General features: G+C 47.9%; 1 protein-coding gene across 3 annotated transcripts; it reads left to right on the forward strand.

Moving 5' to 3' along the window:
• The first annotated feature begins 1231 nt into the window (after positions 1–1231).
• RNH1 (ribonuclease/angiogenin inhibitor 1) lies at positions 1232–16326 on the forward strand. 3 transcript variants are annotated; one of them, XM_062577921.1, is made up of 10 exons: positions 1232–1300; positions 5475–5580; positions 7324–7494; positions 9239–9409; positions 10148–10318; positions 11180–11350; positions 11852–12022; positions 13148–13318; positions 14938–15108; positions 15540–16326. In XM_062577921.1, the coding sequence occupies exons 2-10, from the start codon at positions 5495–5497 to the stop codon at positions 15625–15627; spliced, it is 1371 nt and encodes a 456-aa protein (XP_062433905.1). In that variant the 5' UTR covers positions 1232–1300; positions 5475–5494; the 3' UTR covers positions 15628–16326. The 3 variants fall into 3 exon arrangements, with proteins under 3 accessions (XP_062433905.1, XP_062433904.1, XP_062433903.1); XM_062577920.1 differs by lacking the exon at positions 1232–1300 and adding an exon at positions 2653–2701; XM_062577919.1 differs by lacking the exon at positions 1232–1300 and adding an exon at positions 2983–3689.
• The last annotated feature ends 39094 nt before the right edge of the window (positions 16327–55420 follow it).

Here is a 55420-nt window from a genome sequence, read left to right on the forward strand (position 1 = left end):
ACGTTGCCCTGCTGCGCTGGTGACAGTAAGTTATTACACTCACGTGGAGCTGTCTCCGCTGGGACGGTCCTTTACGCAGCTGCTCTCGCCATGCCCTGGAGGAAGTTAATGAACTCAAACTGGCAGGCCAAAGGGGCAGCCAGGTGCGAAGCACAGCTTCAAAGCACAGATGGCAGCAACAAATAACCTCTTTTTGCAACCATTATGGAGCAGCGGTTGGTTCATGGCCTGCTCCACCGTCTCTTCTTTTAGAGGCAGCAAGAGCAGGAGAGAAGAACAGTCTGTCTTCCAGCTCCAGTTTGCTTGTAGTCTAATGAAACATTAATTAATCTTCTTGCTGTTGAAGGTGGAGGAAGCAGTCAGGTTGCCACAATTAGCATGCGATTCAGCTTTACAAAAGGCAAAATACTCTGCAGGCAGGGGGAAAGGTTAGGTAAAGCGCTAGCAGGAGTTTGGGAGGAGAAGGTACAGGAATGAGAAGCAGGGGGCCCTGCTTGCTAGGGTCAGAGAGGGCAATTTTAGGGAGGTGCAAGCCAGGTTGTCCAGAGAGGGCTCTTCCTGGATAAGCTAGACAGCAGGGTGAGCAGCCCAGCTGGTGCGTGGGAGCCTGGAGCTGCCTGTGCCTGGCCCTGCCTGGCGGGGAGTTAACGTCGCGTCGGGGTGAGATGGCAGGGAGGCAGCGAGGCGCGTTCAGAGCGGGCAGCTCCTCTACTCTTAGAGAAAACCAGGCACTGATGATGCACATTCAGAGCAGGCAGCTGAGTGGCTGTCCTCACGCGGTCAGCACAAGCGTTGCATGAGAAAAGCATTTCCAAACCCAGACACGTATTTGGACACCTTCGTCCACATTTTAACACTGCGCTGGCCTCATTTTCAGATGGCTCCTTCAGTGGCAACTACTCCTTTGCTCAGGGCTAAAGGCTGGCGAGTGGCTATGTGATCAGGGAAAGGGAATTAAAACTGCCTCGGACATCAGCAGGATTTGGGGGGAGGTTTGCTCTGGCTCTTGGCATCGCCACTACCCCAGGCGCAACTGCGTCTGGTGTATAATCACCGTCAGCCTTACAAGTTTGCGCTGCAGCTGTTGAGCTGTCCTTTCTGGAGCCCAGCAGAATTCAAACGCGGTATCGTGAATCACTGACAAACTATACTGGGAGGAAAATGAGTGATCACAATCACAGAAATGTTCTCCCTCTAGCAGGCACCATGTGCATAGCAGCAGAGGTTGCGTAGTAACCGCAGCAGGAAGGACTTAGCTCTGTCCTAGTCGCTCCCTTTGCAGAGAGCCGTGAAGAGTAAGGTACGTAGCTGAGACAAAAATCTGTCTCTTAAACTCGTGAAACTTTCCTCTTTGCTTACCGGGGGAGGAGCACGGAGGAATTTTAAAGTCGCACATTGCGGAGGCTGCTTTGGAGGGGACGGCTGGTTGCGATTAGTCGGAGCTGTTGCATGCGCCAGAAAGATGGGGACGGAGCATTTTTACGAAGAAGCTGGGGCAGAAGCAAAGTTTTCTTCTTCAGGGATCCAGACCGCAGGCTAGAAAGCTCTTGGTACCTCAAAGCCTCTCTCTGCTCTGCCCTGTGAAAATCCAAAGGAGCTTTTTTCCAGAGGTAGAAGTATTAAAGCGAGAAAGGGAGTAGCCAACAGCTGGAGGGGGAAGCAAACTGGAGCGATGACGAATATGTTCCAGGTGCAGCTATGCTCTGGCGCCGGCGCTCCTGTGGCAGGGTGGCTGCGGCAGCACAGCCTCCCTTAACTGGTTTGGGTGCAGAGGCTTTGGGAAAGCCCGGGGAAGGCAACCTGATGCGAAACGCACCCCGAACGGCCGTGGCAGCCGTGAAACTCCTACCCATCTCCCCTCCATCGCTCCCATGGCTTCGTTTCAAGCGGCAGGGGAGAGCTCAGGGCGGCCCTTCGTGCGTCCCCTCCGCTGTTCGGCGGGTCGCGCAGACCGGGGGAGCAAAAGGAGACAACTGCTGGGGGACTGGGAGAAGGGCTTTGCAGGCCCGCCGAGCTCGCCCCTATCCGCGGCGGCCCGACAAGCGCAAAGTTAGGGAGGCTGCTGTGGGACGGGTTGTTTTTCCCTGGCGACTGTTGTTCCCAGTTCAGATGGGCACCTAGAAAGACGCTGGATCTTGCAGCGTTTTACTGGGAACGAGGAGGTTCGTTCGGGGGGCAGGGAGAGAGGGAGGGAGGAATTCTCCCCCCTCCCCGCGCAGACACGACGCCGGGCAGGCCGAGAGCTGCTCCGGCCCGAGCTTTATCAGCCTCCCGGGGCCCCAGGGGCTGGGCGAGCGCTTTGGGCCGGGCCTGAGGCAGCCGCGGGGAGGGGGACGGGAGAGCAGAAGGGAAAGCGGGAGAGAAGGAGCGACAGGGGGCGCTGCGGGCCGGCGCCGCCCCGCCATGAGGGCGGGAGGGGCGGGGCCCGGCTGCGAGGGGCGGGGCCCGACGGCGCGGGGCGGGGAGGGGCGGGGCCCGACGGCGCGGGGCGGGGAGGGGCGGGGCCCGGCTACGAGGGGCGGGGCCCGGCCCGGCTGCGAGGGGCGGGGCCCGACGGCGCGGGGCGGGGAGGGGCGGGGCCCGGCTGCGAGGGGCGGGGCCCGGCTGCGAGGGGCGGGGCCCGGCTACGAGGGGCGGGGCCCGACGGCGCGGGGCGGGGTCCGGCGGAGCGGGCTGCGGGCGCGGGCAGGCCGCGGCGGCGGTAGGAGGGCGCTGGCGGCGCGGGGGGCGGCGGCGGCCCCCGGGCAGGGCCGCGGGGTCGGGCGGGGGGGCCACCTGGCTCCTTTCTTTGTGTGACCGAAAAGCGTGGGGACGGGGACGGGGAAAATACCAGCGTCGGGGGGAGCCGTAAATTTGGCCCTGTGAGGATGTGTGTGCGGTGGGGGGGACTGTGCGAGCTGCCTTTGAGTGCACGGGGCGGGTGGCGGGGGAGGTTCGCACGGGGAAGGGCTGGGAAGAGCTTGGATGCTGATTCCTTCGCTTCCGCTGGACGCGAGCACGGGAGCGGCGCGGCGGCCTGGCGGGTTTGTCGGTGTGAAGGCGCCTCGCAGGAGCGGGGCCGTCGGTAGCGCCGAGAGGGAAAACGAAAACTTCCCCCGGCGAGCTGCGCTTCCCCGTGCGCTGGCGGGGAGGAAGGAGCTGGGGGGAAGCAGCCGAGTTCTTGAAAATCGAGGCAATGTAGACAAAACCGAGACAATTCCGGAGTTAGGTCTTAACGGCGGTCTAGCGCCAGGCCGGGCGGCGGCGGAGCTGAGCTGATGCTCGGCAGTGCCGCTGCTCCCCAGCGGGTCCCTGCCTCGGCCTGCGGGAGGAGGCGGAGCCCGGGGGCAGGGGGAGGGACAGAAACAGCAACAAAACCCCCCTTTTTGATCTCGGGGAAGTAAAACGTACAAAAATGCAGCGAGCAGGCTTGGGAGGCGTTTGCTGCGTTACACAATTTTGTTCCTCTGTGCTGTTTTCTCACAGCACTACCCTGTTTTGGGTAGGCGGCGATTTTTAACGCTGAACTGTTCAAACCGCTTCGCACACGGGGCTCAGACGCGGACAGGCAGCGAGCGCGGGCCGTGGCTTCGAACAGTGCTTTCCTTCAGCAGCTCGATTTTGAAAGGGGACAGGCCAAGTACAGGACAGCAATCCAACCTGACATCCTGGAGCTGTCCGCTTTCCTTTCGCGGGTTTCCGGACTGAGTGTACGCCATCATCGTCCTCCTCCCAGGCAGAGAGAGCGGCGCTGTAGCGGGTTTAGCCTAGTGACTCGCTTCCCTCCTCCCCAGGCACAGCTGAGGGATGCGTCGTGCCCACTGGGGATGATACCCGACGCGCGCTTTGTTGCCAGACTTGCCTTTATGAAAATCCTACTTTGGGATCTCTGGCTTTCGTACATGGTTCTTACTGGTAATTGAGGGTGGGAGACGGTGACGAACTGCAGTCAGAAATGCCCGCTTCTTCTGACTCATTCCTGTGTCATTTTTTTTTCTTAAAACAATTACCATCTGGTTTGAGTCATGTTAGCAAGGCTGAGACATCCAAGACTGCATTTCATCACCTTCCAGGGCCCTGGCTTTAATACTGTCCACACCCTTTTCTCTGCCCTTCCTGGGAAGGGTCTGCACTAGCCCTCTCTCTTCTTAACAGCAGCAGCCCCTGAAGTGGACATAACTGAAGTAGCAGCATAGATAACATTGCTTAGCACTCTTCAGAGTCTAAGTCCTGCTGCTATAAAGCAGGACCCCTGAAGGCTCAAATCACTGCTGTATTTGTAAGCACAGTGCTTTAAAACTTTGCTAAACCAGAATGATGGCATGCTTGCTGCTTGGGCCGGTGCACACTATTGCACTGGGGCTGAGCAGCCTGCTGCCCGCAACAGTATGGGAGGGTTAACAGATCAGGCAGCTGGGCTGCAAGGCTCAGACTAGAGCCACTGGCCTTGGCATATTTTTATACTTATTTATCTGTAGCTGCTCTGTAAGGCACTGTGTATAGATAGTTCAGAAATGCAGCGTGACTGCAGAAAAAAAAATCCCTGCTTCCTAGATTCTCTGTATTCAGATTTGCCCAACTAGAGTAATTTTTTAAAGTCTAAGTATCAAAACATGGAGGAACGTTTCTTCGTAAGCATACGTGCTACTCCTCATCTACCTTCTGTGATGAACGCATTCATTCTGTGATTATGAAAGAATTGCCGAAACCTCTCTCCTGTAAGCTTTTCTAATAGTTGCATTTTGAAACATGGACTATTTGCATGGACCCTGCACAGCATGTGACTGCATTTTAAAATGCCTCAAACAATGTTACTCATTAGCTCAGTTTCCCTGTGAGGATCTGGTGCTGGCTGGTGCACTGGGGAGTTGCACCTTTCTGGTCCTCACGATAGATCTTTGCCTGTCCATATCCGAGCATTGACCAACATGATGGGTAATCTGAGCCTAGGCAGTTCTCATAATCGTCTTCCCATACCCCGTATTCTCTCAAAAAATATCCTATTTTTTAAGCATAGCTGGAGATCTCACAGTCATATCAGGTGTGCCATCTGTTAGTACTCAATAGCTGTGTGGCTCAAAGCACTGCAATACTAAGAGAATAGCACTGCTGCCTCTAAAAAGCTCATTCTGCCTAAGTTGCCTCGTAGAGGGAAGGGGAACATCTCACTCTTATGCAAGCCGCTGTCAGTAACAAGCTGCTCCAGTATCTCTCCAGGATATGCGTACTTTTTGCCTATTAGAGAAGGGCCTTGCTGAGGCCCAGACAACATTCTTAACAGTGCTGGATACAATTGGTGCTCACAGCAAGCTGATGTTGAAAAGACACGATCTGTCCCCTTTGCACTCTGTAGCTTATGGCTAAGAGTTATACCATATATGTAACATATATAACAGACAGTTCAGCTGTCTGAGTGCTGCTGGTGGGTTTGAAGAAGGCTGGTGCACTTGTTTCTCATTCCATGAAAAAGTAACAAATTGGTTTTAAATTTTCAGATCTTACCTCAAATTTCAAAATGGAACTGGACATCCAGTGTGAGGAGATGAACCCAGCTCGATGGGCTGAACTTCTTTCCACCATGAAATCCTGCAAAACCATCAGGTACTAACTAGCTGCATGTAGTCTCTTCTAAGCAATACTTCAGTTTGTCTCCTGTGAAAAGAGATACAAGAGAGAATGCATTTTAGTAGCATGTCTTGGTATTGTTGAACTATGACTTAGAATTTGCTTGGTAGCAGGTACAATTCCACCTATTTTTGTCCAGAAAGTTGATTTAAACAAACAAACAAACATTTCAAGGTTTTTTCCTTGATAAGCAGAGATGTTGTTATGGTATGGCCTACACACTCAGCTAGGTAATGTTTTCTTTGGCTATTTAAATATTTGATCACCATTTTGATACGTCTGTCCTTGTTGAAATAAGATCCCTCAAGATAAGGAAGGCACCTATCCTCTTTGTGCTAAGTTGCACTCTCTGCACTGCAGCTCAGATGCTGCCAACTAACAGTTACCTAAAACTTGTGCACAAGCCCTATGCACAAGCCCTCAACTTTTAATTCCTCTCCCAGCCTTTAAAAATACCTGCCTTGTGTGTTGAGCAAGCCAGCGTGAGGGAACCATATCTTGGAGCGTAAGCTGTAGGAGGAGGTAGGACTTTTGGGAGGAGTCAGTTCAGCACTCTTTCCTGTTGGCTGGCTGGGAATTCACACCCCACCATCTTGCATCTCCCTACGTGGGCTGGAGAGGACGAGCCACATCAAGCTAGCAGTGGCTTACAGCAGCTCAGGCATGTTGAAGGTTACTTGTTTTTGTTTTGCAAAGGCGCCTTTTACAGGCAAAATTCATGGGTCTGACCTTGAGTTCCCGAGGTCTGCCTTGGGTTCCAGAAAGCATGTGCTTGCGAGTGGGATGGTTGTTCCCTGAGCAGAGGCTGGGCTGCTCAAGACATAGTGGATGAGACTGGCTGCAGCAGGGCTTGTTCCACCTCATGTTGAAAGGTGTTAAACACAATTGCAGTTTTCATCCAGCTATCTGAGGAGAATAGTTGGCACAGATAAATTTTGGCAGTCTTGGCTGGGAATGTGCCTGGGGCTGGCAAATTCTGCAGGACATCTTGTGTCTTTTCTGCTTCAGCGTACCCTTTGCTGCTTCTCCTGCCCTGTCCCTGGCTCCCACTCCTTTCCTTGACTCTCCTTCCAATTTGATGTCTTCCCTCTGTCCCCCTTGCAATTTAGCAGCACCAAAAAAAAAAAAAAAAAAAAATCCTGACTTGAAGTGAGAGAAGCTCCTATCACACTGCAGGTCTGCTGCACACTGAAAGTTACACTGGAGGGAAGTCATGAAGACTGCATGACTCAACTGTACGAGGAAAAAATTTACCAATGGGTGTCTCTGGGATTGCCTGTTACAGCCTGGCTACAGACCTGGTATATCTAGTCTTAGTGCACAACCAGTCTGACAGCCTATAAATTGCCCTCCGGGCCTTGGGTTAGATGCGGCCTCAGACGCTGAGTAGTTTGTCGCTAGAGAAGTTTAAATGAAGATACATCCTTGGGCTGAAAACCTGCTTGGGGGGGAAGACTTGAGTCATTTACCCCTTTCTGCACAGCACGGTAGAGGCCTGTGGCTGGTGGGACTGTCCTCCAGCACCACCTCTGCCCTGCAGAGAAGCATTTCTTCTGCCCTTTCAAATTTGTGGACTCGGCCATACATTGCCCAACAAACCTCACGTGTACTTACAGAGGCTTTCCAGGGACTAAGGAGGCATAAATGACCCACTGACTTCAGCTAGAGAGAACAGAGCAAACCTGGGACTAATGCTCTTCCTCTCTCCTTCTCTTTCAGGCTGGATGATTGCAGTCTCTCCAGTAGTAACTGCAAGGATCTCTCCTCCGTCATTAATATGAATCCATCCCTCACAGAGCTGAAGCTGAACAACAACGAGCTGGGAGATGAAGGCATTGAATACCTGTCTAAAGGGTTACTGATGCCAGGCTGTAACTTGCAGAAATTATGGTAAAATTTTATTGATTGTCTTGCTCTAATGTTCTCATCTAATGTGCTTTCAGTGAGCTGCAGGTAAAGTCATGAAGCAAGCCAATATGTGATCCTAGTAGCAGAGCCCCACCAGTGTATATCAGCCATCACCTAGGTCAGATGTTCAGGAACCCCCCAAACCTTTTATCTAGCCAGTGTATTTACTGGAAGACTCTATTATCTGTTTTTGTCCTCCTGCATGAAGAGAAGGAGAGGTAGGGTTTTCCCAGCCAAGGTAAGACTTTTTCAAGACTTTCTTTGGAGGAGGTAGCTGATCTTGCCCAGCCATAGAGAGCTGGGCTAACTCTTTAGACCTGTTTAAACAAGAGGAAGTCCACAGAATGCCCCACTCTGCCATTAGCACATACTTGACATTTTTACAAATCTCTCTTCCGCTCATTCAGCGCATTTTTGAGAAATCTCTTCTGCCAGTTACTAGCACAGGGTTTAGTGGTCTAGTCATTTGCTACTCCTTTCTGTAGCAGCCAAGCAGAGGGGTTTTCTCATGAGCTCTTAGCACTTCAAGAGCTCTCGGTCTTTCTGCAGACCATCAGAATGACTCTGCCACAGGTCTTGCCTTCTAAGTTAGGCAGAGGTTAGTCTGAGACTTCGTTCAGGCCAGCACTTTTTGCAGAGGCCAGAGCCAGATTACATTACAGCACTTGAGGTAGCTCCCTGCAGGCTTCCCTCAGCAAGCCCTATAGCTCAGCTGTGCCTGCAAGAGCTTTAGTCAAGGTCAGTTGTTGCTTCCTCTGCTCTTCAAAGATCTTCAAGGAGATGCTGCCTCCTCTGTCTTGGATCTCTTCTGCAAGGTGGAGTCCTCTAACTCCTGAGATGGGTCTAGTCTTCTCATGATGTTACCTCATAAAAATCAAACTGCATCTCTGAGATGAGCCTTCAAGAAATAATTGTGATGTGCAGTACGACAAGAGTAACGCAAGTGATTTTTCAGAAAGCTTGTCCTAACACCCAAACTTCTCCAGAGCCCTAAATAACATTCGTAGCTCTGTCTCCTGAGTTAGGCTATTTCATTTCTATAGGAACACACTTATGTTTGTCTATCTGGGGGCTCTGGTAAGCTGTGTTAGGAAAAAAGGAGCAATCAAAACCAAGCCACATTTACTGCCATCAGGCACAGCACTTCTCCATAGTCATGGCTGATAACTCTGAATGCCCCATAGCAATGCTATCACAGTTCCTGTGCAACTTCTCTCCAGAGGAGTACTGAAGTATCACCTGCTTCATAGATCTCTCTTGCAATATACCACAAAGCTTCTACATGATATCCAGAGATTTAAGCCAGTTTGGCCTAGTTTTTTACTTTTAGCTGCCCTGGGGCAGCTCTCCAGGGGACCAAGGAATTGTAAAATTCCCTTGCTTTCTCTCTGGGATAAGCCTCACACTGATTAAAAATACTACTATAAGGCAGTTAATGTTGCTATTTAATGTAGGGAGGCTCCTTCTGCTAGAGATGCTATATGAGCAGTTACTTCTAAAAAATATGGGAGCCACTTCTAGTGTTACAGGTATAACATTCATAAAATATTTTGGCACATCTATAAAGTAAGAGTGCTTGCTTGGATATACTGTTCTCTAGGGGGTTATGAGCAAGCTATTGTTGGTACCACAGTGTCTTTTCAAAGCCAGCAGATGCACTTCTCTGAGAAGAGCCTCTGCAAATTTGGGGGATGCAATTCTCACATGCGTTACTTCTCTCCTGCAGGCTGCAGAACTGCAATCTAACGAGTGCCTGCTGCGAGACTCTCTGCTCTGTCCTCAGTGCACAGCCCTCGCTGACAGAGCTGCACGTGGGTGATAACAGACTCGGAACCGCTGGGGTAAAGGTGCTGTGTCAAGGGCTCATGAACCCCAACTGCAAGCTACAGAAGTTGCAGTAAGTAGTCACTGGTTGTCTTGGTGCTTTCTTAGAAACTGGTTTTCTTCAGTCATCAGTTTGCACTTGTCTCTTCTTGTCTTGACCTTGAGAAAAGCAGGAGTGCTATTGCCAGAATTGGGTTTCTTCCTCTTGTAGCTGAATGTGGGTCATACTTATTCATGTTAGGGGGTCCAGAGGATTTGTAAGAGCTCAGCCTCTGTTCCTGTAGGCCTTGCTTAGCCCACTTGGCAGTGGTGGCTGTTAATGCAAGACCTCCCCAGCTCCAAGGAGAAATCTGATTCTGTTGTGCTTGGTGCTGTTTTATGGCTGAGCTGGATATGAGTCTGCAAACGGCCTCCGACTAGCTAAGTACAGCTCCTCTCAGGAAGACCTAGTAGCGAGGGTTGTGCCTTGTATTGCAATTCAAGGCTCATTCATGCTCATTCATCTCTGCATTGCTTTAGAGAAGGACCGGCATAAAAGTGGAGTAAGCAGTTAATTCTGTGTGGGTCCCCTGAGGTCCAGTGCAAGAAATCCTGCCCTCTGAAACGAGCAGGGAGATGCTATTAAGAACTAGTGACTAAAGCCTATTTATGGTTATCCTCATTTTCATGGATTGTCTGGTCGCAGTTCATAGGCCCAAATGGCATGTTTTCTGCCCTGGCTAACACACACTTTGCCTAGCTAAAATGTCATGCAAGGAGCAAGATACAGTAAAGATGATTGTTTTTCCCTGGACTCCCTTTCTCCTCACAGGCTGGAATATTGTGAACTCACAGCTGATATTGTGGAAGCTCTCAATGCTGCTCTGCAAACCAAGCCCACCCTGAAGGAGCTCAGCCTAAGTAACAACACGCTGGGAGATACGGCTGTAAAACAACTGTGTCGGGGACTAGTGGAAGCCAAATGTGATCTAGAGCTATTACAGTAAGGAAAAGTTGGTCATCTCTAATTCTGCTGCTGTTCCTACCATGCATAAAACAGGAATATTTGTTGTCAGGAATGCTTTAAAATTTAGGATGGCTTTTTGCTGGCTCAGACCTCTGTAACTGTAGAAACTACAAACATATCTGGGGCTTTGAGGATTTTTTAAAGCTTTTTCTGGCACGTGATTTTGAGTTCACTCTTACATCTACTGATACAATAGTGAGAGCTTGTGCCCCAGATTAAAGTTGCAATTACAAGGAACAACCGCTCACTAGTATCTGATAGCGGAGGAGCACTCACAGGCAGTGGCTCTAGCTCTTATGCCCAGAGTTGCCAGCCAGTTGAGTATTTTAATTCAGATCCATATTTGTCTTCAAAGCAAGAGGCTAGTCTTGATCACTAGGCTGGGACAAAGCCCCTGGAAGGGCTTGAGGCAGAAGCACAATTCAGCTTACCTTGCCCATGTGCTTCAGCCCAGCCTGGCCAGAGGAGCAGAGATGGCAGAGCCTGCCCTGCTTATCTCTGGGGAGCCAGGTCCAGCTGAGGTGACAAAAACTCAGTTGACTCTGAGTTGCAGAGTTGACAAAAGCAATCCTTGCATTAACGTATATGAATGGTAGGTTGGATTTAAAGTTCACAACAGCCTCATGGACTACAGGAGAGGTGTATTGCCTCAGAACTCTGCTGGGATATCTGACTCATCTCTTAGCCTTGCAGAGTTCCAGCAATGTCCAGCTGAGCTGCACTGATTTACAGCAAGAAACCATCCCATAGTCCTTTCTCAGTCTGATTTCAGGGTGATGGACTCTGTCTAATACTGCATGCCCAGCGAAGCAACTCAAACTATCCTTATTTCTGCAGCCTGGAGAACTGTGGAATAACCAGCGACAGTTGTCGGGATATTAGCGCTGTCCTCAGTAACAAGTCATCCTTGATAGATCTGTCCGTGGGGGATAACAAGATTGGGGACTCTGGTTTGGCTCTGCTATGCCAAGGACTGCTGCATCCGAACTGTAAAATTCAGAAGCTATGGTAAGGCAGAGTTTAGAGTCTTAATGTTTAAATCCTTCTGAACTATCAATGTTATACTGCTGGTGTGTTCCTAACTGGTAAGCAAGTTTCTCAGTTACACACCCTAGTAAAACAAGGATATTTTACCCCAGATAAGTTACTCCTCAGAACAAAAGCACTATGCCTTTCCATATGAGGAAGCAGGACAGTACTGAAACCACTTGGATTGAATGCTGGGGAGAAGGTGGATGAAAGTTTGTGATGGTAATGCCCTGAATTCCTGTTGGGATATCCATCTACTAGAACTTCATGTTCATACTCTGTGTTAAAAACAGAACTTCCAGTGTGAAGGATGGAAAGCAGGGAGAAAGCCAGAGAAAACTTTGTGCTATGATACGAGTGGCTTTCTTAAAGGGTAAAAGAAACAGATGCTAAAACGAGAAATTCAGAACACTAAAAGAGGACTATTTTCTTATGTAAGTAATTCTTGAGGGGAAAATAATATTTTGTTTTTCCTTGCAGGTTATGGGACTGCGATCTCACAAGTGTTAGCTGTAAAGATCTCTCCAGAGTCATCAGTACAAAAGAAACCCTCATAGAGATAAGTCTGATAGACAATAACCTGAGAGACTCGGGCATGGAAATGCTGTGTCAGGCACTCAAGGATCCAAAAGCTGGACTGCAGGAGCTATGGTGAGCTGTTGTGAGGTTTCACATCTCCACTGCCTTCTTTTGAGACCTTACCAAGGAAGATATGGGTGAAGTAATGTCCACTAAGTAAATCCTCGGTTGTGATGATCCCACAGACACCTCATGCAGATTGTTACCTGAAAGATGTACAGATTTAGGGGGATATTTCTGAACTCCAGGATGCCTTGAAAATCTGCCCCACAGTCATCTTGCTCAAGCAACAGGGAACCAAGCATCACTTTAAAAGTTTTCATCTAATATAGTTCATTGTGTCACAAAGAGCAACTTAGAGATTTTGTGCAAGACATTTAAAAGATGTTTTGCAATAGTGAAATGAACACTGTCATCAGATATCTCAGGTTCTCTACTAGAATCCAAGCTGTCATTGATATGCCAAAATTGGAAAGCTTGTATTTCAAGTACTGTATCTTCAGGTACATGTTTTCCTTCCGAAGGAGAAGAGAAACAAACTCCTTCCATGAAAAGCTGTAGCTCTAAGCAAAAAAGGTAGTACTATCGATTCGTCTCAGAAGGACTGAAAACATCAGCACCAACACCTCTGGTGCCCGCTTTACAGTCTAAATCTAACCAAAGAAGACTTCATTGACATAAATCTTTCTCAGCGTTCCTCTGTATTGACAGTGTTACCTTTTACATTGTAATGATCTGGCATAACATGGTATAGAGGGGAGAACTGTCTTTTCATGTAAAACCTGAAAAATTGATACTTGCATTTTCCTACCTTGCAAATTCAATTCCTATATCTGGGGTCCTCCCCTGCCTCCAGTGACCTGGGAATTTGTGAGATGCCGCAAGGGTGAATGTTGGTGCTAAGGTGACTGCAAGAGCAGCACATTTAATCTCTGATCATGAATCTGTTGCCATCCTTTATGGGCAGGTGTCCTTCCTAGATGCAGTCTCTGAGACAGATATCCTAAATGTAAACAGTAGGAGAAGTGATGCTTGGGAAGGATTGGGCTGGATAGAGGGGTTAAGAGAAGTAATTGTGGGAAGGCTTCAGTTCGTTTGTGCTCACTGTCCTGGCTCCTGTGAAGCCAACATGGAAAAATGAGCAGTAGCTGCTATTCTGTGGATCTCTGAAGTTCTCACTTTATTCTTGCCTTATAGGGTTAGAGAGTGTGGGCTCACAACTGTCTGCTGTAAGGCAGTCAGCTCTGCTCTCAGCATGAACAAACACCTGAAAGTACTGCATATCGGCGAGAACAAGTTGGGAGATGCAGGCGTTGAACTCTTGTGCGAAGGGCTGCTGCACCCAAACTGCAACATTCAGTCCCTGTGGTAAGGTGCACCCTCAGAAGTCTTCTCATTTATTGATATGCTGCCCTTCCAAGAACAACATGCCGAGAGGGACAGCGATAGGCAGTAGCATAGTATTTTTTGCATACAGGAGACAATTCATACTGCAAATTGATGTTTAACCAGATCAATCTCATCTAGAAACCATAACTGTCTGATACAACCTCATGTGCTGTCACTCATGGTCCATTGCGGGTACAGCCTGCCACCAAAGCAGTGATGCATTGACAGCCTTCCACAGGCTCTCTGCAGGGGCAGAGCTGGAAGTTCATGGTGCAGCATACTTTCAGGATCTAAAGCAAGGTGTGGGCAGGCTGGAAGGAGCTTGCTTTTGGAAAGCCTGTTCTGCAAACAGCTTACTGAAGAGTTTTAGAGTTTTATGCATCCTTCTCTGAACTTGCTCATGGAGCCTCTTTCAGATGAACTGCTGAGCCAGAGAAACTGCTAGTCCTGGTCTAGTACATTAATTCCTGTCAGAAGTCTGGAGCTGCACTCCAGTGCCCTACCAAGTGCAATAAGTGAGTTAAATGGACAGGTCCTGGGAGACTTATAGAAGACTTGAAGCCTCTGCCCACAAGAGTATTTTTGCTGACCAACTAAAGCCTCTTGTTCTTAACTGAGGGGCCTCAGGTGCCCTTTTCATGGAGGTGGTTTACATAAATTGGTATACATGTCTGTCTCAAGAGTAATAAACTTCAGATTACTTTATGGTCAGTTTAAACTATACCATAAGTACCATCAAGATCAATATTCCACTGTTTCCCCAGTCATTGTTTCACTTCCTCTCTTGCTTTAAACAGCTTGAGGGAATCTATCACTACTAATGTTTAGTGTCCTCCACCTCATCCTTCTCCTGCTGTAGCAGTCTATATAGAAACACAGGCTAGTGGGTTCCCAGCCCGTGAGTTAGGGAAAGATATGCCATTCCCTTAGATTATGACGCTTTGAATGACACAAGACTGTTTAAAAATAAGCTCTTTCCTCCCCTTCTGAAAATCCTTTTCCTCCTGTTCTCTTCGCCCGCTCTGTCCTTACTGAGCAGGTGGTGGGCTACTATGTGGTAACACTGGGCATTTGGTCATTCTGCTCTTCCCCTCTCCACCATGCTCTCTCCTCCTTAGACTCTCTTAACACATCTTTTGCAGACTTCAACTAATGTATGCTATATTTTAGGCCTCTGGCTTTTCTCTCCCTCTTACACAGCCTTCTGAAGACACAGTGGCAAAATACATGTGTTATGAGAAATATTAGATACTGTCATCTTGCTAGATTCACTGCATTCTCTTCACAAGTATCAAGAGAATATTAAGCATGATGTCAAAACTGAGAGTATCATCTTATGCTTCCTTCTGCTCTATGCAGCAACACACTATTAAGCTTTAGGGAAGACCTCCTCAGGTGTCTGTTGGTCACCAAGAGGACTGCTGTCTTCAGAGCATATCATCCATGCAAAAAAACATGGACTAGCCTCTGCAGAAGTCTCAGAGAGAGCAGCCTAGTGAGACTCCGTGGTCTGCACCAGGGGTATTCCTGCCTGTTGCCCGAGTTCAGGCCGCTTGACTAGAGCCTGCTCTCACGCATTGGCCTTTCTTCCCCTGCAGGCTGGGTAACTGCGATCTCACAGCAGCCTGCTGCGCGACACTCGCCACGATCATAGTTGCCAAACAGTGTCTTACAGAGCTGGACCTGAGCTACAACACTCTGGAAGATGAAGGCATGAGGAAGATCTGTGAAGCCTTGAGGAATCCAAACTGCAAGCTGCAGCAGTTAATGTGAGCGATGTTGCTGGTTTTGCTACAGTTCCCTCTGGCAGGCAGCAAGTTCCAGGGAGATAAGGCGTGGGAGGAAGAGGGCAGCAAGCACGGCCTGCTCTGGGGATTGCCTCCAAAAGGCAGCTGGTGACCCCCAAAAGAGTCACATTCTGTAACGTTTGCACGTTACAGAAACTCCCAGTCTTTCCAAGGGACATGACCTAGTAGCTTAATTCACTTCCGTCTCTAGGGCCCAAGAGTAATGAGGTGGGGATGGCTGGGGAGGGATAATATGGACATGTTATTGGCTTCTGGGCCAGATGATTCAGTCTAGCGGGGGCTGCTGCTGTTATATGATCTTTCCAAAAAGGCGATTTGTGTGCCTCTCTGCCCTATCTTTTCTTAATGACCAAGATGCTCAGTAAACTGTCCTGCCTTTTGTTTTGGTTTAGTTTGTATGACATTTTTTGGAGCTCGGAAATGGATGATGAACTAAGAGCCCTGGAAGAATCCAAACCTGAACTGAAGATCATTTCCTGAGTGGTGACTGAGTGGTGACTGACTGCCTGCAGAGCCAAGTCGAAGCAATATCCTCTTCTTAATCTGAACTTTTCATATATAAAGCTAATTAACTTAATATAGAACGTGCTTCTACCAAAAAACATTCATGGAGTACCTGAGTGGCTGTCCAAGAGAGTTGATAAGCCTCCTGTGCATCACTGCACATACTAAACTTGAGGCTTAATAAAGCTTTTTTAAGTTTTCACTGCTGCATTGCTATCCTCAAACTAAACGCTTACTGGTCATCTGCTAGAAGTGAGTCTCTACCTTTTAGGAACTTTTTAATCCCTCCTAATCTCTCCTAATGTATTAGTCATCCTTTAAGGAGAACTAAAGCAAGAGGAGAACAGCCCAAAATTTTTTTACTGGGTGGTGCTTTTGACAGGTCTCTGAGGAAAGCTCTCCAAAACCAACACAAACTCTTTTTTAATCTAAAATTGAGCTTTCCCCTGCTTTCCTTAGAAGAGTTCTTGGAAGAAGAGTGCTAGAGAAGAGAGAAGTGAATGGCTGTTCAGCTACTTAACTTCAGAATTAGCTTCCTTGGAAAAATGAATTTCCTACAAACAAAAGATGCTGTGCATTTTTGCTAGTACTGGGAACGATTAAATGGTTTGATACGTTTGCTCTGGTAAGAATGGTTCTATGGAATGTATTAAAATCTGTTTGCAAAGAATTAAATGCTTCATTTTTCTACTCATAAAAAGATAAATAAGGGAAGAACCCTAAAGGTACGACCCGTAGTTTGAATCTGTACGTTTTTGTCTTAAGACCAGTCAGTTGATTCTGACCTGCAATGTTGCTAACACCTAGTTTCACATGTTTGTTTGCTCTCAGTATATTCCTAGCTTAAGTGTATGTCAGAAGATCTTAGTCAAGGCCATGTATAAAGCAGACTTCAGCCCTTGGGAAGACTGCAAGCCTAGAAAACGTTCCTCTGGTTTAGAAGGTTACTGACTAGGTTTATTTGCCCAAACAGTTTTAATAAAAACCCTGTCCTAAGGGAAAATGTAGCTGATGCATGCCTGAAACACTAAAATTAAAGAAAGAATGTAGTTAAAAAAAAAAAAAAAAAAAAAAAAGCAGGAGAGAAGCCTGTCAATGATGTCCCTGGGGTGACTTTGCAGAAAGAAAGCCCATAGAAATCTTCTTCTCTGACAGGTATTTCCTCCTAACGCAGTCTCTTGATGCTTCGTTCGCTTCCAAATCCCACCCAGGCACATGCTTCTGCTTAGGCTTCTCTATCAAGGACAGAAGTAGATACTGTGTTTAGAAAACTACCCATCCTGAGGGACTTTTAAAAAGGCTTTTCATATCCATGGTCTTATGTGCTGAAACCTGGCATATACAGGCTCATTTCAAGATCAGGAAAAAACAGGCTAGGCCTGAAGTGAGGTGGGGCAGGAGCAGAGTCAGCACACATTTGAGGGAAGCAATAAAACTCAGGCATGGAGCTAGGCATAAAGACATCTCTAAATAAAAAGAAAATATTAGCAGCTTAAAGTGTGTTTTTGAGAGCAGATAAAAGGGGGGGGGTGAGATAATTTTATAGTATTAAAGATACAGAAGCACACGAATGCCTGGGCTGAACACAAGTTAGCTTGCAAGCAAGTATCACTTGGACCCTCCATTAAACCATCAGCATCAGCTAAGAATTTCATCATCACCTGAAGTTAAAGCTGGGACAAACAAGCACTGACTGGAGCCTCTGCAAAGCGCATCTCTGCACCTTCCCGGAGCTGCTCCCTAGCCATGGGGTGGCACCTTTTCCCCTCGCCTGCACCAGCACAGCCCCAGCAACTGCTGCTGGGCCTGCAAAACTGCCGGGTCTTCCTCCCCTCCGGCTGCAGGAGCACCGAATTGGCCGCTTCCACAGCCCTCCGGCCGGCGGGAGCAGGCTGCCTCCAGCGGCACGCTCCTGATCTGAGATAAACCCCGGCGCTGCTTCAGTGCCCTGCAACGTCTTGCATTTGCTGCAAAACAGGTTTGCATTTTTCGCGCAAGCGGCAGAAAGGCCTGCGCGGCGTCTGCTGTTTGTCCGGTTGCCACAGGAGTCCTGCTCGGAGATCCCAACGGCTGCAGAGCGCCTCAGCCTGGCAGACCTGCGCGGGGATGCTCAGGATGAGAAGGAGCCTGTGCATAGCTACTACCCAGCACTGTGGTTTCTGACCAAACATGAAGTTTTATGCTTGAATCTATGGAGTGAAAGACAGATATAAACTCTGGAATCCAGAAACAAGGCTCTGTAGCAAGAGACACTGCTCATACATGGGACCCAGGGATGGGTCTGTATTTCTAAAAGCTCATTTATTTTTCTATTAGTTGGTCTAACTTACTTCCCATACAAGCCTTGTTACAACTGTGGTCTTAGGGGAGATGAAAGACAGAAATCTGTTCCTGCATTTTTAGATGTATGAATCATCACTGTTTTAAATTAAAAAAGGACTATGCAGTAATCATGTGGTGTAGCCACAAGACTGGCAGTCAAAGCCTTACTTGCACCGTGTTCACTTAGCACCCGGCACACCCCAGGATGGTGCGATCATGCTCTGGTTAAGGGCAAATGGTTGCATCTTGGACACCCCTCGTACTGGGAAACCCTCTGTACTGGGAATTTCTACTAGCAGGGGTTGAGTTTTGCCTTTTATATTGAGGCTTAAAGATAAAATTATGTAGCCAGAATAAAAGATTAAGAAATCTGGGTACAATTTCCAGTTCAGGATGGACATCTGAATGTTACCACAAATTTTGTGTGGCCCAGCATTACGACATAAATATCAGATTATTATACGCACAGATGAGCTTCCGTGTGCCATCTTTTTGCACCATGCAAACCCCCAGAGCACCGACTTCCAGCGACTATACAGAAATCCCCTGAAATCCCCAAGCCAGCAGGTCCTCTGCAGGTTAGAATGTCAGATCTCAGCAACAGCAGCAGATGTTGCGCGCGGGTTAAAACGGCAGGTTTCTGCTACTGGTTTAGGATCCTGCGACACCCTTAATGTCTCGCTCCTCGCACGGCACGGTGTCCAGCAGGGAGGGCACAGCGTTCCAGCGTGGTGCCGCAAGCGGTTTAGCAAAGGTCACTGGCCTCCCAAAGAGGCTCTTCCCCCCCCCCCCCCCCCCCGCTTCTGCGAAATGTTGGAAGCACCTCGCTGCGGGGGCTTTTGGGGAGGGAGATCCAGCGTGGCCAGACACCAGCTCGAAATAACAGAGATGCTAGCAGCAGTGCTCCCCAAACTGCATCGCCGGCCTCCCGCCGCCGGGCTCGGCTGAGAGCAAACCGGGGAGCTCAATGCCGCCCAACCTCAGCTGAATCCGAAACGGGGAATTCAGGGTTGCCGTGTTGGAAGCGTTAACCACAACCCCCACCACCACCTTTCTTTTGAAAAGAGTGGTTGTCATCTAAGTCACTCCAATCCTCCATTAAAATATTCCAAAAGGGTATTATTTTTATCCCAAATTTCTCTTTTTTCTTTTTTTTCCACAGAAAATTGCTATTTTCATTATTATTTCCAACAGGGGGCAAAAGTCTCCTCCTCGCTGGGAGCTTAATTCTTCGATCCCCCCTTCGAAATGTCCATCCCTGCCGCCGCAGCCCGTCTTTGCAGAGCTCTTTGCTGCAGATGACTCCGAATGGCCGCCCCTTCTTCTGCCTCACCAGCTCCCGAGCCGAGAGGAAAGCCTTCTCCTGCTCCCGTGCCTTCTTCTCTCCAAAGATGCTCCATAGTAGCTCCATAACCAGCCAAGTTAGGAGAAAAATAACTGTGGACTGGGTGGGCTGCAACACATTAAGAGCAGGTATTCGGTGGGAGAGGTGAAGCGCAGCCTCTTCCTCAACCCCTGGCAGATGTCCCAGGAGAACACACGCCGCCCCGAACCGAGCGCCGAGAGCGCCCGGGCGCACTGACGTCGGGCTGGCGAGCGACAGCCCGTAATAAGCCCAGAGGGACGCCCAGAAACCGCGACGACCATTCTTCACACGGGCGCCTCACGCAACCCCCTCTCAATCCGGCGCTCTCGCGGGCGCTTCCCACGGGGCCACCGAGCCAGGGCACCCTGCAAGGCCAGCTCTCGCCACCCTACCTTGCTTCTTCGCGCGACACGTGCTCGGTTTGCCTTGTTTCACGCCTAGGTCAGACCTTAATGAACGTTTCGCAGATGATTAAAGCACCTAGGCTTCCGGGTGCAGAAATACTCCCCAGGCCTGGCAGTAACTGTGGAGGAAAAATCGCCTGCGCGCCCTGACTGACCTGCAGGCGTAGCTCAGCCGGTTGAGCTCCTCGTAGCTGGCTTAGATCCACCAGCTCCTCTCTCACCTGCAGTAACCACAAACCAAACAGCGAGGCTGCCCTTGGGAATACTCAGAATATAAAGCCCCTTCAAGCTGAGCAGTTATATTAGAAGAGCAGAGCGTTCCTACGAGAGCGTACGGGTTGTCTCCCGGGCGCCCCGCACAGAGAGGGAAGGCGGCTGCCCTCTTCATCCCTCACGCCGGTGGGCAGTGAGCACGGCAGGCTTCCGGGGGCCCGGCCCCTTCCCGGGCCCAGCACGCAAAAGCAACACAAAGCGAAGCAAAACCGCACGTTACAAGCGCGGAAGCAAGGATGCAGCCACGTCTCCTAAACACAGCATGATAGGTGAGGAAAAAAAAAAAAAAGCCAAAATAAGCGAGCAGGATTGAAGATAACTATAATCTCAGAGGTGGATTAGAGTCAGCTAACGAACGCTCTGGGGAGAGGCCGGAGGCTAGAGCCATCTGCCTGGGTTTGGATGGCTCGACCGAGAACAGACCTGGCTGACCCCAGCCCTCTCAGGGAAAACCACACGAGTCCAGAGGGGACGAGGAATGAAGTGCACACAAGGGAGGAAGGAAAGCACCCGAGGGCAGTGCTTCACCTCCTTTCTCATCTCCCTCCAGAGTTTCGACCCTGTAATGTCCATGTAACTTAAGACCATTTTCTTTCTCCGGAAGGAGAGATCCCTTCCTGCTTCTCAGATGACTCATTGCCTCTAAGCATTTAAAACCATTTAAAGAGGCTTTCAGGCTCTCTGGTTTTATGTCTGGCAGCCCCGGAAAGGCGCAGCGGAGAACACAGCCCTAGCTCCAGTGGCGTGGGCAAGGACAACCCATTCGCTGCTGGCGCCCAGCTGCACCAGCCCCAGGATCCACAGGACCACACTTGCCATAGGAGAGATCGCCTGCTGCCTCGGGCAGAGGAAGAGGAGAGAACAGCTGCATGCACAGAGCAGAGGAAAAGCCTGTAATCTCAGCCCACTCCACTCCTGTGCTTTTTGAGGGGGTTTTGGGCTGGGAGGATTTTACTGCCGTGGATTACACCCAGTCAGCATCTGCCTGCTTTCACCAAGAGCAGCAAGCGGTTACACGTGCTCTCTTCCAAAGGCCTAGAAGCACAGCCTTTCCCCTTAGCACCCCGACTAGGGCCTGCTGAGCATCTCCTGAGAGCTCAGGGTCCCACTGTGACCTTGCACACATGAAACCCCCCTAAAGCCTGGGCAACCGCTCGCCCACTCACAGCACCAGCCCTCTGCAGCTTTATCGGTGCTGACGAAGCGGAGCCTCTCCACGACGTTGTTCCACGCGTGTGTCCTGTTCGGAGCCGGCTCCATCAACATGAGCTCCTCTCAGGCTGAGGAGGGTGGGATTTTGTTTTTCTAGTACAGCAGACCAACCTCTTATGGTGCTGGTGAGGCCCGTGCACGCTGTCAGAGGGCTCCTGAAGCATGATTTCGCTGAAGGTATGATTTTTAAATTGCCAATGGTTGAGTTAGGCACTCAGGAGGAATTAGGAATGGGATCCTCTTGGTTTCGCAAGGGAATACAATAACACCCACAGCCCGTGGTGCCTCCAGGACCCTGGCAGTGTTATTTCTGGTCTAGAAGAGTAATGGACCTCTTTCCAGAGTTACCTGTCACAGAACTGCAGTGCTTTTGGACTGGGGCTTGGGAAAAGCTAGGGGTGGGATGACTCTGTTTTCCTGACAAGGGTACAAATACACGTGGAGGGAGCGCAGGGTCTGCTGCAGGCTCTTGCAGTCGTTCGCAAGCCACAAAGACCAGGAACGGCCTGATCTGGATGATGGGGCACTAGCTGGGACTGGGAGATTCATGTGCAGATGTCAGGCCTGCCCCTGTTGTGCGACTGCAGAGACATCGCTCACCTTAGTGCAGTCCAGCTAACTTATACAGCAGTGCTGGGGCAAGCAGCTGTCTTCCAGCAGGCATTTATACCAGACCTCCTACACGGGAAGTCGATTTTAACTGAGGCCTAGGAATGCTGTGCCAGGCACAACGATTAAAGAGATTTCTACTTCACTGTTTGCTCTTCCTTAAAGGTCTGCTTTCCTGACAAGTCTGCCGCTAAAAATCAGCTGCAGATTCCTAAAAGTAAGTCCTCTCAGGCAAACGACAGCCAGACGACAAGTTTGTTTGAGTGTCCACTGCCCACGCAGAAAGCTCAGTAACGTTAACAATGTTAAGGCTTTTCTTGAAGAAAAAGGAAAAAGGAAAAAACAGTTCAGCATACACATAAGCTATGCACCAGCTGGTGCAGAATGGAGCCTCAGTCTCACCAGGTTGTGTAGGAAGGTGCCAGCCCATTTCCTCACTGCTGGGCTCTTGTTTTTCCCTTGCTCTGCTCATGCCCTTACCAGAAAGCAGGCCAGACTCTTCTGCCTCCAGGCTATTTCCAGAGGAGGGTACCAGGGTTTACTTGCCAATGCCAGGGTGTCTTGGCTCATAGCAGCCTGAAAGCTCCCCCATCCTGATGAGGGCCTCAGAAGGCTTTTTCTGAATCAGAGGAAAGGTACCGCTCCCCTCACTGATGTGACCATATTCTCTGCTCCGTTATCATCCCCCCTTTTAAAGGCAGAGATCCAATACTTCCATCTCTTAGCTGCTGTGCCAAGTGAGTGCACTCACAAGGATCCCAAGTACATAAAGCTGTGGACAGATGTCCGTATCAGTGGCTTATATCTGCTGGATGATCACAGAATCATTGGAGCCACTTGCATTTAATCAACAAAATTTGGCTTGACTAGAGATTTTGGGGCTCTTTTAAGCATAGGATTGTAAGCAGACTCAGACTCATAACAGCATCCTTACACATGTTGCCCAGCAGACGAGGAGCTGATATAAAGTCCCATCCTAGGGAAAAACTTTAGGTATGTTGATCTGCATTTGCAGAATCAGGGCTAATGGACAGAATAATATATGTAATGCCTGTTACACTAAGGACTCTTTTAGCTTCATAATAAGCTCTCCCTTACAGCTACACTGCAGAGGAGCTCCCCTTAATGCCCTAATACTGCACTTAACTCAGTTTTTGTAGCATTAGTCCAAAGACTACATCTTGTTGCAGGTTAGTAATGAGTTAAATTTCTCAGCCAGTTTAAAGGTTCTTCTTAGTTCTCCCCCCCACACACTTTTTTTTTTTTTTTTTTTTTTTTAATGGAAGCAAGTTGTCGGGAAGTGCTTATTTAGACTGAATGTGCAAGGTCTCACCCACATGAGGTTATTTCTGCCAGTTGCCTCCCCTTCACTGTTATTGCTGGCAATATGTTATCCAGTGTCCCCAGCAGTTGCCCAAGATCCTGCACCAAGGGTGCAGTTAACACAGTCAGTGCTGAGAAATCACAGAAGAAAAAACTTGGTATAAACAACTTGTTCTGAGGTAAAAGAATCATGTACTCTCAGAGCTTTTGTCCAGAAAGTTTGCATAAACCAGTTCCTGCCTTAAAGCTTGTTTTGGGTTGCAGAAACCAGCAGCAATTTCTTGAAACAGCTCTTATCCAAAGCCAGGCACTGTTTCATGGGTGCTCTTGTTTGCTAGAGGTGAGTAAAATGTTAGCTCCCCTGGAAAGATTAGCATTTTAATCTCATCTTCAGCAATCAAAAAAGGAACCAGTTAGTGTTCCCTACCAGGGCTGTACTGTGAAAGGGTCTAAAAGGGTGAGGGGAAAGAATGCTCCTACACAAGTGCCTCATCCCTTCTCCTTTCCAGCCCTCTGGGCTGGTTTCAGACCTCTCAAAAACAGAAGGGCTCCTCTTACAGGGATCTTAGTCTAAGACTGGAAGCATCCTTTCCTCCAATCCTCATTTCATGACATGCCGTGGTCCAAGGGGCCATGTTCACCGCTAACTTTCTCTGCTATCTTCACGCTCTTGGAGCGAAGCAAGGCAGACAGAAGCCCAAACTTCTTCTGGGATTATCAGGGTCCTTCTAGGGACAGCTGACAAAATCCCCAAATCCTTAAATCCCTTCCTCCAAGTTTCCAAAAAGAAGTCTTCCCTCAACTCCCATTACCAGAGACCCACCAGGTGCTCACACAGGCGCCTAACAGATCAGCCCATAGGATCCCTCATCCTGTTTCTCCTTTTCTCTCCTCCTTTTCCCAATGTCTGGCATTGCCTGTTTTAGACTTTCCAGAGCTTCTCTTAGAATTACAGCTCCCCAAGCATTTTGCTGCCTGGATAGGTCTGCAAATCTAAGCAGCTACTTACTGCAGGCACAACTAGTGCTATGGAAAAGAAGACACCAAAATCTTTTTATCTGACAAAGCTGTCTGCTGAGCCAACAGTTGCACAACTCCTGGCCTGCACATTTCCCATCAACACCACAAGCAAGACAAACAGGCTAGCGGCCTCCCAGATGCCAATGTTGTCGCAACACTCCAGCCACCTGGGTGCTGATCCCATAATTTCACAAAAAAAAAAAAAAAAAAAAAAAAAAAGGTTTTCCTCTTAGGATCAAACCTGACAAACCAAGTCCAGTGAACCAGAGAGACACAGCCCCTGCCAATACAATACTGTGGTTGCTTAGAAGAGCAGTATAATGCTCAGGGAAAGGGAGCAAGGTTGATCAGAGGTCTGGCACAGCTTCTGCTAAAGGAAAAAGTGAGTGAGCTAGGATTCCTCAGGCTGGGAAAGGACTGATGGATAAGAGAAAGGTCTGTAAACATCAGTAGTGTCTAAATAAGGTACACAGAGAATGATTACCTGTTTTTTCATTTGTTGTTTTTTTTTTCTTTCTTCTTTCCACCCAGTTCATGATCTAGAGAATAACAAGTAAAGCCGGCATGGGAGAATTCAGCTGAACTAAAGGAGGTAGTTCTTACTACTAAGCTGTGAAACACTTTGCCATAGGGTGCTATGGAAGCTAAAATTTGACACAGCTTGAAAAGCTTTGAATGAATTAATTGAAATTTTAATAAAAATGCACAGTGGTTTATTAAAATCAAGGAAGGCCCTTCATTGCATACAACAGGAGGCTGGAGGAACATCTGGGGAAAAGAATCACTAGCTAAGACCCAGTCTTACACTTCCCCTGAGTATTTACTGTCAGGCACTGCCAAAAGGCAATAAGCACAAGGGCGAGTGACTGTAGGAGGCAGCACTTGCAAAGCAGTGCATTGCAGAGGTCAGTGAAGCAGGCTGAGGGAAGAAAGGAGGGGGGAAAAAAAAGAGCAAAAGCCTGCCGGGAAATCACCGGTTCATCACATTTCCTGAGGTCTTTCATCTTAAAGAGTAAGCTGCTTTGTTAGTTGTTCTGGACAAAAGCAGTGAAATCCAACAGATTCCCGTCTGTGTGGCAATGATAAGAACAGAGATGATCTGTGACAATGTGGTACTGACCCTGAGAACACAAGCACATGTAAATAAAAATGCTTAAAAATCCCCAAGAAGGCAACATGACTAATTTTGCATTTTTAGGTCACGGTTTCGGTTTGTATGTGCCCGGAATATAGACCTGTCCCTTGCTAACCTGCACTCTGCTTGGACCATACAACACGGAGAGGCGATACTAGCAATGCTGATCCCTTCCTCCCATCTCTCACTGAGAGGCAAGATATGGTATAGAAGAACTCCATCGTGACTGACATGTACAGTTTATGGCTGTCCTTTGCCAAGGCCTGGAAGTATGGGATCTTGGCATTACCCATCCTCTTGCTCCTGATGGCTCTGACAATCTTAGCTTGTCAGATGTGTCAGCTCCAGAAGTACAACAGAACTGGAAAAAATAAGTAAACATTGGGCAACACCACACAGCAGCCCCAGGAGCCTGCTTCTCTACCACCCCTTCTCTTCAGCAAGGGACGTCTGCCCTGGAGGAAACACAAGGGCAGAGTATAACTGCACTAGTACCAAGAACCTCAGCCTTTATGCTTCCAAGTGCCGATGTTTTGGTTACGGTCACACTCTGCCAAGCTGCAGGTCCAAGGTGCCCTGATCCGAGACCAGTAAAGGAGCAGTTTCCTCCTGTTACAATTAAGTTGCCCATGCGTGCAAGAAGACAAGAGGCGGGAAGCTGGGGCAGGCCAACCTCTCCTGGTTGTTACCTGTACTTTGGGCCTCGTTTCTTCACCTTACAGGAACGTACAGGCACACTATGCGCATAGAGTTGTTGCGACCTCACTTTGCCAGCTGCCTCTTCACCAGTCTAGAAGCATCGGTATGGTTTCCTCCCTCCTCTCAAGCCCATCGGTTATCTAATGCCCCCGGTGATTCCAGGCTCGCTGATGCTTCCTCACTATCAAGTTCCAGTTTCCTTCAGCCTCCTGTTACCTGGCCTCAGTAACCCTACTCTGCTTGAATGTTTTTTTTTGCTAAAGGGGGTTGGGGGGGGGGGGAGAGAGAGAAAAAAAACACTCTCCTGCTGCTCGTTCCTCTTCTTCCCTTCTCAGCTGTGCAAGGGCAGACTGTGTTACTGAATGTGGCTGACCCCATTTCCCTTGCCCGGAAGCAGCAGACCTAAGTGCCATCTGAGCACAGCTTGCTAGACCGCTCTGAGCTACGTTTTTCTTGTGAGCACTTTGCAAAAGTGTCCACAAAGTGTTCTGCACCAGCAGAAAACACCAGACAGCTGGTGTCAGCACCAATGGTATGGCAACACTAACACTGGACCCTGCAGCAGGTCCCACTAGCAAGGCCATGCTGGTCACAGCACCCCTGCAGGAAGAAATGCAGGGTGAGGCCTTAGGGTGCAATGTCCTCCTATCCATGCCCCAGGTTTTCAGGGAAGAAAGTCCATCCACTACACTGGTTTTGGGAGTACCCAGTCTGAAGGCTCTACTTCCCAGAGACAGGATCCTCAGGATTTTCTTTTTAAACTCTGGACTCTCCAAAGGTTTTATCAAAACTAACAAAGAAAAAAGTCTCTTTGCAAGATTTATCATCCAGATTTCATCCTCTCCAAGCTAGAGTACTTTTTCAGTTTTTCTTTATTCCCACAGTGAAGAAATACCAGAGCAAAGGCTGTGTTAGAAGAAAGGCAGAGAAGGGCACATGGGAAAAGAAAACACTACCTTTTCTCCTTGACACTGCTAAGCAGAACAACACAGATACTAAGGCAAGTACACTATTGCTAGGGCCGTCCTCATTTTCAGAAACCTTGCGGAGGTCAGGAGATGGACTGACTGATGACTTCTTACCGTAGTTAGTAAACAAGACATAAAACCTAAGGAGTCCCTGTGGTAAGGAAACAGCATCCAAAAGGTGCTGACCCTCCTGCTGAACAGAAGAAGAAGCAAAAGCTCTTCTGCTTGCACAGAGCCTCCTCATTACAGTCCACATGCACCAGGACCACACATCCAGTCATCCTTGTTTTCCTAGCAGGACTAGGCAACCACAGAAATACACGACAAGAAAGGGTGAAGCAAAACACCAACACATCAGGTCACCAGCCAGCCCCATTGCATTGACTTTGCATATGTTGCCGTCTACCCACAGTACAAGCTTGTTCAGGTAATATGCTCCAGCGTACCTCAGGCTCCCAGAGGATACTAGAAGTAGCCTATATAAATTTTGGATGACAAATTCAGGCTTATACCTCTCATAAATAGGGCTGCTAGAAGATATTGCAGGTAGCTGTTCAGGCTACAAGCAGAACACAGCAGTCAGACATCACAGCATGTGACAAAGAAAGCCCTTTCACATCTATTTCTGGGTATATTTGGGACTGCTACAGAGCTTATGGAAATCAAGTTAGCAGCACAGGAAAACTAGCAGAGGGAAAAATGTTGGAAAAAAACCTCTTTCTCCAGTTTGATCAAAAGTTTGATTTCTACTTGCTCTTCCTGTATCTAGCTCTTAAATCCTTATGTAGGAAGTAGCAATGGTTGCACCTAGCTTTCCCATCCCTTCTCCTTCCTCCATGGCTGAAGAGGTCCAGTTTCTTTTCTACTTCCAGACAGCTTCTCCACTTTCCAGAGTGGATGTTATTTACAATAAAATGAATTCCTCAAGTTCCTGATGAGCTTCCTGCAGCTGCCCAGGCCTCACTACAAGAGCCAGAAACAGCAAAGCACAAACTGCTTCTCTGCACAGCCCCACAGCAGGGGAATGCAGAAACCTGCTCAGCAACAGGAGAGAGGAATCAGCACTAAAATACCATCAGCAGCTGCTGAGTACAAATGGCTATTAAAGGGCTGCAGCTGCTCATCCCTGACTGAAAAAAAGAAGAGCCAACACCAGAAAGAAAAGCATGGTGAGAGGAGAAAAATGCTAAAAGAGAGGTCATCTTGCGTGATCAGGAGCATGGAAACAGCTGCTTCAGTGTGCTCACTCTCACTGCTGCAGCATGGCAGTGTCCAGCACGTTCATTTTCAGAGAAAATAAGAGCAAAACCATTTTCTAGTTAGTAGAGATGCCTTGATTTAAGTCAGGTGAAGGCCTGACCTTGACCTGACACAGACCACTAGCCTCACCACCTTGTCAAACACTGAGTGCTTCAGAAAGTTGTTATCTGTGTATGGGAGCAGCAAGGGCAGGTGGCTCCACAGGGGCAGGAGACAACAGTCCGAACAAAGATTAGACACCTGTGCTATATCCCCCGGCATAAATGCACCTTCATCAGTTTGTCCTCCCTCTCTCTCCCTCCCATCCTTGTTTGAATTAGATCCAGAAGTTACAAGCTGAGCTGGGCAAGCCAAACATGTGCCTTCTTTTCTCCTCCACCAGGATGGAGAACCTGAATGGTGTGAGCAGTGATTTGAATTTCCTGCGCAGCTCCCAGGGCAAACTGAAGTTCTCTCTCTTCTACTGCAGAGAGCAATGTGAGCTGCTTTTGAGAGGCTTGGAGGCCAGGAACGTGCCTAGCCAAGGCCGTGCCGAGTCTGCTGTCCGCATCTGACTGCTGAGGCAGGTCCCATCCCACACCCCCAGGCTCCAGTGCATGGCCCATGAGTGGCAAAGCCAGGTGGTGAAGAACTGCAGCGGGCCAGATTTTGGGGACAAGTTTGTCTGCTCCCTGTGGGACACCGAGGTGGAGAAGAGCACGGTGAAGCTGGAGGTGGGATGCGGCTGGCTCATGCCCAAGTTATCTCTGTGGTGTGCTAGTTCAATTAGCAGACATGGAGAATGGTGCCTTGACTACAGATGACGTATATGATGGGAAGCTCCCTCCATGCTGGCCTCTTCAGAGGTCTCCCTCTTCTACTCTCCTGAAGAAAGCAGAGTGGGTTAGTAGCTCTCTAGGCTCATTCACCAGGTCCTCTCAGAGTGCAGCCAGCAGAGATGTTGGCCTTTCAGCAACATGAATAAGACCACAATAGCCAATTACATGAGTCAGCAGCAGCCAGAAAGCCTGGAGCTCCTGAGATGCTTTGGCTTTCAAAGGGTGCCCTAATAATTTCTTGGGCATTTTATTCCTGGGCTCTGCAGTATTTACACAGTGTGATTTAATTTCCCTGAGGCACCACATAGGGTCTCTGGCTCTGTGTCTCCTTTCCTTTGACACAGGCTTTCCCTGTGCAAAACCACTTGGATGCAAGGTCTTGCAGCAAGCTATGGCACAGAGACTGAGGCCAGGGGTAAACGCATGGCACTGCAGAGAATGAGTTGCCTCTCTGGGTAGAGCTGAGGGAGAGCTGGACGAGCTCTGACAGGGTGAACAGCCTATTTAGCCTAACTCTTTATTACTGTGGCTTGACTGGTTCCAAGCTGCCTCGTTCAGAGGTAGTTTGGGTCTGCCTATGTTACAATACAGCTGTACCACTAAATGCCCAGGAGTATTACACATACACCATGCTTTGGCGGCAGCTAGCTGCAAGACGTCCTATAGACTGGGATGTCTTTGAAAGGTGCGGTGAGGGGACGGTAGCAAAGCCATTACTGGTGAAGTCCATGGTAGACAGACCATTTCCCAGCCAGTCGCCTCCTCTGCAGACTGTTCCCCATGAAAAATCTGTGGATGTCATAAGCTAGCAGGGAGAAAGGGCATGAAGCTGAAATCCCTGTCATTCATACCCTTGGCAGTGCTATAACGCCAAGCGTAGGAGCTCTGCTGGCGGCAGAGAGAAGTGGGTCACCCAGAAATCTAGAGCTGCACTAGCAGGAGTTAGCACTAACAGACAAACAAACCTGCAGAGTTGGTGCAAACGCACTGAGGCATTAGCTACAGATACAGAAAGCCAGGGAGAGATGGGTTTCCCTGGGAGGCATGTAACCATTTAATGGCCTTTGTCAGGTTTTGTTCCCTCCTTGGAGCAGCCAGCAATTGCCATTTCAAAAGTTGTCACTGGGCTAGAAGGATTGGACATCTGGACCTGAATGGTGATTCTCACGTGTTGCTAAACATCTCATGACTCTTGTCAAATGTCCATTAACATTACTTCAAAGTTCATCTTATTTGGCAGTTAGTTTTCCTATCTCAGTTTATTTACTCTTCATTCACTTTTTGCACGGCACCTTCACTAGCAAAACTACTTGGCAAGTTTATCAAAGCAAACCACTACAGCAAAGCAGCAGAAGGACATGGGTAGCTGCAATGACAGGGCAGGAGCACAGTACACAGAAGAGAGATGCACACACAGAGCAAGAGATGGAAGGAGAAATGGAGACAGAGCTGAGAAAGAACACGGGAGCAAGAGCTGTAAGCTGTTGAAGTGGTTTCATGCTGCTCTCTTGAAGACTCCAGCTAGATTCACACACTGACATTGAGTTACAGGATCCAAGTGTGAAGAACTGACAGCAATAATTTTTTCCCCTGTCAGGAAGCAGTTTAAAAAGGTTTCATTTCAAAATTAAAACGTGCCTGCATACAACATGCACGCACAGCAATGGCCACGCACCCAGACCATACTGCCAAGACTGATGGCAAACAACAAAGCCCAAGAGCTCAAAGCACATGCAGAAAGGCTGCATGCTAGAGAGCAAAATGGGGGGGGGAAACTTCAGGACTGACATGGAGAAGGGAATGAAACCATGTGTGAGCACCCACAGTAAAAGCCCAAAGCTGTCATAAAACAAGTGCAGGCAGCTGCCAAAGGCAAGCCCTTGTGCAAAAGCCCACCTGCTCCTCAGGCTACTGCTGGGAAGGATTCAGACCTTGTACGGAGGAAAGGATCAGAGGTAGTGTGGCCTTCACACAGCCTGTCCAAGCTGGGCTGAGAAAGGAGACTGAGTGAGATACCATTACTTAATGTTCAGTTAGCTAAATATCAGAGGATGGTAGGGGGTAAGCAGAGATGAAAGAGCAGCAGAAGAGTTGCTTCAGGTGATACCAACAAAAGAAAGCATCTGAACTTTATTTCTCAGCATAGGCCTGCTTTGCTATCATGACAGCCCAATCCTGACTCTCGAGAGCATAGTGACCACTGATGAGAAGGTAAATGCATGGAAATGGGCCTTAGAGCAGGAGTGCCCCTTGGAGGAGGTTTAGCTGTGGTCCATGTGGATGCACCTGTGACACAGCACCATCCTGCACCTCTTGCTCTGTGGACACACAGGTTCCCTCTCTTCCACAGGTCCAATGCTTCAACAGCTACACTGGGGGAAGTCAAACTTGCCCTGAGAGACCTAAAGGCCCCCAAAGCCTGGTTTTATGCAAAGATCTGCAGAAGAGTACAAAGGTAGTGACTCTATTACATGGCCTTAAACAGTATGTCCAAATAGTGGCTGAGGGGAAGGGGGGGATGTTAAGACACGGATGTTAATACAGCCATCTCACAGTTTTATTAACGAAAAATTCCTGCCCTGCATCCTTGGGGACTGTCTGTGAACTTGGATAAGTTTAATTTCAGATTTGTCTTTCGTAGATAGGCAACATAGCAAAGGCTACAACCTCAACCTCTGGGGTTGAGGCCCTCTAGAAAAATACTGCAGTGCTGTAAGAATTAATACTTCAGTAACATGCGAATTAGTACAGAGACACTTGGATGTAATCTATATCATACTGCCTCAACTCTCACTCCCCCCAGGAACCAGGGATGGCTTAAAGCCTCTTTTTTTTACAGGCCGAAAGCAGCTTGTTTGATTAACCCTGTAAAGTAATGGGTAAGTACTGATACGGCGTGGGCAAAACACTGGCAAAGCAGCATGGATTTGATAGGGTTCAAAACTCAGAACACATCCACTCATCCAGATATCCCAGCTAAAAGGGAACAGGAGCTATTCCATTCCTGCCTTGGGGGAAAAGGAAACTACAGTGCAGAACAAAGAAAGGACTGCTGCTGGCAATTGTTATAAAGTTAACAAGATTGAATTCAGTCTCAGGAATGCTGGAAAGTCAGATACGGCCAGAATGTGATAACAGTCCTGCAGTCTCTGTTGCTGAGGTGCCAGGGCTCTGAGGAGCTGCAGAAAGGGTGCCGTGAGGCCTTGGTGGCTGCAGAGGCTGTTGTGCTGGACGTCCGCTCACTACGTGCCCCTGTGCCTTTCGCAGGATGTTGTGGGAGAAATGCTGGTGTCCCGTCTCACAGAGGATAGAAGCTGGACTGCTCAAGGCAAAAACTGCACCCGCTTGCAGCACTGCAAATAAGAGTAAAGGTTTTATTTCCCCTGCTGCTCCACTCTGTGTTCTGCTGTCTGCTACCTTAATCCCTCATGGGGAGGTGTTTGAGAGAAAAGCATGCTTGTAACACCTCCAGCACTGGCAGAAAGCTGCTACTGAATCAAACCACCTGAGTCCACCTAGTGCTTGTCTCTGCAAGTAGACGAAGTAGGAAAGCGCATAGAACCAGGGCAGGCATAAATGAGACTTCCCCTCTGTGCTCACCCTGCCTCCAACGAGATGTGGCTCAGAGATTTCCCAAGCTGGCTTCTCTGTATATTTAGAAATTCCCAATGGATTTCTCCTGCTTGTACTCATCCAGTCTCCTCTCAAACTCCTGTAACCATTTAGCATCCCCAGCACCCTGTGGCAGGAAGTCTTGCAGCCGAACTACACTCCTGTGAAGAATCACCTCCTTTTGTCAGTGTTCAACGTGCCACCTCTGTCAGCTACTTGTAGTTCTTAAGCAACTGATACATGCATGGGAGCATGCAGCCCTCAGCTCTTTTCAACAAGGTGGCCATCTGATGTTAGATCTCACAGGTTTTAACACGAGAACTGCTTCCACTGACTCAGCACACTAATGAAATGCTCAGCCATTTCTCTCAGGTGGCACCTTCCCCTCCTCTTCCCTTCATCATAGGACTTGAATCCCATTTCTGCAGAAAGCCAGAAACAGGACTTCAGTACAGTTCTGTTAACCCCAGTATAGAGCCAATTTGCTTTTCTTCCTGAGGTTTCCCTGTGGTGGGAACTGTGTGGAGAGACTACAGCACACCTTGGGAGTGTAGCCAGTGCACTGCTATCATCTTTCAAGCTGTGCTGATGAAACTGCCTTTTGAGGCCATGGACACTTGAAAGCAGCTTTAGAGATGCTCAGCATTGCAGATAAGCTGAGGAGAAGTCCCTTGCCTTGAGAAAACTGAGGCAGAACCACCTTCTGCAACCTAATATCTGATGTTGATACCCAGCACAACCTCTCCCCTCCTCCCCGCTTCCAGTTTTGGGTCCTTGTCTTATGCAGGTTTCTCTTCTGCACCAACCAGCTAGTTGCAGAAACAGAGGGAGGGGGATGATCTGGCAATTTGCTTTCTGTAGTGCAGAGAAGGTGAGAAGATGGGCAACCCTTTCCTTTGCCTCTCTTTGTGTCCTGCTCTCCCGCTTGTATTTCCACACACCTGTTTTCCCTTGGGACTGGAAGAAGCACAGCAGATTTTGATATTCTTGAGCTTTTCTCTCCCAGGCTGAACTCTTCCCACAGCCCTTCATGCTCAAAATATCTCTCACCTTTTCCTCTAGAGCTATAGTTTTCCACTGCACTAATTAAATGAAGGCAAAGCAATTTGCAAAGGCTCCTCTGCATTGTTTCCTTCCGAGCTTTGACACAGGTATTGGATTTAGCACAAGCACCCACAGGACTAATGAGAATAAATTCTTTCCTCCATCAAAAGCCCTGTTTCTACTTACTTCAGAGAGGCTTTCACAGCAGGGACTACTCTGAAGTATACATACCCCCTTTAATAAATCATGCCTTATCATCATATGATGGTAAGAACTGCCTAAGTTCTATTACCTACACACCTACAAAGATGGGGTTGCCTAGGTCAGGCGGTCTGAATTCCAGCAGTACTGAAGCCAACACAAGCTTTGTTACTAATGCTGAGAACTACAGAGTTAACATATTTTGCTCTAATCAACACCCAGCCCATTCCCAGTATGGCTAACTCATAAGCTAGCTTCTGTGATAAAATGCCAACATTTGAAGTGTCCAGCTCTGGGACAGATGTTGATGCCCCAGAGCCCCCTCACATTTCATTTTTCCTCTTTCTCTTTCCCTATCACAGATGTATAGGCAAGGATAGATGTTTCCTGCAGACACCACAGACCCCCTGAAATCCAGGCTGCAGGTTCACACACCACTCGTCATTTTCAGTAAGACTTTCCTGTTCCACATGACCAAGCCTACAGCATGGGACTGCACAGTCCTTGTCTCCATCTATGAAGTGGACTCTGACCCAGGCACCTCATAGCACAGGCCAAGCGACACGGCTGACCACTGGGACCTTGTGATAAAGTCCATCCAGCAGCCCACAGCTGAATGGCATCCTCTGCTCATTTAGAGGGGAGGACTTCTGTAGCAGTTCCATGTAGTGGATCTGGTCAGGTTTTCCTACCCAGAGACGAGATCAGCAGAGCTCACAGTGGGTATATCTAAGAGACAGGTTGTAGCCTGAAATTCTTGTTAAGATATGAATAGAAGTAATAATCTTTTAGTCTCCTTTAGCTTTCCCCTACTCCTTGCTGCTGCTCCTGGTAGGAAAAGGGTTCTCCGTCTTTGCCGAGCACACTGTTGTCTTTAATATAGCAGCAGGAGTTTCAGGAGAGCCTGGGGCTGGAGAATATTTATACCTGCAGCAGGAGACAGTGACTATTCTGAAGTGCTTACTGCTTTAAGTAGACAAGAAGAAAAAGGGGATGGGAAAGAAGAGGAGTCAATGCACATATTTACAGAACACAGAGGCATGAAAATATTAATTGATTTGTCCAAGATCAAACCAGGAATGAAGCCAGAAGTTCGAACTTCTATTAAAATCTTTTATGGCCTCTCTGGCACCTCAAAGAGCCTTCACCATTCTTTCACTAGTAGCTTTACAGACTTGGCTTATTGCCACATCTGAGTTTCTTATGGAAAGAGTGAAAACAGAGGTCCCCCCAGGGCTCTTGGAGTGAAACTGTTTTGGTCTTGGCACCACTGTGCTTGCACGGACACAGGCTTCAGCTGATGGGATGCTAATGGGAAAGTACCACCCATCTGTGTTTGGAAATGTCAGCTGCGGACTCTCATTAGCAGTACAGTCATGTCAAAAATAAACACAGACACCTCTCCCCACACAGCAGATACATAAAGCAGCACTGCCCTTGTCAGTGAGCGCCTTGCTGACGTGCGGGCAGCATGCATTCGCTCACCTTCGTACACCAGCAGCAGCAGGGCTTTTCATACAGCTCCTGTAGCTGGGAAGCTGCCATCTATACTTCAGATGATTGTGGCTCATCTTTGGTAAATGTATATATGGCCAGGGCTCCTCAGATTTAGTGTTTAATTTGGGGCTAATGACCGCTTGTAAATAAGCACCTCCCTCAAGGGGAGGTTGTTCCCGTGAACCTGAGAAAGTGGCTGCTGCGCTGGAGATCCAAGCAGCTGAGTTTGTCCCTATAGACAGCATTAGCGGAGCTGCTGTGGCTGCAGGACTCTGCCCCGGCTGCAGGACTGAAAGCCCGAAACACCTAACTGACACAAACCAGCAGCTGTTCACTTCCCAGTGCCCTTCTGCAGCAGAGACTAGCACCAGACTAACACAGAGAAAACCTGCAGCTGGAGCATGGCAAGATCTGCCTTCCCATCCTCCTCCTCTTCACTCCAGCTAGATCTAACAACTAAAGAGTTTCTTGCACCCTGAAGCATGGATTTTAATATTCTCACTGACGTTTTTACTACCATTAATTCTTACAAATCTGGATATTCTTGCTGTCCATATCCATCTAGTCTCCTTTGGGATCTTGATGTATTTTTGGCCTCAGGGAATTCCTGGACATGTACATTGTATGTTATGCTGGAAAATAAATTAAAGAAAGAAAGATTTTTCACAGCTTAAAATTTCCCTTCACCTGTCATCTTGTCTTCATCAGATAAGAGACCAATTTGTCATTTCATACACTTTTAGTACATCCTTCTGACTAATCTCCCAGTCTTTCGGGTGGCAGATTCCCTCATGTAACAACCATTTTCTCTGCCTCATCTGCAGGCTGGTGTGAGCTGGAGCTCCAGTTTTCCTTCTTTTTTCCTTTGTGACACTGCTCAAAAATTCTGTCCTCCTATCCCAGCCGAAAGACATGTAAGATCTCACCTTCTGAGAAATCTGTTAATCCCGTGGATGGGTTTTGCATGCAGTGCACCCCACAAAAGGAATGACTCAGCTCACAAAGCTTTTCGTTGGTGTGGGAAGAGAGCAAAATGAGGCCAGTACAGGCGGGCGGGGGGGGGGGAGGGGGGGAGGAAGTGGTTTAGGTATTGAAAACGGTGCTTCTCCATCCATGTCTGCCTTCACAGGGCTCCTCTCCTGTTTGCTTGCCCTGCAGAGCACCTTGGGTTGCAAGGCAGATCAGATGCCCTTGCCTTGTGAAGGGAGGAGGCTGAAGCTGGCAGGAAGAAGGCTGGAGGAAGGCTGATGCAGAGCAGGCTGGCAGCAATGCTGGAACTGGTGCAAAGTGTCCCAAGAAAACAAGATTCACCTTTCCAAAGGGCAAAGCCCAGGCAGGTTCATGGAAGTGGATGATGACACACCAAGAGTCAGGCAGTAGCCCAAGGTACCCGCGACATGCAGAGAAGAACACTCTGAACTCAGATTTCCTGGAGCAGAGTATTTTTCCCTGCCATATGCCTTACAGTAATATTGAATTTCACTTGCCATCAGTCAGCCCCTTAGCTGTGGTGTCGCTGCAGGAGATTACTGAGAGCACAAAGTCAATAGTTCTGACTCTAGATACGCCTAAGGAATTTTGATCTGAGGAAGAGAAAGGTGGCTTATAAATATACAGGAGTACATACAGATGGGCAAATAGCTGTTCAGGCCCTACCAGAAAGATATCATTAGAGCAAAGAGCTATCAAACAGGGGCAAATCTTTCATTTCCTTCTTGTACAAACTCGCCATCTTACAGTAAATGCAAGGTGAAGAATTCAGACATTGGCTTATAGGTGAATGTGCTACTTAGGAGACAGTTACTTCCACTGCCAGTAAAATGAGTCAGTGTGTTCATACAGTTAAATTATTACAATAACTTTACTCCTCAGACTCTCAAAGCTTCTTTAATTATACTCGGTAACTCTACATTTAGAGCTATTGAAGCAAATTGGAGATTCATTTCTGTGCAATTGCTCATTCCGGCTGTTGGCAGTGCTTGACTGTTCTGGGTGTACCCCTACGAAAATGGGTTATAGCAAACTGCAGGCTTAAGTCCTTACTCAGCTTCTTCAATCTACCTATAATAATTATGGACTACAGAGCTCTTGGGATTTTAAAGCAGAATTCCCTACTGATTTTTTTAAAAAAAGTATCTGTGATTTAACAGTTCCCTAGGAAGGGCAGCCCTACAAAACATGCAGTTACTATCAACAGCCCAAAGGCGGCACCAACACAGAATACAAATACAGTCTGGAGAAAATGCAGGGGATTTCAGGCTAATCCTTATATTCGTTTTGAATGGTATCAAAAAGAGGTCTTAATTGCCTTGAATTATTTCTTGTTTTCCTCAGTTTTGTGCTTCCTTGCTAAGAAATTTCTCTCTAATAGAGTAAATTCTATGTTATTTGAAGGTAGCTATGCTGCACAATTATGGGCCTGTGCTCGGAGTACTTGTCTCAGCAGGGATTCAGAAAGAGGAATTCAAAGCTCGCACTGATGCTTCCCAAAGTCACGTCAGCTGTGAACGGGCCTGTTGAGCTGGGCAAGTCAAAGGCAGCCAGGTGGGACATCTTGTTTCCTCATGTCACTTTGCCTATGGAAACTTATGCCCCTTAGACTTCTTGGCCCAACAGGCCACACAAGTTCCCGGGGACATTTGCCATATTTGAAAAAAGAAAAAAGCATAGACACCTCTTTCTGAAAGAGGCACAACAGTAGCCTACCATGAGGACACTCAGAAAGGAGCAACATAAGGTCACTTATCCTCTGAAAAGGGAAACTGTGCCACGGCAGGTAGCAGGGTCTCAGGCCAGAGGGTGATGGTGGTGGGAAAGCACGCCAGCTGGGCTTAGGAGCCCACGCACGTAAACAGCAGTAACACGTTGCCTGCAAGGTGCTGACGTAAGCCAGCAGCCAAGCCTCCACCCTCACCCCTCTCTCTTTTCCCGGTTGCTTTCAAGGCCATTTTTATCTTTTCCTTGCAGTGAGGAATTAGAAAGGGGAGGTGTGGGGAGATTGCCCTGATACTGCTGAGAGGTCCCCTCGCTGCTGAGCCATGCAGCCAGGCAGTTCTGCAAACAACCACTATGGTCGTGGAAAGGGAGTTATTTCAGGCTGAATACGGCTCGGACTATGCTGAGCAGGGCAACCAGGTGTTCCAGGCTGCATTTTGCCTCCCATGTAGGGCAACTGGTGAATTCAGGCCTCACAGCTGTATTTTTGGCCCATAGTAGAGAGGTGGCCCTTGCTGTTCGGCCCTTGTGCAAGCAGGCAGCTATGCTTACTGCAGACAGAGATGATCACCACGTGCTATCCTGGCAGAGCTGTAAAATGTTCAAACTGCACATCCTGTATTGCAGAAGATCACGCCAGGAGCTGACACAAGCCCACTGCCTGTCAGCTGCTGGAGAGAGCTGTGGAGAACGTGCACTCCTAGGCAAGACACCAATGAATCCTCGGGAGAAAAAGCCAAGGGCCTCTGGGCCTTCCTGGTACACCCGTGCCAGTTTCGGGGAAAATAAGCAAGAGTACAACATCCAGCATTCACTCTCTGCTGCAGGCTCGCCCTCAGCCCCCTCCTCTTGTAGACAGGAAGCAGCTGATGCAGTCTGCTGAAGAACAGCCCCACTAACAAGACCAGGGCATCGTTACCAGGACAGCAACGAGTTAAGTTCTTGTATTGCTGCAGGAAGGGGGCCTGAAGCAAAAAACTCAGTTCAAACACACCTGGATGTTTGGATTCCATTTGATACACACACAGAGCTTAACGTATTAGACCTCCCTAAACCAGTACTGATTCTGCACCCAAGGCTTGGCTTGTGGGAAAATAAACTATCCAAATGACCACGGACTTGCCCATATTGAACAGCAGCTTCCTTCAGCCACCAGTCAGACAAAATCATTTCAGAGGTGCTGGCAGCCAGAGCCAGGTGCGCACACGTGGAGCCGACTGCTCTCTGGCCAGCTAAGCCTGTTAATCCACCCCGCATGTGCCACGTCTTGTCTCCAGGAGTGGCCAGCTGTTTCGGTGCCTGACAAGCTTTGCATGTTCACCCTTCCCTCTCCTGTGCTCTCTTCCTGAGCACCTGCTTTTCGGCAGCAAGGGGAAGGAGTGGACGCCTGTGTGCCACAAAGGAGTCCCGCCTGGCTCCTTCCCCTCTCTCTGCAGGCCCCATCTTCATGCAGTGCAAGTCCCGCTCCCCCGACAGCACTCCCCGGTCGAAAGTGAGAGACAAAAGGTAGCTGTCCTGAGCATGCGTCGTGCATCGAGCCTGGGCCTTCTCCCCTGCCGTTCCCACGCTCCCTGCGCTGCTCCCAGGACTGATTGGCTCTGGCAGTGGCAGCAGAAGTGGGTTTGTTTCTGAACAGCAGCACCACTAAGGAAGCCACCCAGGCAGATGTGGCCACACCTGAGCCTACGAGACCATACAGAGCCGTCAGGAGAGCTGCTGTGCTCCTGCACGCAGGCCTGGCTCCCTCAGCCCCTTGAGCACATGCACCTTTGTTTTGTACCTGTGAGGGAAAGCAGGGATGCGGTGCCAGGTCACCCACCCCACCACCTCTGCATCCACTGCAGCAAGGCATCCAGGGGGCTTGGAGACCTCCTGAGTCCCCATCATCAGCATCCTCTAGCTGCCCAAGCCCTTGTTTTCATCACCAGCAGAGTACAGCATCCTAGGATCTGTTTTGTCATAGTAGAAGGGCTCCTCTGCTCTAAAAGAACTGCCTCTGGGGTCATCTCTAGGGACCTCTTCCAGCCTCCTCATTCTGCCAGAGCAAGACCCTGTCAGCCTCGAAAGCAGGTGCAGGTGGAGTCTATTCCTGACCATGCTTCTTGCATCTCACATGGGCCCTTCAATCTATCAAACAAAAGCTGCAAAGCACTCCCGCCAGCTCTCCCCTCCCCAGACACGAGCCTCTCCTCACCTACCTGCAAGAGGCAGGGTGATGGACAGGCTCTGACCTGTGGCTACTGGCAGCCCAGTGCTCCCCACTGACACTGCGTGGCTGGGCTCTCCGTCTCCCTGGGGTCTTGCTGCTCCCTGGCATGTGCAGCTGTTTCCTAGGGAAGCAGCTGCTAGCAGTTGCCCCGAGGTGGAAGCAGGAATTTTGCAAAGTGGCAATTTGTGACAGGCTGTCGGGGAGAAGCCGCAAATGCTGGCAATCCCCCTACTCACTCCCAATGCCATTCCTAGAGAGAGATGGGTGTCTTTGGTGGCAATTCAAGTCATCCAATTGCAGAGCCAGACTTGGATGATGTCTGTCCCTCTCTGATGACTGGGAAAAACAAGTCTAGGATGACTTTAATCCCTGCTCTGGCTGCAGTCGTATTTGCTGCTGAGGCAAAATAGCACCGCCGTCTGCTCCCCTCCTTCCTCCGCTCGCTACTGGCTAGTGAGGCTTGTAACCACCGCTTCTCTGGAAAAAACAAATATGTGATTGTTCCCTAAGCCAACACTGTCAATGCAGTTCTGATAAGAAATCGCTCTTAGAGAGGGTTCATGATGACCTGGCAGAGGGTCAGCACAGGCAGCTGCATGGGAGAAGGGCGAATAACCTCTTACTGCGCTCCGATGTGGCCAGACTGCATGTGTGTCCTAGATTACACGGCCTAAAGCCCCTCTCTCCAGGCCTCTGACAGAAGCTGCTTGATCCAGCTGTCCCTCTCTGGCAAAGCCAACAGAGTTGCTCTAATTCAGAAATCCTGAGGACCTTGCCCAAACCTTGCCTTCAACATGCTGGGCACTACAGGGCCTGACATTGGGAAAACACCTGCCCTGCAAACTGGAGTCTGGAGGGGGATTAAACCACTGCAGCCACTAGAAAGTTAAAAACAATGAGTCAGAAAGTGTCCCCAGCCATGTCTGGCCACTTCAAGTTGGACTGAGAAGCTGGCTGAGGAGGCTGCTCCTTCACTCGCTGCGGTGGTACTTTCTGGTGGGGCTGCCCAGAGCTGCGAATTTGGGAAGTGAAACCCCCCGGGGAAATGCCCACAGCAGAGCCAAGCCTCCCTAATGCATGCTGCATCCTACACATGCATGTAGGGACACGGAGCACCTCTGCTCCAGGCAAAGAAAGGCTGCCACCCTCCCCCTGCCAGCTGGTTCCTTCCAAAGAGGCCCATATAACTGCAGCCATGCCAGAGTCCGATATCCCATGGGACGTTCGGCTGAGAAAGCAGCAGTCATCTGGCCAGAGGCAAGTTTGCCAGTTTCTTTTCCATCAAATTTTGGAGTTAGTGATATAAATCCTGCCAGAACAGCACCTCATGGGAGAGCGCTCCCCTGGCCACGCAGCACATGGCTCAGCGGGGAGAGGAGAGGTGGGCACAGCCAGCCATGCCCTTGGGACTGTCACTGGCTTGCTTCCACGTGCAGCCATGGGGATGTGCGTGTGGGAGTCCAGTACCCACCTGCCTTCCTTCCCCCAACGCCTGCTTACACAAACACAGCTTGCATCTCCAGCTCTTCCCCTGCCAAGAGTCCTCCCTTACACTCTATTCACACATTTCTCTCTGGGATATGAGCTCCTCGAGAAGCCCGAGGTATTTTAGGATTTTTAGTGCTTGTAAAGACAGAGGCAGCACATGCTTGGGCCAGTTCTTTGACTGCTTCCACATCTGATTCCCTGGTAACGTTATAAATTCCTTGCCCAGCTGGATAAGGCAGTGGTGGTCCATGATCCCCCTGCTCCGGGGAGGCAAAGCAGGGGGATGATACCAACAGCTGGTGCTTCCTGCAATAGCTAACAGTGAAAAACTGAGCTTCATTCCCCCTGTATTTACCCCCATGCAAACAAAATGCAATTTTTTTTTAATAGAAGAGAATTGGTATTTCAATGGCATAAATCATACTGAGGAACTACTTATTCCTTGTTTTCCAGTTCCTAGCTAAGAGTAGTAGCTTCTACACACAGGGAACAAGGCTGTTATGAGATTTGCTCTCACTGTTAAGTACCAGCCACTACATTTTGCAGAGGATGTAAAGGTAAGCAATCAGCAACCCTTGGACAACGCTGCTGAGATCCTAGCTTGCCTGATTCTGCAGCAGCCGAAGGCTGCAGCAAGCTGGCAGAAGACCAAATGGGGATCTCTGTGTTACTGTGTCAGCCCTCTAAAAACCCATGGGCAGCATCACCTAGACAACAGCCTTCTGAAGGAGGAGCAGTCAGTCCTGCACTTGCATCTCTGCCACTGGAAACAGAACAGAAATATCAACCTGACCTGCAAACCTTAAAGGTCTGATTCTCTCCAGATGATAAGCATCCACTTCCCACACACTACTTATCTCCATTTCCAAGGCTCTCATCACTGCATCTAAGTGGCTTCATGATTGATTTAACTTTACTTTTCCAACAAATTTGCTGTAAGGCAAATGCTATCCCACGCAAGAGATAAAGATAAAAGATAAGGACTTCTTATAGAAGAAGTAACAGTATTTAATCTCTAAATCCTCATTCTGTTCACATGCAGAGGCCTTATGGAGCACTTTTAAACTTTATATAAACATTCTGCACCCAGGAACCCATTGGGAGACCATCTTTTCTAACCACCTCCAGCCTGTGGCAGAAATGAAAAGATGCAGGTTGAGCCGTGGTAGTAGCATAATGTTTGCAATCCTGGGTTAAAACAGATTAAAAAAAGAAAGAAAAAAAAAAGTACTGGGAAAGTAGAAAAGGGACAAAGACAATTATGTCCTTTGGAGAAGAAGTCTGAGATTCTTATTCAGCTGGGAATTGGAGCAGGAGCCAAAGATGGCCAAAGGAAGGATCACCAAGAAATTAAAGAGCGGATCACCACCAAATCCTTCTGCTAGCCCAGTGCAGCTTTTGCTTGGAGCAGGTACAAGATCATCATGGGCAGCTTCCTTTCCCAAGTGACACAAGGGAAGCCCAGCACCCCACAACTGCTGGCGCCTCTCCAGCAGCGCCTGCTCAGGGTTTACTGGCTCTGAAGTGACTGCACTGAGCACAGAGTGTTCAGGCAACAAATACGCCAAATATGCCGTGTGCTCCGGCTGGCGGTGAGCAGCGGAAGAGGGGAGGAAGTCCTAGTGTTATCAAACAGGATCCTGGAGCCACTTCTGGCTTGAGCAATGTTGTACTATGGTTGTGATGGGGATAACGAGGTAGCAGGAAAAATGATGCAGAGACCAGGCTGCATGTGTTGGGGGTGAGGAAGAAGCAGGGTAAGCAATCGGAGAAAATTTAGAAGCCATAAACCAAGTTAAGATTCTAGGGAAAGGTTCCCTTCAAGTACAAGTGATCCTGCCAAGTGCAGCCTTAAACTTGTTCTGTGAAGAGAAATAAAGACACTGGTTCCCTCAGCCCATGGCCCAGAGAGCAACCCCGAGCCTTGGAAATTAACGCTGCTGTTGCCCCCTCCCAGAGTCGGTGCTGGTGCTCCACACATGTGGTGACGGCTCTGAGAGCCAGCCACAGCACAGCAACAGCTACAGAAAAAGAGTTAGAGCTGCTGCGTGCTTTTTGGTGCCCCAGTAGCTGAAGATCCAATCTGACCTCTTAAAGGTGCCTAATTTTCCCAAAGGTCTTGTTACACCCTGGATAACTCAAGCCGTGTTGAAGTGACAAGTCTGGGTATCTAGAATGCACAATTCTAATTTTTAAGCATCTGTTTCAGAGACAAAAGATGCCCGTGGTCTAGGCCACCTATTTTTGTGATTCTTTTTTAATATTAAAGACACTTTCTAGTCCATAAAGGAAGCCCTGGAGTGAGATACAAAGAAATGGCTGGTGCTCTGGTCCCAGCGCAATGGGAAAATAACCTGGCAAAGCTCAAGCATCTATCTTTAAACCAGAGCACTGGCTTGGGGACAGACCCTTGCAGAGCAGCACTGTGGTCGCCAGACAATTGTGGCGTTATGAGTCAGAAATAGCAGCTCTGCCCTCACCATAGCAACACCGTGGACAGAGTGAGGAGGGAGGGAAATGGCCTGAACTTAGCTGATTTTGTGAACTGAATGACAACTGAGTTTCTCACCCTGGCACAGATCTGCATTACATTGGTAGATCTTTGGAGGGTAGCTTGCACTTTTTCTACATGTGTTGTATGCTGCTGGACACAAGGATCTCACTGAACTTTCTCTGTTTTCTAAGCAGCTCAGCAGCCCTCATGCATTTTGAGTGTCTCTCATTTTCAGTCCGAAGAAGCCTGAAAATATTTCTGGGAACATTTTCTCCAAGATTAGCAATCTGACACTTTTTCTTTCTTTTAGTTAAGTAAGACTGACAACAGAAAAATACACGTAAGTGAGCATTAAAAGGTATTGACAGAGAGGGTCCTGGAATGAATTCAACCGGTGCAGACTGCAGCACGGCTCGCGTGCACAGAGGTTTGCCCTGCATGAACAGCTGAGAGACAGTGGCTGGGACCTGGGTACATTCCCGTCCCGGGGCAGGACAGGGATGAGATGAACCCCTCTGCCCCAGAGAGTGAAGATTTTGAGGGCAGTCAGCCAGAAAAACAGATCACTGCTGCTCAGAGACCTATTCCAGAGGACTCACTTAACAGAGGATCTGAAACTAGAATTCGTATTTGCTTGTAAATACAAAAAAGAATTCTAGCTGGTGAAGCAGAGATAAATGTCATCAAACATGTGGTGGGAGCCAATGAAGCAAAAAACTGATCCCTTGCAGAAAGATGGAATATCTCCTAAAGTCTGCAGAAGTTTGCTGCCTTCCCCAATATTTTTGTAGTATATGTTTGTACTGCCATACATCAGTACAGCAAGCAGTCCAGAGCCTGGGAGGCAGAAAGTCTGCAAGAAAACAAAGCAATGTCATTTCTGCTGGACTTCCATGGCCAACTTATCTTGCCTAGGAAACCCTCTTTGGGAAAGGGAGATCTTGGTCTCTAACTCCAGTCTGGCCTTCCCAGCTCCCATTTTGACAATGGTGCTCCAAGATCAGTGCTAAGCTCACCCTCTAATCTCACAGAGGCTGCCAATGAAACCATCAGAGGATGGCTTTGGCTCTCTGTCGGTCAGGGCCAGACCCTCATGCAGTAGTAAAGAAATGAAGTATGGACTGTATTTTCAAAAGTGCTCAATATCTCAAAGGGAAGAACGAAGACATTCAGCTCCCTTTACGGTATTTTGTAAAATCAGAGCATCTGCCCTATTATCACAACACTCAGTTTTAAAAATAAGGGGAAAGGCTTCATCCATTCTTCCTAACCTGGCACAAAATGGGAAAACATTTCCCGGAAGATGTCACCAAAACAGAGCTCTGGATATCGTTTTCCTGAAGCGCTCAGATGATGAGTAGTTTCAAAAGCCCTCTGAGGCCTAAGCAGTTTCTACAGCATAAAACAAAACAAAACACAATGAACTGCCAAATTCAGACCACCTAGTAGCCTGCACAAATCATCACCCATTGTAAAGTATCCTTTGGTAAAATACTCTCTCTTTTTTTTCTTTTTTTTCCAGAAGAAACGCTTAGAGCTTATCCTCATATGATTGAAAGTCTCTGCTCGAGGCATAAGTGTTTTAGAACTGCCCAAGATCCAGCTCCGAGACCTCAGCTTAGCCTAAAGCTCGTCTGCGATGCATTTCCAACTCCCCCACTGCTCAAGCGGTTTGATCACAGATGACTGAGGATTCTGGCTGGACTTGTTTCCAGTTAAAATGCCAGCCCGAACTACATCACAGTCAGTGTCATGCTCCCAACTATATAAAGACCTTTTTGTGCCGTTACAGTTTTAGAAATAACTCCACCTCTGGTGCCCCAGACTGTTTGTTGCCCAATTCAGATTACAGGTAATACTTTTACTTTGTTTACTTAAGATTAGGCTCTCTTTCATCCGAGTCTCCAGGCTATTTAAAGGGGAAATGCTACACGTGTTTTTTAAGGCTGCCCGCACAGAGATGCCGCAGTGCTCAGGGCTGACATTTCAGAGGGACAGACTGACCAATTCTTCCCTATCAATCCAGTCTGTTCTAGAGCCCAGGGCAGTACAAACTTGTCTTAATGGGAGTTTCTGAAACAAGTGCATCTATCTTCCTCTCTAAGGGATGTAAAAGATTTTGAGAGTGCACCTTCAGCAAACAGTCTGTAAATGCACTATTCTCACTCATAGGAAGTGAACCAACTCCTTTCCAAAGTGAGAGAGAGACCTGCAGAATTGGGTCAAAAAATACACTAATGGAGACCTATGGATGTCCTTCCAAGGATGTCCTTGACATCTGATTTTAAACATGTGCTAATGAGTAAGCTTATGCCTCCAAGCAGGGTCAGAGCTCCCAGGAGAAGCCTTAATCATTAACCATAAAATATGCAATTTCCCAGCAATTTAGAAAGCATGAGTTTAGATCTAGATAACATGAAAGGCTATCAGGATATGCCCACAAATCCCAAACAGTGCCAGAGGAGAGCGTGGTGAGTGACGTGGAGAGCAAAGGGCCCTAGGAAACCTGCTGGTTTGAAAAGGGAATGAGGTCTGAAACCAAGGAGCAGCTTCAGTTGCACAAGCGCAGGGAGAAAATCCATGTGGCAGCGCCGATCCCTGAGAGGGCCTCTTACCCGTACCAGGTTACTGGCTGAAAGTAAAGAGGCTGCCCTAGCCTCCACAAGGCAGCCTTGTCTGTGTGCGCAGGGCCAACACAGAGCGCTGTGTTACAGAGCTGTGTGAACACAAGCCTGTTTATACTGGCAGGCAAATCAAACGTTACCAAACCTTGTGAAGGCACAAGATCGGTGTCTCCCCTGCAGAAGACTCCCCCCCCCCTTTGCTTTCCAGTCCTCTCAAAGGCAAGGCACTTGCAGCCAGGAGCACTCATAGCCCATCAGATACAGCACCTGAAGGTGTTGTTCCCCAGTCCAGCCCATCTCCTGGACTGTTGCAAGAGAAGACTGTGCTCTGACCATATTCATCCCTCATGGGCTTGTTTCGTCTCTTTACTACCTGAAAAAATGGTTTCTTATAACAGATTCCTCTCACTATCCAAATTATTTTAACCAAAAACATCACGACATTGCTGGGCCAGTCTCGAGTTCACATGGCTTTCAGATCTGCACTCACTCACAGCATACAGGAGGGAGTAGTCAGGTCATTTAGAGTACCACAACATGAAACATTTAAAATGAGGAACTAGGCTCACAAAAATACATGAAGTCTTTAATCAAGGAAACTCTATGTCAACTTATTTCAATATAGTTGAAATTTATTTATCAAACTTATTTCAACTAACATAGTTTTTATGTATTCAAAACTTTCAGACAGCCCTGGGCCCATGCAGAATAAAACATTCTGTTAAGCAAATTAAACTGAGATTTCCATGTGACTCGGCAAGGCAGGGCTTTATTTGACTTTCTTAAGCTATGGCAAGGCTGAGGGCAAAGGAGCCAGTAAGAGCTGGAAACATAGAAATTATACAGTTGGTTTTCTTTGCAAGGGCACTGACCTGGGGGCTGATTCTCTCCTATTTTCAGCCCAGCATCTGTGTCAGCTACCCCACAAACATCCTGCCTTCCAGTTGCTTGCATTATAGGCAGTCCATCAGCCACAGAATATTTACTTTCAAATAGCGAAGCCAAAAGCAATCATTGAGAAGAACAGCCAGGAGCCAGGTGGCCTGGAAAGGGAGGTGGTGCGTGTGTGTGTGTGTGTGTTTACGCTTGTGCACGTGTGCGCATGTGCATGCAGGGTGCATTGAGCAGGACATATAAACAAACTGATGGGCCTGACTGAAAGTTCCCAGGCCTCCAAAGGTAGGAGAGGAAAACTGGCACTGAGCAGAAGCAAAGTCAGCAGCCACTACTAGGCAAACAGGAGTTGAATGAAGACCTTTTTTCAGGTACTAGGACAAAAACATTCTCTGTCTGTTCTGATCTGTTTGCAGAGCTTGTGTGGTCCTTTGGGTACCCCTTCCAAAATGCACCATTCTAATAATTTTCTCCCTTCCCCTGAGGCAGGGTTGAACAGCAACAAATCAGTGCCTGCAGCCTATATAGAAAACTTGCTGTAATAAACCAGTAAGTGTATCGCAAATGCATCTCCCAGCAACCATGAGCAGTGTCCACACCAATCAGTCATGGTACAAACCAACAGTCAATTTTGCTTCCCATGTTATGAACATACATGAGGACAATTTAATGTCTCCATCTTTACCACAGTACATTTTGCTAGCATAAGTAGACAATAGCAAGACAAATGTGTATCATGTCATGTGCCTCTTATCCTTACAGACATCCTTTTTTTAATTTAGTATTTTTCCAAAGCTAAATATGGCAGAAAAAATAAAATTGAAGAGGAAAAAAGCTAGCAAAGTAAATAGTTGCAAAAATAAATAGTTGCGCCACCAGGCATGTGAGGCCAGAAAGCATGTGGAAAAGATGGATTCCTTAATCAAAAGGGCAGCAATCAGCATTCAGTATTCTGTTGTGTATTAGTGGGAGGTAAAGGTTAAGCTGAGAAAAGCTGTAATTTAGCCAAGGCATGGAGCAAGAGCACTACAGAAATAGCCTTTCCTCTTTTTGGTGACATCCTGTTCTTCCGTAATGGAGTTAGAAATCCTACACAAAGGGCAACTGACCTTCCAGTAAACCGTCTACTCCCATGAGTCTGCCCTTAATTCTTCAGGAAGAGCACACAGAAAGTCACTATTTTACTCCCAGAGACAGGAAAGAAGATGGGAACTGTAGCACTGAGGTTATGTGCAGAGGTGCCCCTGGGGAAGGAATGGGTTAAGCAGAATCAGAAAAGAGCACAGCTATGTTGCAATTTCTGGGACAAAAAAACAGTGTAAATAAGCCATTGACCCACTGCCCTCCCACTACACCAAGGGAATAAACCGAGCAGTCACGCTTAGCTTCACCAGAGCCTGAGCCCAGTTCTCTCAGGCCAGGTTCTGGTCAGCACCAGAAAAGCTATTAAAATACTTTCCTTCAACAGTATAACCTACCAGTGCTTCAGCTGGAAACACACCAAGGTACTCAGGATCATCTCCAGGTCAGTTTTTAGTGAGTCACTGGAGATAGGCTTTCAAAGCCCCTGCTTCCTACATTGCCCACCCAATGCCTTTGCAACTTTACACCTGTAGGTTGAGTCCAGCATGTCAACACATTATACTGCTGAAAAGGTCAGCAAGCTTGCACTCCAGTTTTGCCAGGGACAATAAGGTGATGAAATGCTAACAAAATGCACTCCAAAATAAAGCTAGTTGTGTGTGTGCACTTAAAACTCATATTGCCAGGTTTACACTGTTCTGCACTGAAAGAATCTACCATGCACAATTATACTTGAGTTAAGGTTACTCTAAGAACAATATAATCAATGTGAATGGCAAGTAATTACTTTATGTATTTGGTCAAATCTGTGCCAAGATTTCCAGCATATTGCAGAGTTCAGCAATGACTTTTTATAACTGACACAGGAAGAGCGCAGGTCCTAAGGGCAGGGGAAAACCTGCTTGCCATGCACCAGTGCACCAAAGGTAGCACTGCTAAAATTCATATGCTGCACAAACACAAGGCTGTATATCGGAAGTGGTGATGAGCCCAACTAAAAGAAAATATACATTCAGAGATATAAACTCAAGAGATGAGTTCTGGAAGCTGAAGTCTCTCCAAAATACAAGGATAAAAAAGGTACATTACCAGGAAGTCTGAGATCAGAAATATAAAGTCTTTGCAACTCTAAGGGTGAGAGCAGACTGTTTTTTTTTTTCTTTTTTCTTTTTGTTAGTTCCTCGGGATCCTGTATTTCCATCTCTAGCGGCAAGTGAAATCAAGATGCCTGCCCTGGGCATTTGAAGACAAGGACATGGTGGCCCTTCCCTCAGGGCATCCTTGTCTAGGCGATCCTTGCTTGAGATCCCTGCTGCAGTATCGTGTTGGGGCTAAAATGGCCCTCCTAGTCCTTCTGTACGGGAAGAAGTTGACGGTTCAAACTGCAGTACCACCAAGTATACAGTGGCCCTTATTAAAAAAAAAAAAAAAAAAGAAAAAAAAAAAGAAACCTGCAGCAACAAAATACCAGTGGCGTTATGAACACAGGCCCCAGAAGTCATCTGTTAAGAGGAAGTGATAGCCGTGCTGTGGCCTGGGGTGGCTTGTCCCTCTCAAGAGGTGACATGGCAGCAAGAAATGGAGAGTTTCTGCTCAGAGCAGAATGCCAGAGACGCACCCAAGAAGGATGGACGATTCCTGAAACAATCCTCTTCCCCTGTCTGAAGCCACAGAGGGTGAAGCAGATTGATTCGCCCAGGAGGGTCATTCCTGGGGGTGCCAATCCTCTCACAGAGCAGGTCCTCGCCTTCCCTGGCCGCACGCCCACACAGCAGCAGGCAGCCGGCGCGCCTCACACCTCAGCGACGCAGCTTCCCTCACGAGCAGCAGGGATTTCCCAAGCCCACCTGCCCAGTCAGCAGCAGAGGCCCTCACGCAAAGGCTTTTATCTGCTGTAGTGCTTCCTGTCCGCCCCGCGCTCGCCCAGCTCCTCAGAGTGTCAGAGCCTCCATGTTGGGAACAGCCAGCCCTCCTCAGAGCTGCAGCCTCACACTGACAAAATGGCGCCACCCCCCCCCCCAGCCTGAGGGAGGGAGGCCATTTTGACACCTGGCGCAGGGAGGCCGCCAAGGCTCCCTTCCCCTGTGCCTTTACTCCCCGGTGTGAAGAAGGGGCTTTTGTGCCCCTCCATAGCAGCTGCTTAGTAGGGTTTGGAGACACTCGGGAGGCTGCAAGCTTCGCCTGTCTGTGCAGCAAGCTGAGGAGCGAGATGGCGGCAGCAGCCGTGTGCTTCACCACCTGCCACGCAGCACAGGTCCGAATCAGTTACTGGACGTGGCTTATGCTCAGCAAAAGGGCAAAAAGACTTGTGGATTTGTTTAGCTTATAGTGCTCCATTTCCAGCTCTTTTTTTTTTTTTTTTCTTTTTTTTCCCCCCTCCTCTTTTTGGGTCATCTCAGCTTTCTTGGGAAATAAGAACCCAAACAAACTGTGGTTTAAGATATAGGTAAGTTGGAGCTTGTCGTCACCCAAACTGCTGCTTAGCTCCAACTATTGATATTTATTATTTTATCTTCCTTTGATTACATTGAACAGCAGAAAGGGTTATAATCATGCGATCCTACCATTCATCAAGAACCATCATTAACTGTCAATAAGCTTGTATGTTTATAGATAGACAAATAGCTATTTATATAAATATAGATCTTATAAAAACTTGCATATTTGTAAACCTGTTTAAAAAAATCAAAACTAGTTGTGAAAGAAAAGCAAATAGAGATGTAATGCAAAGCTTTCATTTCACTTCAGGCTGTTCACACTTCCAAACCGGAATGAAAAACAAGACCTCAAAGTGGATTTTCAAAAACTTGGAATTTGCGTCATGGGTGTTCATCCAAAACATAATCTAATGCGAATAAATTGCTTGGGTTAATTTATTCCTAAAGAACAACCAGTATTTTTCCCAATAATTCTACCACGGGATTTATGACATTACCACTTTCCTTTGCAGCAGTAGCCTTCTAATTAGACTTTCATTCTAAGGTGAGTTTTTAAACCATTCAGACGCTAGACATTACACACAATCCTCTATAATCTCTTCCTGAGGAAATTATTATTGTATTATTTAATACTCTTTCTGTTTGGCAATTACACCAGGCTACCTCGGTTCTTTCTTTCCCTGTGTTGTTCTCTTTATTTACATTTGTGACACCATCCCATGGCCGAGGTCTCTGCTGATTCCCACTTCCTGCAGCTCAAGATAATTCAGTGAAATGCAGCTATTTGAATTAGAGAAGAACATGAGCTCAGTGGAGTTATTCAGTGTGTAAGATTTTGGCTTTTAACACAGACATTGCGATCCCCTTTCCTTCAGTAAATGTGGCGGAGATGAATATGGCATGGTGGCTTTCTCACCAGATCAGGTCCTAGGAGGAAGTGCAATGGCAGGCAGTAAAAAACCCATAGTCCGAGGAAACTCTGAGAGTTTCCAGGTGGCAAACATCAGAGCAGACATCAGCAGACTTTCAAGATTATTCGAGATAGTGCTTTTCTTTACTCATTCTGCCTGAGGTCATTCTCCAAAGCAGGACCCAGGCAACCAGCCCTTTTTGTCCTTCTTTAAGGCTGCATCTCTTGGCTCAACTGTCTTTCAGACTCGGTGGGAATTAGGAGGTGGAAGCTGCTGCTTCTCACTGATGTGCTCTCAGGATGCTGGAGCACCTAAGCTCTGCTTTGTGCCATCTTAAACAGAAGTTGCCCACTCTCACTTTATAGCACCTCAGAAGTCGGAGGCTTTGGAAATTAGGAAGGATGGCCGATTCCCGAGTCACGTTTTACTTTTGTAAGAAAGGAACAGTAAAAATAAAAGCAACATTTTTCTAACACAGATAGCAGGGACACCACTTAAAAGGCTTTCTGAGAGGATATTTAGTCCAGGGCACAGCACACTGGGCTGAAACTCAACTGCTGTATGCTGTTCCTGGCTCTGCTACAGGTTGTCTGTGACCTGCAGCAGATCACAGCACCTCTTTTTACCCTCCTGTCTTGTCTTAGTGCCATTCCTCACATGCGTGGAATTAGACAAGTACTTCAGTGCTACACTCATCTGGTACTCAAACTGACACCTGGTCATGAAGCCTCCTCCTAAGACACTGTTCAAAGAGGGAAATGCATTCAATTTATTGGTTGATCCTTATTTGCTGAAACAGTTCGATATAAATCATAAGATACATTCCTTTGTTTGCACATTATGAAATCACACTTAATCCTGAGACAGTAGGAGTGCTGTATACTTTGAAAATCAAAGTCATAAAAAGCCAGTTTCACCTTAGGAAAGAACAAGTAGCCTGCCTGTTTTCTAGAGATCAGCTCTGTTGTCTGAGTACTGAGTACAGTAGCTCCTTTTTGCTGTCTGCCAGGGTCCTGTAAGTGCATGCCGTATTTTATTTCAGTCTAGAACCATTATGGCTCCATTTGCTGCTTTGCATGGACCCAGACTGCCATAAAAGACAACCCTGTCTGCAAGCTGAGGGAAGCTCGCACAAGGCTGCCTCAATGATCTTTCAGGGAGGGTTTGAATCATTAAAAGCTTTGTCATCTTTCTAAGGCACGGCAAAGAGGGCTTCTTCCCCCTGCCTGCTTTTCTCTAAGCTATAGAAACAATACAGGGCTGTGCTGTGTTGCCTGGCTGCTGCTGTCAGCTTCCAGCACCAGCTGCAATGAAGAAGAGGCGGGGGGGGAAAAAAAGAGAGGGAGGGAGGGAGGCAGAAATAGCAGCAGGTAAGTTGACTTTTATCTGCTGGACTTGCGGTTTTACCAATCCTGAAAAGTTCTTTCTGGGGATACTGTCCATAGAGGAGACAAACTGGTATCTTGAGACATCAGCACATTCAGTCACTGTGATTTAACACAGCATCATTCATCAGCTGAATCTCAGTAACTCCACAGCACTGCAGTTGTAAGTGAGAACAGGTCAGCTCAGAAGTCCTGGCACTTAGGCTAACTGCAGTCAATTTCCTTCATTCTGGGAATTTATTTGTTCTTTCTCCTTCATTCTATGTCCTAATAACTAGATTCTTGAATGGTGTGAAGGAAGTATTGCAGGAAGCACCTAACATGTCTTTATTGCCATATTCCAGAATTATTATTGTACTTAAAGCTTTCCTCCATTGAGTAATTTTCAGATTATGCTCTATTTACAAGTCTTTAATTCCCAGTTTTAAATACTCTTGCAGAATTAAGCTAGGTTCTTTTCATCCCCTGATCATCTGTAATAAAGGATCTGTATGGTAAATTAGGTCCTGAACACCACCTTTGCAAGCCCCAGTGCCCTTCAAGGGTTTCTACAGCCACGATCAGCTAGAATATAATTACATCCATCTTAAGGAGTGAAACTCAGCTTCTCCCACTTAAGCTGTAGTGCTAGCTCAGCCAAGTTAACAGGAAGAAAGAAGCAGAAATCCTTATTGGTATGAGCAGATCTGATTCCCAGACACACACAAAGATGGGGAGTGGATCTGCAAGGTGCTGTCTCTAGGTAATTCCTTTTCAGAATGCTGGTCACACCTCAGCAGTTTCAAAGAGGACTGCTATACAGCCATGTTCAGTTTTTGCTGTTACCACCTTCAGTACTAGGGAACAGATTTACCAAGGTAGCTTCTGCCCATTAAGTCAGGAAGCCTGGCAGGGGAAAACTAAAATAATTCTCAAGTAACTCGTAAATACATTGCCATGGTAGGAAGAAGCCGAGATTGGCAAACAGAGTGTGTGGTGTAAAGACCACCAAGTGTTGCACTGCATTGACAGAAAAGGCTGCTCATGCTTTTTGCCACTGTCATTCCTTGCAGATTTGTGCTCTCTGGCACACCTTCCACCTAGATGAGCACCAAGTGCATATGGGGAGGGAGAGACTTTGCCCTAGCTCCTGCAAGGGCAGTACCTGCACCTCCTTGCCTCCCCCAATCCTGTGCCTCAGCTGTGGGTCAAGAGCACATAGGAGATGAGCTACTAGGTTTCCCCCCCCCCCTCTCCGAGTCTTGCATTGGATCCATACAGAATTAGTCTGCCCAAGGTGCTGGCCTCTCACTTTGGCACTGAGCAAGATCTGAGGAAGGCCACAGCAGATTTGCCTTCTTTATGACTTTCTAGGTCACACAAGACAAGAAAAGTCTATTACAACAGTAGAAACCACTGTCAAAAGCTTTTAACTTCCATATACATGCACATACAGCTAGATCAAAGCTTACACGCACACATAAGTCTCTGAATGACAACTTACATATCTTGTGTCATGCCATTCAACCAGAATTATATTAGCCCTAGTATATATTTATGATGCCAATATTGCAAATCTATGCATGTAAATGGAATCATGCAACACCAAATTAGTAGACCATTAAGACAGGTATCATATCCATGATACTAATTTGGATGCTGTATTCTAATCTGCATATCCAGGTCTAGCTGCCTCTCTGCTTTTTCTTGCTGGGCCTCTCTGAAATAAACCCTCACCAATTATCAGCAGAGCAATCCCAAGGGCATAGTAGTCTCATTCTATTTA

This window comes from Rhea pennata, chromosome 5 (genome assembly GCF_028389875.1).
Source record: "Rhea pennata isolate bPtePen1 chromosome 5, bPtePen1.pri, whole genome shotgun sequence".
Lineage (NCBI taxonomy): Eukaryota > Metazoa > Chordata > Aves > Rheiformes > Rheidae > Rhea > Rhea pennata.

Coding starts and splice junctions, on each gene's coding strand:
- RNH1 (XM_062577921.1), top strand. CDS start 5,495: ATGGAACTGGACATCCAGTGTGAGGAGATGAACCCAGCTCGATGGGCT. Junction 11,351..11,851: donor TGTAAAATTCAGAAGCTATG/GTAAGGCAGAGT, acceptor TTTTCCTTGCAG/GTTATGGGACTGCGATCTCA. Junction 13,319..14,937: donor TGCAACATTCAGTCCCTGTG/GTAAGGTGCACC, acceptor CTTCCCCTGCAG/GCTGGGTAACTGCGATCTCA.